Below are 72,089 nucleotides of genomic sequence, written 5' to 3' on the forward strand. Positions count from 1 at the left end.
TCTTATTAATTATTTAATAAAGTTCTGCTTGGCCAATGAAACGGCAAGTTAGGCAGGACTAGGAGTCAAAGAGGATTCTGGGAAATGTAGTAGAGAAGTGATGTTCCAGACAGGAAGTGACATAGTAAAGAGACTCATATCTAAGCGAGGAAACAGGAAGTGGTGCCTTTTTCCCCTCTGCTCCTGCTCCAGCGGCACAATGTGATCCACCGACAAGGAGGGACGCCAATAAGGTGTCCGATAAGATAAGTCTTATAAAATATATAGATTTATGATAATTAAGACTGAGATAACAGATGAGAAGTCCTAGTCATTGGCCAAGCAGCATTGTACCTAATACAAGTTTCTGTGTATTTATTTGGGCCCTAACTCAGGCGGGTGGCTGATGTAAAGCTTACACGTGGTGGTAGGGCTCAGGCAGCTTTTGGCAGAAAGATTTATTGTAACATTGGTGGGTAAAAGCACTTGCTCTGCAAGCTTTAGGGCTTGAATCTGAATCCCCAGCACCCACATAGAAAGTTAAACATGGCTGCATGTGCCTGTAACCCCAAAGGGGTAGAGATAGGTAGATTTCAAGAGCTAGATGAAACTGCAAGTCTGAAGTAAATGAGAGATTCTGTCTGCAGGCCATAGAGTGCAGAGAGAGAGAGACAGAGAGAGAGAGAGAGAGAGAGAGAGAGAGAGAGAGAGAGAGAGAGAGAAGACACCCGACCCCTGTTACGGCCTCTGTACATATACACACTTATGCACACCCCATATAAATACACACTCATGCTACTATGTACACACATGCCATATACATGGCAAAATATTATGAAGACAAACACAGATCCTAAAGCATTTTTAAAATGAGCAATCACAACTATGCACAAAATTTAAACCTGACTGCCCCAAACACCATATATTTATTTACTAACTGCAAAAACGCGCGCGCGCGCGCGCGCGCGCGCACACACACACACACACACACACACACACACACACACACACACAGAGAGAGAGAGAGAGAGAGAGAGAGAGAGAGAGAGAGAGAGAGAGAGAGAGAACCTTTCTCCTGAGTTTTACTTGTCCTAGTTTGCTTTCTGTTTCTGTGATAAAACACTGACAGAAATCTACTTGAGGGGAAAGAACTTACTTCAGTTTACATTCTGTCGTCAAAGAAATCAAAGGTAGGAGCTTGAAGCAGAAACCATGAGGGTACACTGTTTATTCAATTTCTTTCCCTGACTTGATAAGCTACATTTTGTACAGCCCAGGCCCACCTTCCTAGAAATGATATGGCCCACAGTTGACTGGGCCATCCTACATCAATTAGCAACCTAGAACCTACCCCATCTACAGGCCAATCTGATGGAGGCAATTTTTCAACTGAGGCTCCTTCTTCCCACATGTGCCAAGTTGAAAATCAAGATTAGCCAGCATAGAATATAATGTTGTTTTTTGCTACTTTATATTGTTGTGGTCATACAATACCAGAAACTTATTTTCTACTGAGAGAATTGACAATTTGTCTTTCTATTAGCATAATGGATTAAAATATACTATTCCTATTGATAGCTGAGACACACAAGCATGTTGTAAGTTCATATAGAGATTTTCTCTATGCTTATAAAAGTAACTTAGATTTGGGCTTTTAACAATATACAAATTTTTTAACATTCATTTTATGTAATTTCTATCCAAAATAAATATAATTCATATTTGTATATAGTGTGTTATTGAGTATGTTTGTAACAAGAGAAATTCTTTGGGGACAGTACATTAACAATATTCCTTCATTAAAATTTTACACAGCAGGAAACTGAAACAGGTTTGTACAAACTAGCCTCTTTAATATTTAAATTTATTATTATTGGTGCGTGTGTGTGTGTGTGTGTGTGTGTGTGTGTGTGTGTGTGTGTGTGTATGTGTGTGTGTGTGTGTGTGTGCTGTGTGTGATGTGTGTGGATGAACATGTATTCTAAAGCATGCGTGCACAGGTTAGAGGACAACTTTGAGGAGTTAGTTCTGTTCTTCCATTGTCATGTGAGTTTGGGAGATACAACTCACATCTCCAGGCTTGTGACACAAGTACCACTACCCCTGAGCCATCTCACTGATCCACAGTCTAGCCTCTTGATCCACATAAATCAACTTTTACTCCTCCAGTACCATATGATTTTAGTGCCACGTACCATAAGACCCATTCCTATAGTGATAAGAACTCCAGCTTTGCACCTTTATGTCACCATGCTGAATAAATAAATAGGCAGAGTCATTAACAGAGGGAATTTGGGAAACAATTCCTTTATCTATTCACATACATAAGGCTCACAAGAAACGACATAAAACACAAAGATAAAAACTGATTAAATACCACTAACTATATCTCCCACCCAACTTCCCTTTGCTGGCTAACAAACATGAAGGAAACAAAGGTATAGAATAGACTTTTATAAGGAACTGGCTCTCATGGTTTGTGGCTGAAAATCTAGTATTTCTAGAATAGACTAACAGTTTGACAGTCCAGAAATTCAGGTGAGAGTGGATTTGGCAATCTTAGAGCTGAATTTTCTCTACTTTGGGAAACCTAAACCTCTGGTGTTAAGACCTTGAAGTGATTAGTTGGAGCCCAGTTTTATGAAAAACTTGTGTAACCACACCAAGACTAATATGGGAAAAATAAATTATTTAGCTCAGTTATCATATAAAGTCAATAATCACAACCAATTAAACCAGTAGACAAAGACCTGCTATTTTTTCAATTTTTATTGAAATACATAGCCATGTGAACTCATTCCTATGGACCCATAAAGGATGTTAGAGTGGACCCACATGCTTCGTATTCAAAGTATCAGCAAATCTCATTCATTTCCTCTTCAAATACATCCAGAATCACTACATTTCTTTTGAGTTGTGAATGCTCAAATCTACTTTTTTCTGTTGTTTCACTATTTTTGTGACAATGTACTAATCTCTGCTTTGTGTTCTTGAATTAAAGAACTGATTACTCCCAACTTTTCTAATTTTATGAAAACATATTAGGACAAAATATTTATTCTTGGATAAAAATTCTTTGTGTTTTTTGGGTTTTTGTTATACCATTCCATGTATTAAAATGATATCCTTTTATCCAGCTCTGTGCCCTTTGCATTTTAATTATCCATCTTTGGACAATTTGGAGTATTATAACCCATGTCCATTTAAAGGCAGCAACAGTGAAAATTTGTGACAAGACCCTTTCTTGCTTAGCAATCTGATTTCAAGTACTTTATACAAGATAAATTTGGCAGACTGAGCAAATAGCAATTCCCAGATTGGGTGTCCTTCAGAACCAGAAACTATTAAAGAATCCCATTGTGCAGCACGTGCAGAGGGTACTGGGATGGAATAGCCCAGAAGAAAGCAGGAATAGCACAGGATCAAGAGTGGACTGATTATTCCCAAAGTTACTTTCTTTGTAAAGGGAAAAGCAGAGGCAAATTCTTATGCTGGTTAAACTCGATGTGCTTAAGATAATTTAGTCATTAGCTATTCTGATTAGTCAGAAGCTCATACAAATGACTTACTTTTGCTTTCCTGTTATAAAACTTTAGCAATCCCACATTGCTTTGGTCCAGTGGGAACCAGTGTAAAAGCTCAGTCCAAATCAATGGCCTTCTATAAATGTTATTTAATATAACTAAAAAAAAAGTTCTTTGGCCTCCTAATGGAAACTGTTATGGTTTGAATGTGAAACGCTGCCCATAGGTTCTTATGTTTGAACTCTTGGCCCCCAGCTGGTGGCACAATTTAAGAATATTGGGAAGGTGGAGTTTACTGGATCACTTGGGTATGTGTCTTGAGTTTTATAGCCCAACCTCCTTTCCTATATACTTTTGGCCTCCTTACAGTGGATACAACGTGATAGTCTGTCTCCTGCTTCTGTCTCCATGTCTTCCCTATCTGATGGAATGTCTCTCCTTGAACTCTAAGCTGAACTCTTCCTCTCTAAAGCTGTGTCAGGACATGTATTTTGTCACACCAACAAGAGAAGTAACTAGCATAGAGACATTGACTATTTACTGCAAATATGCTTTGTTTGTGAGGCTTTCATTTTCATTTTTCATGTTGCTCTTATATAATTTCCAGGAATGGAAAAGGGAAAAGACTAATGTATATAACATTTCTCATATGGCAATGGCAGACAATTCTTGCTTGAATAATAGCTGATGTAAAATAAGTGCTCCATAAGAACTGTTTAGATAAAAGAATTAATGATTAATCCAGTAAAGTACATTCCCATACCTATGAAACTTAGATATTCTACTTGTTGGGAAAGATGTCTAGATTAGTGCTATAGGGCCACTATATATTCATAATCTCTAGTTCCACTTGGAATTTTTTTGGTTTTGGTTTTTTTGAGACAGGGTTTCTCTGTGTAGATTTGGGTGTCCTGGAACTCACACTGGAGACCAGGCTGGCCTCAAACCCACAGAGATCCACCTGAATCTGCCTCTCGAATTCTGGTATTAGAGGCGTGCTCCACCACGTCTCATTCGCTTAAAAATGTTTGTATTTCCACCTTGATGAGCCGGTTTCCTGCTCGCCTCAGTAATAATAATTATATATCCTGTGACAGTTTGGTCAGATATAGTTCACATATATGACAGCAGTTCTATGTGATTAAACCACTGGCTTTGTAGCTATCTTTATGTATGTAAGAACATTCTGGTATTTGCTAAATGATGAACTAATATAACAATAAATTTATCTGAAATTTTGTAGCCCTTTGTAAAATGATTCATGATTATACTCCACCTACAGTATTCTATTCACTCAATCTATAAATATCTAGCTACATTACTCACAGATATTCTTCAACTCCTGATTCAATATGAAAGCGTTTTCAGTTGGAAACCTCAGCTATGTTAAAAACATGTAAAAAAAAAAAAACAAAGGTGGGTGTAAGTATAGTTATTAGCCACTCAGCATTCACTTTAGGTGTAAACCATTGCTTTTGACATGCTATTTTTAGCTAGATGAAAGTTAATGTCAGGGAATTTAACTTTTCCCCCTCCCCAGAGGTGCATTCATCTACAGTTTCCTTCAATCCCTGCTCAGATCTGTGGACTTCGGATAAGGCAACCTTCTAAGTAACATCAAATTCAACCTTTCCTATCCTTGCCCTCTATCTCATCTCTTCATCACCTTAGGCACTATGAACTAATTACCCATAAGCCCCTTCACTCCTTTATATGGAACCTCTATTTCCCTCCTCCCCTTCCATCTCTAAGTCTGCTAAAATGCTCAAGCTGAACTTTCCTCCCTTTCCTTGAATAGTCATATTTCAGACTTGTTTGTTTGTTTTTTGGTTTTTCAAGACAGGGTTTCTCCGTGTTGTTTTTGTCCTGTAACTCTGTAAACCAGGCCGTCCTTAAACTCAGAGATGTCCATGCCTCTGCCTCCTGAGTGCTGAGATTAATGTTGTGTGCCACCATAGCCCAGTCATACTTCAGTTTCTTAAGCAAGGCTTATATGCTGTAATGCCAGAAAGTCAGAGTAAAGGTCCCAGGAGAAAGTCTGTTGGGCACAGATTGCAATGATGCTATGTTTCAGAAACTAAGCAAACATGGACGGTGTCCTAATTCAAATCAAAAGCAAGTGGGAATTGAAATGGTAGAGGCTGAATTCAGCCACTTATACATAGCCGACAACAAACTTCAATTACTTTGGAAACTGGGGCAGGGAAGATTCCTTTGGGTACACCAGTCAGCTCCTCACACAGAAGGAACAAGCAGAGACTGAGGCCCGGGAAGCTGAGGGTGGCTGCTGATAGCAGTTGAATTTAAATATTTGAAATGTTGTTGAGTGAAAATCCTGGGCTGGTCCTATAGTGTAGGTGAGGAAGGAAAGGAGAGAGATGTATCTGCAATGTGAGAGAGAATTTTCTATCAGAATGATCAAAAAATATAATGATTTAGCTAGAGTATGACTATATTTTTAGCACTGAAGAAGTTTACTCCTGAATCCAAATAATCATTTACTAGGCAATTCTTACAGCACATCACTTGTTTAGTCACAGGGATTCTTCCTTCACTGAAGGAAAGCATGGGATTTATTTTGCACCCTGGAGGGAGGGAGGGATGGAGTACTAAGTGCATGAAGGTCTGGCTGAATGTATATTGTTGACATAGGCAAAGCCATGACAAAGATCAAGGCCTCAGCCCATGGCAAATTGGCAATGCCTTTCCCCATATGGGTTTGTCCTGCTCAAAATGGCAAAGCCTTCTTCCTCTGGTTCAAGTATGAAAGTGTAAGGATTATTGATCAGTGTGCACCCAAACTAGAAACTTCAGCTTCCTCCCCCAAGAGGTTTACAGCCAGAGACTGCTTTCCTCCAGAGACCTCCTCCTCCTGGGACTAGCTAACTGTGCTGAAGTTCCCAGCGGTGGTGGTATAGGTGTGGTTCCATCAAACTGCATAGTCCATCTGATCCATCTTTTCTCTGTGTGTCTGTCAATTCCTCATCCCCTTGTTGCCCCAGTCAGGGTTCCAGATCAAAGTTGTGTGGGTTGCAGCTGTACTCTCAACACATTTAGTGTCTGTCTTAATTCCTACTCCATACATAGTAGGTATTCAATAAGTTAGTTATTAATGATGAGAAATAATGGTGATCTTTCAATAAATAATGCATTAAATGAATGCATTAAAATAAAAATAAAATGGAGATCACGAGTAAAAGAGGACAGAGTATCTTTTCTGAATGTACTGTTGTGTTGTGAGTGCTGTAAAGATGATCTTAAAGAATTTTGTGAACCCCAAAATACTATTACCAACATTAAGCGTTTTCATGGAATTCATGCTTTTTATCGCAAACTTACCATTAGTGTTATATGAAAAACAATAATATACAAGCTTAGGTTCTTGATTCTGAGAAACTAGCAACTCCTGAGTGCCAAATACATTTAAATGAAGTAATTGAAAGGAAAACAAGAGATATATGGTCCCACGAACACAGGAACACTTCTGGTCCCCAGGTAGCCAAAATGCCTTTATTATTTTGTTGGTGAATTTGACTGCTCACATTTGTCAAGGCATCAGCATTAATTTCAATAATAGCATGGTTTGTAACATTAGGTACTGTTATGGGTGGTTTATATCTCTGATTATCTGCAAATAGGAACAATAACTCCTGATATAATTCTATGATCGACTGAGAGAATGTAAACCAGGTTCTTCAAATTGAGTTGTCATTATCAATGTACAGAGGGTTCATTTTTCTGCTCTTTTGATGTATAGATAATATTTATTTTCTTACTATGCTAGTAGTTGGTACTTAGGTTTATCTAGTTTGTATTTTTCCCTGGAGGGAAAATAATTTGGTCCTAGAGCATATTGGGTGGGGTGCTTGACGAAATGTGAGTTAAAGAATACATCCTTTGGCAGAAGGGACACATCTTACTATTGAAAATGTAAACTGAGTACTTATGGGATGGAAGATGAGGGTTACTGGGGAGAAGATTGATTGGCACTCTTGGTAGTTGATTCGCCCATTGACTTTTTGCTTCTGTTTCTTGATGTGCCTTTCTAGAAGCCATTTGTTGCTGTTGGATTACGATTTCAGTGCTCCTACACTGCCTTCCTGGACAGTTATTCCATAGGTGGCATTCACATCATCCAGACTCCTCCATTGTCTTGCTTGTTTTTCGCCATTATACTTAGGGAATGTTCTGGAAATGCAACATCCTGAGGTTAGGAGGGAGATGCATAGAACATTCTAGGCTCAGTTCTAGCTTTTCATAGAACAAGGTTTTCACCACATTCTCACAGTCAGTAATATGACCATGGAGACATAAATTCCAATGCACTTTGCTTTTGGGGAACTTCTCATCTGGTATAAGTGGAACAGTCAAGGCCTCATCTACTCCAGGAAGTTTTCTGGGCTAAGACTTAGAGCAAATTCTTGACTTCTGTTGTGTCTTGCTGCCTATCTGAAAGTAATAAAACTGCTTCATGTAAATTCATCTACATGTGGGTATTCTGTTTCATCAGATAGATGAGTTGATAATCAGTACACAATGAAATGGCTTCATACTTCCTGCTATCTGAAGTCCTTAAGCATGAGAAGGAATGATTGATGGCGTGTGAGTGAGTGGTGCCTGTCAAATCCACAAACAAGACTGCTGCAATTCATTGTTAGCTCGGCCAAGTTAACAATGGTTGCACAGCGCAGGACCAATTGGGCTTTAAACTAAATCCCTATTTCTGTGCAAACGGCTGATTTGTTGACTCCTTCTAGAGTAAGGCTGGCTACATGGAACCGTGAGAAGCTGAACTGTGGAGACAAGAACAGTATTTTTTCCCCAATGGTCAAGTTCTGTGGTGGCCTTCTGGAACAGATTGAATTACTTCCACATCTTCTGATGTATTTTTTTCCCTTTGCTCTCTAAAACTAGAAGTAACATTTAAAAATCATGTCCATTTCAAAGTTAAAATATCTTCATTTTCTTCATTTTAAAGGTTCTTTTTTTTTTCTGATTCTGTGCTTCAGTGAACACGTTTATTTCCAAGCACCAAGAGCAACAGGAGCTCCTTCAGACTGTATCAGCTTACAAGCCAGTGTGCAAAGACAGGATGAAAAACCACAGGCTTATGGGATGCTTCCTGTAGGGGCCAAATTGCTTGCCACTCTTGCTTCACCAAGCTGTCTAGAAAAACATTTGGTTTCCAGATGTTCAGTATGACAGGACCCTTGTTCTTTTTCAGGATCCATGGGACTTGTACTATCCAAGATACCATCAGAATGTTTTTCCATAGTGTTTTCAGGTAAACATGTAAAGGCTAGGACAAGAAGACAGGTGAGTGTTGTAGGCGTGGAAGAATTCGGTAACATCTATTAAATAATTTTATGTATCTTTGAGATGCTGTGTTGGTGTCATTTGGACAGTATCTAAAAAAATAGAGATTTCTTTGGCTTTCTTCTCCATCCTGAGCATGATTGAGACAAGCTGACATGCAATCTGAGTGCCCACATATTTAATAAACTCTCCACATTATACTGATACACAGTGGGGATCAGAAGTTCCTGTGTGTTCTATAATTGAGAGGTAGGCATATCTGCACAAATACACATCTCAGTCTTCCTTATATTGCTTCCAGATCCACAGGATTCCATGTTTAGAAAAAAAATTAGTTTCAGGCTAATGACTGATATGAAAGTCAAGATGTATGGTACTCAAATGAAGAGCAATGAAGTAGAACAGTGAACTAAATGAAATGAAATATGTGCTTTGCCTGTTGACATTTAAGTGTCATTTATTAAATATTTAATGTCTTCACAGAAGTGGACAGCAGTTTTCTATTTTACTCTTTGGTCAATAAAATTAGTCCCAGTGGTAGATGCTATACTAGCTATAGAAATTCCTCAATTTTAATCCTTTTTCTCTTATGTATGTGATATACATGTTTCTGTATGTGTCTGTGTGCACATGAGTGTGCATGTGTGTGCCAGAGGAGAGGTTGACATTGGGTGTATTCTTTAGCCACTCTTTGCCTTATTTTTTGAGACAAGGTCAACATGGGGCTAGTAAATATGGAGCTCCAATTCAGCTAGCCCATTTGCCTCTTTCTCCTCCCATTCCCAGTGCTGAGGTGACAGACAAGCCCCAGAGTCCAGCTTTTGTTACACTAGACTCAGGCTCTCATAGTTGTAAAGCAAGCACTTTGTTTATGAAGCCACTTCCCCAGCCCTGCAATGTTTCATTCCTTTTGTTTATTTGTATTTCACCCCAGACAATCATTTATTCATTACCAATGCCTATATGCACGCATCCAATCATTCATGGTACTGAGCTCTGGAGTTCGCTGATTGTGGATGTATAGAACAAGGAAGTCAAGCCTGCCTTTTAAGGAGACTAATAATTGAAAACAAGAAGCAGCAGGCTGTCACATGTGTTACCAAAATAAAGTTGTATTATGATAAACTAGATATATGGGCAGAAGAGGGAAAGACCTCAAGGAAATATATTTGATATCATAAAGCATGGGCTATGTAGCACTTAGTGGCTGTCTCTGTTCTGTGTGTTATATGAGAACCACAGCAATTAATTTATTTATTAAGGAGATGAGCTGAGATTAGAAGTCCTTTTCTTAACCACCTTGCTCTATTCCTTTCTCTTTGATGTCTGAAACCCCCCACATTAGAGTCATTTTATTCATTATAACAACCAACAAAGGTATGATTTATGAAAAATGTAATGGGCACCAGGTAGTGCACTATATCCTTAACATGTATTGTTTACCTCATTTAATCCATATTCAGCAATCTCAATTTTAGAAATAGAAAGCTAAGAGTTAGACATCTGCAGAGCATCAAAGCTTCAATTTGTAGAAGTTCTCTCTGCAGAGTCCATACTATAACCTGCTGTATCACATTGCCTTACACAAACTACTTATACAATGAAAGCAGTGCAACAGCAAGGGAGCAGTGATTAGGAGCTTAACTTTGAAGTCAGATATCTTCACATGAATTTACTCTACAATTGATGAAGAGTGATGACTGTGACTTGGTATCCTCATCTATTAAGCACAGATGATAACAGTATCTATCTTACAGAGCTATTGTGAAGATTAAATGTCTCACTAGAAGAAAACATTAGGATGCCTGCAACCTGGTAACATTATATAAATATTTCTTAGTACTGGGATAAATTTTTCATATGACAAAATGGGACCATCGCATGTTATATCTTATATCACCTAGAAAAATTCTGACAAGATGTACATGTACTATAGGAATTGTGTACATGGAGAGTTGTAAAGAAGAAATCGCAACCAGGGGCATGAAAGTTGTAAGGTGTGTGTGTGTGTGTGTGTGTGTGTCTGTGTGTGTGTGTGTGTGTGTGTGTGTGTGTGTGTGTGTATGTGTGTGTGTGTGTGTGTGTGTGTGTGTGTGTGTGCATTGTAGTGTAGTGTATGGAGATGGTGAGTACAGCATACTTAGGATGACAGGAAGAGAATTGAAACGGGAAATATGCAATGCTGAAACAAGGCATGTAGTTAAAAACCATGTCAGAGTTTTTCATGCCATACAATGATTTCAATTTGACGATCTGCAAAGTGATAATAGAAGGCTTCAGGGAAGACAATGCCATGGCTAACTTTATATTATAGAAAAATCCACTCTGGAAGAAGCATGGAGGATAAGCTGAAAGATATCAGATTTGAAGTAGCTTGTTAAAATAGCTGTGTTTTTTTTCTATTTTAATGAGTAAAAATGAGTACTAAACCTAGAAAAGTATTAGCAGTGGGAATGGAGGAATACGGAATGTATTTCGAAGCTAATTAGGAAGCAGCATTCATGAAACATGGTAAGCAGTCAATTGTCTTAGAAAAAGGTAGAGAGAGAATCCAGTGCTTCTGGATTAGATGACTTGGGAGCAGGAAGTGGTGCAATGCACTAAGACTACCCAGGAAGGAACCTGGAGAGGGACTAGTAGAGTTCCTGAATTTCATTTAGATTTGTTTTCTTCTAGGTCCCTTTGGAAACTCTAAGCTACTGTCAAAGAGGCAGAAAATATATGAGTCCCAAAGCAATCTAGTCTGGACATAAAGACTTTGAGTTCATCAACTTGCATGCTAATTTTAAGACTACAGTACTGTTATTGCACAGAAAGAGTTTGAAAAGTATAAAGAGGGAGGGAACAAGGACAAAGTAGCAAATTATTGCAGCCTTTAAGGGGGGTGCATAAGGAGAGGTTAGCGATGGAGACTGACATGGAACAGTTGAATGGAATCATGGCTGCTTGTTCCATTTTGTCATTAGCCTAACATTTACCAGATAGAGTGGTCTGAGAGAATACTAACAACCAATAGATTTATTGGAATGTGCTACAGCAGTGGTTCTCAACCTGTGGGTCATAATACCTTTGAGGGCCAAATTATCCTTTCACAGGGGTCGCATATCAGATAGCATGCATATCAGATATTTACATTATTATTTGTAATAGTAGCAAAATTATAGTTATGAAGTAGCAACAAAAATAATTTTGTGCCTGGGGGTCAGCACAACATGAGGAACTGTATTAAAGGGTCGCAGGACTAGGAAGTTTGAGAACCACTATGCTATACCAAAGATCCACATTTTTCTGTGAAAGTGTTGTAGACCATAAAGTCTTGCCACAATTAATCACCTCTATTGTTGTAGGGTGAAAGCACTATAGACAAATTTTTAATAAAATGGGTGTGGCTATATTTGAATATAGTATTGAATATAAACTCCAAAATTTGTTTTGAATTTGTGATCATCAGAGACTTTCTTCTTATAATTTAAAAGTTGTTACTACTGTATGTATGTATGTATGTATGTATGATATGATAGTATGTGTATGAGGTGTGTGTGTGTGTGTGTGTGTGTGTGTGTGTGTGTGTGTAAGACAGAAAGAGAGAGAATGAGTGAGTATGAGTGTACACATTACTACATGAATGTGGAGTTCAGAAGACAACTTTGCGGATCAGTTCTCTCCTTCACCTGGATTCTTGGGGTCAAAATAAAGCTTGTTGTACTTACACCGCAAGCACTTCTGCCTACTGAGCCATCTCACCACCTTGTTGTGATTTGTTTGAAAGCTCATCTATGTTTTAATTTTTGGAAAATATCAAGCATACTAAAATTATGAAACAAATTCCTGCATATCTATCACCATTATGTAATAATTGTCCAAGAAATACTGTCACTATATTTTGTACTGTATATTATATCCCTGAAAAATACTTATCCTATCAAGGAGACATGAATGTGGGAAAGGGATTTGTAAGGAGGAGGAGGCATAATAAAGTGGAGAGGAAATTAAGAGGCAGTAGGTAGAGTGTTACAATAGTCAGAATGTAGTATAGACATGTGATTAAAAAAGCTTTACAGCTGTGTAATGTTTCCTGAACTCATAGATCATACTAAAATAGATTGCTGAGCAAATCTGGCCAATAGACTATAACTTGTCAATGTAGTCTGAGAAAAGCAGTATGTTTGACATGGGAAGTGGTGTATAGATCAGAAGCAGACTGCTCTCAGCTAGCACTTGTCATTATGTATAACATCTGGAAAAATACAGAACAGTGAGAAAGCAAAGACAGATTGAAGATGTCACTTCAAACAGATAAGGGTAGAATGCCAGGAAGAACTTGTTTACAAATGGCTCTACTATATATGGAATTTCCAAAGGAGAGGACTGGGGCACTAGGGGGATTAGGAAGCAGGGACTAAAAGGTATCAGTCTTCTTTTTGAGATTATAAAAATTCCCCAAAGTTTATTGTCATGAAGATTGAATAACTTTGAATACAACACAATTCAAAAGCATTGCATTGTGCAGTGTAAATGGGAGACTTATGTGGAATGTGAAATGTAGCTATAAACCTTCTTATCAAAGAAGCAGAAAAAGGGAGTGTGGTGGTTTGAAAGAAAATGCCCCCACAAAGGGAAGAAAATGGACTCCAAAAGGAGTGGCACTATTAGGAGGTGATACCTTTTTGGAGGAAGTGTGTCACTGTGGGTGTGGGCTTTGCGGTCTCCTATATGCTTAAGAGCTGCCCAGTGAGACAGACCACTTCAGGATGCCTACAAGCTGTAGAATTCTCAGCTACTTCTTCAGCGCCATGCTTCCCTGCATGCTCTCTACCATGATGATAATGGACTAAACCTCTAAAACTGCAAGTCACTACCACAGTTAAATGCTTTCCTTTTATAAGAATTGACATGGTCATAGTGTCTCTTCACATCAATAGAAACCCTAAGGCATGTAGGGAGAATAAGGAACCCACAAAAAACACCCATCTGAAGCTAATAAGCCCAAAGAAAACTGACACCAGATAGTGAAACAAACTGAGGTGACTCTCTAGTTTAAAGTCTTTGGCTCTCTTCTGAAAAAATATAGTGACCATTCCCTAGGTTTCCAATGAACAAGCACCTAAGCATTTATGGGTACAATTCAAAAAAATACACACAATGTTTAAATCATAACATAGCCAATCTTTAAAGATAAACTCACAAACATTATCAAGAGATATGAAGAAGGAACTGGCTCACTGCAAGTTTGTAGCCAAAGAGAATTTTTTTTTCAAAAAAAAGAAGAAATAACAAAAAAGGACAAAAGGCAGAAGCAAATACTCATTAATTATGAAAATGTCTACCATCCAGGGACCCATTAAATTCACACTGGTAGACACTTACATTGGCATATTACAAGCAATATTGGAAAGAAAAGTTGGATCCATATCAATTGATTAAAGAAATATCTCTAGTATATGTTATTCATTGGGAAAGAGAATCAAGTCAAAAAAATGTACATAATGTCCCCTTTGTGCCTATGTGTAAGTATAAATGCATATGTGTAGAGAAGAGCGAGAAAAGTAAACAGCAACAACTTGTTTCATTCTGAAAGCTCTGAACACAGCATTTTTCATTAAAAATCTGGCAAAACTCATTTGGAGAAAAGCCAGAAAAATGACTATTTGTAATCTTCAATTACCTCACACAGTGTGAACAAACACTATGCTACATCAATTTTAACCTGTTTGACGAATATGGAACATGTGTAATTTGTGTCATTGTTATCCTGAACCTCCCTGGGAGAGTGACATACTAAATGTAGTAAGCACTGCATCATTATGTCAAAATCTTGAAAATGTTGAGCTGTAACATACTTGTGTAACAACGTGTGTGTGTGTGTGTGTGTGTGTGTGTGTGTGTGTGTGTGTGTGTGTGTGTCTTTATTTTAGGAAGCTTCTAAAGTAGTATATTGATTTTTTGAAAAGTCTTTAGTGTTAGTTATCCTTTCCAACCTTTATCTTATTTATTATATGTCCATTCATTTTCAGTTAGTTTCCTTTATTTATATTTAAAATACAATATATGTTGCTCATGTTTCCTCTTCAGCTCTTCCAACATCCTCCACACCTCCCTACCTAACCAACTTCCTTATGCTCTTTCTGGCTCTTTGTGTGTGTGTGTGCGTGCGTGCGTGCCTGCGTGAGAGAGAGAGAGAGAGAGAGAGAGAGAGAGAGAGAGAGAGAGAGAGAGAGAGAGAGAGAGAAAGAGAGTGAGCAAAACCACAAAACTAAAAATCAAAACAATCAACAATGAAAATCGCTGCAGAGCCAGGCAGTGAGGGTCTAGTGTCTGAGCTCTTAAGAATTATTCTATGGCCCTTTCAAATTAAAAGACAACATCCCTTTTAGAGCAAGGAGGCCATTGAAAGTGTAGAAATAATTTAAATGGAAGGCACCTGGACTTAGAGTAGCAATGGAGGGGCCGAGGAAATGGTTCAGATGTCACATGAGCATGGAGATCAGAGCTTAACTCCCTAGCACCCAATTTAAAAAGCCCAGATGCGTTGGCACACTGGTGGAAGGAGCAGAGGCTGGCAGTTTCCAGGGGCTGCTGGTCAGTCAGCTCAATCAATCACTGAGCTTCAGGTCTAGGGTTCAGCCTAGTGGGAGACCGTCTCAAAAAATCAAAGTGGAGAAAAACTGAAAGAAACAAATCAGTCTCTGGCTTTCACACACAGGCATGCACTTGCATACACGTGTACACACATGTTAAAAGAGGCATAAGACAGACATATATGCACACAAAGAAGCAACCTGGGTTTTGGATGTGGTTCATGGCTGTGTTGTAATGTGTGCCTGTGACTTTAGGTAGGCACTTACGCTTTCTTTGCTGTTTGGCCCTGAGTACTTTCAGTTGCACTCAGGAAGCTCAGTCTGGGAGTTGGTAGCTGTCACAATGACTCATTTTGAGGAAAGAGGACTAGAGATAAGGAAAAGGAGTATTCCAAGGCTGAAGTGCCAGAAGAGTTCCAGCAGGCCATGAGGTAGTGGCAGGGAAGGTAAAAGAGAGAAATCACCCAGCTGTTCCCTGGTCATGGAAGGTATGAGCATTTTCAAAAAGCCAACTTCATAAATCAAGCTTTAGGGTCTTATCTCTAATTTCTTTTCTTGGCTCCTTTTTGGCCACCATCCTGTTGTTTATCTAGAAGGAATTTCAAGTGTTACACAAAGCTGAGAGGGCACATAAATAGTTGGTTTTGATGAAATGATGTTCAGAGAGTGAATGGCAGACACTCCAGGGCCAGGCCCTGGGGGAAGACTTTCAGTGAGAAGATAATTTCAAGTGATCATGGACCTAGAGATGCCGGAGCTGGGGGCTTGAGCTGACCCTACTCCAGAGTTTATTGTTCATTGGCCTTTGCATCATGGTATTGTCCAGTCTCTGGTGACTGTACAAATACTTGAGAGATGAAATACCACTGAAGAACTGAAGCAGACACAGCAGCTTTTATGAACAGGAAACTAGCACACTTTTCAATCATCAGGCCAACTGTACAGAGCTGTATTCCTAAAACGCCGGAATTGTCCACAGCTGTCTTCTTAGCATTGGCCCTTAATATCTTTCAATCTTGGGGAATTTTTTCTCTATCTTTAACGATGCCCATCTAATAACTAAAAGAAATATAGAAGGTCATCTGAAGATCATTGGATCCACTCAGATAATCTTAGACACACCTTTTGCTACAAGTAGTAGATTTCAAGTTGAATTGAGGATTATGGGTAGGCTCTATAAATTCCCTGAAACTGTATTCACATTATTATGTAATTCAAACATGAGCATCATTCAATGCATAGACTTTTTCTTATCCAGCTAGGTTGTACTGGACTGCGTTACTACTAGGGATCTACTTGGAAACAATAGAAAGCACAGGTTCTTCTAAAATCTCGACTTCCAATTCTACCACTTAGCAGCAGAGGGGGTTTGAACAATTTGATTGATCACTAAAAATGTGAGCTGTAAAATGGAGAAAATAATGGTGTCAAACCTTGAATTACTGTGTGGCATCCATTGAAATTAGGGAGAGGAAATTGTTCATGGTATAAAATGTGTGCTCAATAAAAACAATTTCATGAACAAATATTTGTTGAGTGCCTAGTGTATGATATTTACTCTTCTGTGTCTCAGAGACAGAGTCATGATATACAACCTATGCTCTCACGAGACTTCTGCAACAGTCAGTCATATTATATGACTTTTACAACAGTCAGCATTCATTCAAAATACCTATATAAAGTACCTGAGCCACAATTCTGGCAATGATGCTAAGATGGAGAACAGAATCATGCTCCCATGATTTTTGCACTTGGGTCAAACAGTGGTTAAAAAGTTAAACAAAAACCGAATGGTGATGAACCATCAAGGACACAGAGGTGGCTAAGAAGAACAATATGGATGTGGAAGAGGGCACTGATTTTGAGTGGGATGCTAATAGTAAGCTCTTCAGGACATAGTGACATTTGATCTGCTATGTGGAAGAAGGAGATGTTTATGAAAAGGGAAGGATGGTGTTCTCATTTTCTATGACTACTGTAATAAATTACCTCCAACTTTATACATTCCAACAGCACTGAAAATCTACAGTTTCCATGAATCAACAACACAGGTGCAAGATGACTGAGGTAGTTAATTTGTTTAAGGCCTCTAAGATCAGCGTCAAGGAAGTCATGGCTACAATGGATACTCTGAAGAAATATCCATGTCCAAGTCCATGTCTTTTTTTGCATTTTCTACATGTCTGCTTCCATCACCAAGACACCAAGGTTGTCTGCAGAGCATCTCATGCTTCAAATATCTCTGGCTTATTTTTCTTCTACAAGTCTCTTCATCTACTGCAGTGCTTCTCAACCTTCCAAACTCTGTGCTCCTTTAATACAGTTCCTTATCTTGTGGTGACCGCTAACCATAAAAGTTATTTCTGTTGCAACTTGATCACTGTAATTTTGCTACTGTGATGAGTCATAGTGTAAATATCTGTATCTTCCAATGGTCTTAGGTGACCCCTTCAAAATGGTTGTTCAACTATCTCAAGAGGGTTGCAACCCACAGGTTAAGAACTGCTGATCTGGAGGCTTTGAACCTATATGGAGAATCCAGGACAGTCTTCCATTTTTCAAGTCAGTTTATTCATAACCTTAAGTATATGTATACAAATCTTTTTCACCTGCCATGTAACATGGTCACCAGGGTGATACGAGAAGCAGAGGAAAGCAGGGGCAAAATTCTACTTTGCACATGTAGAAAGCCTCTAGCAGTTAGAGAAAGGTTTTGGTCGGCCCATTTAAGGAACTGAGAAGTCAGTGTGTCAGGGTCATTGTGAGCGAGGACAGTAGGTGAGACAATGTGAGGATGGGAGGGCAGGGGTCAGTCAACTTATGCAAATGGGCCGTGGTCAGGAATCTGAAAGACATGGGAAACCATTACTGAGACTAAAACTGGGATGTGCCATGGTCTGCTTGCCATATTCCAAGAATCATACTTTTTACTGTGTGGAGAACAAGTTAGAAGGACGCAAAAGTGAAAGTGAGAAAAATCATCATATGAAATCATGACAATGGTCCAAAACCTGAATTCTAGAGTTTCTAATCTTGCTCCAATGATGCAATACTGGGGCTCACTTAGCTCTCTGTGAAATCTCCTAAAATACTCATTTGTAAACATACAATATTTACATGCATAATTCTTTGCTAAATCTGATGCTGTCTTTTATAGTCATGTAGTCTGGTATAGTCATGTAGTTGCAAGAATGAAGGGTTACAGCAAAATTAAGGGGAGCACATACACCCCTTCACTTACTGCTTTTTTTGAAATTTTTGGTGAAATGATCATTCCATTTTATTTCACTTTAACTGGATAGATAATTTGATGTACTGGTTTCACATAAGAATGCTATTCTCCCACAAAGGAGGACCTGAGTTAAGACTCCTAGCAATAGTGGAAGGATACTTCAACTGGCCTACCCCTGTAATCATATTGATGAATATCCCAACTATCATCATAGAGCCCTCATCCAGTAATTGATGGAACATGACGAAGAGATACACAACCAAGAACCAGACCAAGCTCTGGGAGTCCAGTCGAAGAGAGGGAGGGGAATATGTGAGCAAGGGAGATAAAGATGATGGAGCAGTCTACAGAGACAGCTGAACAAGCTCATGGAAACTCATGGACTCTAGACCTACAACTGTGGAGAGTCCAGGGGACTGAACTAGGCCCTTTGTATGTGGAAGACAGTTGTGAAGCTTGTACTAGCTGAGAGGTTCCTGGCAGTAAGAGCACAATACAAACGTGGTACATGAGCTAGCTTGTTGGAGCCAATTCCTTAGGGTGGGATACCATGCTCAGTGGCAGCAGAATCATGATAGTATCCCAGTACATGAGCTAGCTTGTTGGAGCCCACTCCCTACAGTAGGACGCTGTGCTCAGTCTTGATGCAGGGGGGAGAGGCCAGGCCCTGCCCCAACTTATTGTACTAGACTATGTTGACTCCTCATGGGAGCCCTTACCAGTTGGGAGAAGTGAATGGGGTGGGCTTGGAGGAGCCTTGGGGGTGGGAGAAGGCAAGCGGGGCTGGAGGAGGGGTGGGAGGGAGAACTGTGGATGGAATGTAAAATGAAATTTAAAAAATTAAAAAGTGGTAAAAATACTATTCTCTAAGAGCTTGTCAGAGAAACATTTCTAAAGAGAAAGGAATCAATTAGACATCAAAGTCAGCTTGATGTAAAATCAGGGTCCTTCCTGTGTCCTTCCAGCCTCTTGCCTTTACTGGGCCATCCAGCTAGCTGTTAGAAATACATTATTACTGTGGGAATGCATCCAAGGTCCAAAGGCTATACAGATAAGAAAACTGCAGATTTCCAGAAGAATGTATCAGAAGAAGTCAAGAGTTTTGGGGCCTGACTGCTACATAGGTAGGCCCTTTGGTCCCAAGGTTTAAACATTTTCTGAGTTTGCCTGAAAGTCTGATCAGATGAGAGTCCTATAGCCTTCTCTCCTACATCTCTTTGAGCACAGGTCACTGGACCTATAGTCCTAGGGCCTTAGATCCCAGCACTTCCTTATCCGGCATCCTCTCCCCTCCCCTCCCTTCCTCTCCTCTCTCCTCCCCTCCCCTCCTCTCCTTTCTCCTCCCCTCCTCTCCTCTCCCCTACTCTCCTCTCTTCTCTCCTCCCCTTTTCTCCCTTCCCCTCCTCTCCTCTCCCCTACTCTCCACTCTCCTCCTCTCCTCTCTTCTCTCCTCCCCTTTTCTCCCCTCCCCTCCTCCTCCTCTGCCCTCCCCTCCTGTCTTCTCCTCTCCCTCTGCTTTCTCTCTCTTCTTCTTTTTTCTACTCTCACCTCACCTCCCATCCCCTTACCCCCTCTCCTCTCTAGCTTTTAAGAACCCTGTATTTGTATGTGTGCTCTTTGAAGCTCTTAGATTTTTCTCTTCCATTTCTTCATTGTATTCCTTCATTATATACCTATCTGAATTTTTTATCCCCACACTTTCCCTAAACAACCCTTATCCTTATTCTCATTATTTCTAGGTCTATTGTACACCTGGGCCTTGGAAACCACTTGTCCATTCCTCCCACTCACATCTCCCTTTTCCAAGTCTAAATTTTCATTAACATTATAAATAGGCCTTTTTTTTCTATGCTCCCTCCAATTTTCCCACCATCATACACATTGAAAAGCGGGAAAGACTTTCTGTGAAACCTGACAAGCAGGTGTCAGATTTGTGAGAGGGGACTTAAAGGCAGCACTACTGGAGTCTTAACCGCCTGAGTTGAAGTAGCTGGGAGCACACTGAAGAGGTACTAGAATGTGCACTTAACATTTGAAGGAAGTTCTTGTAACTGAGAAACGAAAGTAGCATCGTTATCCCCTTTGAACAAACCTACATAGCTCCTAGTGGAGTAAGGCCTATGTCCTGACACATTTGTTTTATCTAGTTGCTGCAATGGTAGCTTCTTTGGTGATGATGGACAAGGGGGATAGGGAGACAGAGAGACAAGGAGAGAGGGTGAGACACTGCTGGAGGGAGCACTAAAATTGATCCAAGAAAAATCTTTTCAGTATTTTGAAAATACTTTTGAAAACATGTGGAGAGTATAGAGGAGTCTGATTCTAGCAATTTTCTCTGGATGAGAAAGGTGATTTCTGTAAAATATGGCCCAGAGGACAGTCTTCTTTTTGTATCAAATTATTATTATGATGTCAAACATTTATTTGCTCAAACCCATTTAATCCTCACAATGAAGAGATAGAGGCTATTATGTCTGCCTTTCCAGCTAGGAAAATGAGTTGTAGAGAAAGGAAGTAAGTAGTTCAAGGTCACATAGCTGGTAAGTGACTGAACCACATTCAAGGCAGATGTTGCCACATACTGTACCAGTTCACATCCCCATTGTTCTCTGTATGCACTGCCATCCAGTCAGCAAACTGCCGTGAAGACTGGAAGTCCTGTTTCATCCAACTCATGCTGCTCTAAATTCTTTTCCTCTTCTTTGCTTCTGTCCCCTCCTCCCTGACTTCCAATGTCGTGTGTGTGTGTGTGTGTGTGTGTGTGTGTGTGTGTGTGTGTGTGTGTACATGAACACACGTGCATGCGCTCATGAGTGTTAGGAGTGTGTCACATGTTTGAAAGTGGGCATTGGTGAGACATATACACATACAGAGGAGAAGACAATGCCGGGTGTTGATTTTCTCCTTCTAACTTGTTTGACACAAGATTCCTTATTGTTTGTAATTGCCTATGTCAGGCTGTCTGGCCAATCCATGAGCTTCTGCCGATAGTTCTGTATCTGCTTCCCATCTTGTCATGTGAGCCCTGGGTCTGTAGACACACTGTAGACCCACACTATTCTGTCCAGCTTTACATGGCTTCTGGGGATCTGAACTCGGGACTTCATTCTTACACAGCAAGCATTTCACGCACAGAGTCACCTCCTGAGCCCTTTCAATAGTTTTTGAGATGACAAAAAGAGTAGGAAATAGGAAAGATTTGTAATGGGGATACAGTTAGTTCACAGCAGAAAAACCTTGAATTCTGTACTGAAACACATATTAATGACTAAAAGTCACAAGCTATCTTCATGTTAGCCAAATTCGTAGGTTGTCTTTTCTACAGAGGAAATGAAAAGCCTGTATACCCCTTCCATGACTCCTCCAGGGTCACACATCTGCTGGATGTGTTAAAACCCAGGACTATAAGCTACAGGTCTTCAACTGTTTGTCCTTTACCCCGACTTCCTCCCTGAAGCCTTAGCTCTGGAGCCAGGCTTCTCTGTTCCCTTATGTTTTTCCCTCACACTTCTCTCACTTCCTCTTCAAAGTTACTTGCCAAGCCATCACCAGAAACAGGAGTTGTATTTTAATTTTCTGGATGATTTCCTGACTGGTCACATTCTCCTTCAGTGATTACTTCTGATCATTGTCTTTTCTCGGTAGCAACTCATCCGTGTAAAACCTATGAAGGAAAGTAAGCTCGCTGCAATTCTGTGCCTACAATGCTGAGAAACCCAATCCCTTCATGTCAAAAATGAAAGGCCAATTAAAAAGAATAATTCTGTTTTCTTTATATACTTTCAGTTTGTAAGGATGGGCTTTTCACACTTTTTGATATTGCAAATCAAGGTGTGGCCTGTGGTTTGATCTCTCTGTGTCTCTGTCTCTGTCTCTCTGTCTCTGTCTCTCTCTCTCTCCTGCTTCCCTCCCTCTCCCCCTGCTCCTCTAACAGGCAAGTGACTTACTCATAATCATGCTGCTACAGAAACACAGGCTGGGGATCTGAAATCAGGAGTTCATGCTGACACAGTAAGCCCAGGCAACCCCTCCTTAGCTCCAGAGTCCTTTCTAGTCCTTCATGAAGGGACTCTGGATTTTAGGAGGTTGCTGTTGGACAAAGATGGTGGATGACACTCTTGAACAACAGGAGGTACCACTTAGCAGACTAAGAATAGATTAAGGCACTGAAAACGATCCGTGTATGTAAGGTGTACATTTTCAAGAAGGCATTCCTCGGTCCCATGGGTTTGTGAATCATTTCCATGTTACTAGAGTAGGTTGCAGTAGCCTCTGAGGTCTCTTCTTAGCCAGCTTCGTCTGAGTGGGTGCATTCAGAGAAGGAGTAAAAGGCAATCATGTCCATTTCTTTGTCATTTAGTAGAAATACCCCCCAAAACAGCTTAAGGCATTTTACATTCACTCCTCTTTTTCGTCACTGATTTTATAATTCTAACATGATTCTGCAATTAGATCTTGTGCAACGTAAAAGTTTTCTTCTTTTATTCTTTTTAACGAAGTAGTGGAACCCATGGCCTTCCAAGGGAAGGCCTCTCCTCACACCTGACATGCCTGAGTCCACAATACCCATTGGGGAGATACTGCTTGAGTTCTAAATGTGGAATTAAGATAATGACTCTAATTTCTCCTTCTTTATTCCTACTTAACAGGAAACAGTGTAGAGGGTCCTTTACTTATGATGGTTTCATATATATATATATATATATATATATATATATATATATATATATATATTCAGAGTCATCCAAGGCTCTAAGTCAACCACAATATTTAATGGTGTGCTGTGCTGCTTGCTGTGCAGGGCTGTTTTGTAGGCTGGGTATATCAAGTACATTTTGGACTTGAGGATATTCTCAATATACAATAAGCTCATTAGAATATAACCCTTCTAACAGTCAAGGGACATTTTTTTTACCATTATCTCAAAGATATTCTTACTCAATCTGTGTACATCCCACAAATAAAATGTAAACACCATGAAGTACACAATTTAACAACTACTTAGATGACCTTACCTTCTAGAATTCGAGTGTTAAAAGTTCTAGACTTGATCAGAGCTGATTTTAGACCTCCAAATAGTGCTTTCTTTTCTTTCTTTCTTTTTTGTAACCTTCATGGGCCAAACTACCATCCAGGTTTCCTATTTATGAAAGGAAGCAATAATGATACTTAATCACCTCACGTTTCTGGGGAGTTAAATGATTAGCAGGTGGTGCACCATAAAGCTTCGTAGTAACTGTTAGCTGTACTGTACACACTCCTATTCCTTTCATACTAAATAGCACTCACTGCCTATTCTGTGAAGCTGAGGCTGGCACAGAGATGGAAAAGGCTTTCTTGAGACCACTCAGTGTATCCTCTTGTCCTAGAACTCCTTAACAGGATACTATTGGCTCCTTCAGTGACAAGAGCTTCAGCTCAGAGCTCGAGTTCCCAGATGCCTGAGCATACTAGAGGACAGCTTCAAATACTCTCTTGACATGTGTCTCACCCTCTATTCATTCCTCTTTGCTGTCCATCCTTCCTGGAGGAGGAATGAAGTTCAATGCTATAAGACCATTTGAAAAATCTCAAAACAGTTTTCTCTTAATACTGTATATTTTCCAGGGTTTCTGTCTCTGTCTTCTGTCTTACTCTATTCCCATTGTGCTGAGAGTGGTCAAAGTAGTAGGGCAGTTGAAAGGTCCTGGGGGCAGGGAGGTCTCCCCCATGTTTCTAGGTAATCACTGGGATAGATTTTTGTGTCCTTGGAGAGTAACTTCCTTTGGAACTTCACACAGTTTCTGGTTCCTCTCTTCCGAATGTCTGAGATTCTACTGAGAACAAGAAACAGGCTAATACCCCATCTCCATCCTGGCCCCCTCTCCCGCTTCTCCAGACACCCACTTCCTTTATTGCAGCTGCAGCTGCTGGGTCAGCCTGGGAGTCTAAACCCTGTTCCTCACAACCCTTTTCCCCAGGTAAAAATAAATAAAATGTCAGTGAGCTGATTGCTTTTTGGATTGCACCTCACCTCTTTCTTCCTGTTTTGAGCTTTCAGGTTTCTTAGTGGAAACTACAAACCTTGCCTTGACTCCAGGGTGGGTGTGATTTCCTTCTTCCTGGCTCCCGTCCCATCCCCCCCCTACTCCTTCCCCAGCTTGACTCTCTTATCTCTCTAATTGGACTTTCTCACCAGCTAAGGGGTTTCATCTTCTCCCAAATTACGAAATGTCTGCAAAGGATGCTGGAACTTAATTTTCTATAACCCACCCAGCAATTTAAGCCACGGAATGAAAACTTGTAATTTATGTTTACCCAAGACTCTCTTCGCAACCTTAAAGCCATTGTCACTGGTAGTACAATTGGTTTGGGGAACCAAATTCATAAGTTTATAAAAAGTATGCTTGCCTTACAAACACACCTCCGGAAATATTTCTTAATCTTTATTAGGCCCACCAATTTCCTTTATAGACACAGAAAACGTAAACACAAAGGGTGATGGATACACGGAAGGAAGTTTGGTGTGCTTTTCTACATTAAGCGAATTCCAAATCTGCAGATTTCATCCAATTTGAATTAGATTTCTTTTAATTCCAGAAAATTCCAAAAAGCAAACCGTGAGCTTGCTTTTTTTTTTTTTTTTTTACAAGCACTGCACCAAACCCATGTGAAGGAAAGTGTTTGGAGGCATATCTTACTGTAGCCCCACTGCGTTTCAGAGACCCGCGGCATCTCTTTAGCATTCACGGTGTGTAGCTTGACTCCCTTGCTTCTCTTTGTATTCTGTGCAGGGAAGTTTAAATCAGCGGTTCTCAACCTGTACATTGCAACTGCTGGGGGGGGGCGGTGGGGGCTGTCGAATGACCTTTTCACAGTGGTTGACTAAGACCATCCGAAAACACAGCTATGTATGTTACGATTCATAACAGTAGCAATGAAAGGCCAGCCTGGTCTCCAGAGAGAGTGCCAGGACAGGCTCCAAATCTATACAGAACACGCGCCCCCCCAAAAAAAACAGTAGTCATGAAACTGGTAGTTATGAAGTAGCAATGAAAATAATTTTATGGTTGGAGGTCACCACAACGTGAGGAACTGTGTTAAAGTGTCACTATATTATGAAGGTTGAGAACCACTGGTCTGAATGGACCTATACTGATCATGCACACCCTTTTTTTTCCTTGTCATTATCCTACAAATAATAGTCTAACAACCGTTTATATAGCATTACATTAGGTGCTATAAGCAATCTAGGGATGGTTTAAAGTCTCCAGGAAAATGTTCATATGTAATGTGGAAATAATACGCTATTTTACATTAGTAATGTAGGTTATATCTAAACACAATCATGTTTTATATTAGAAATTTGAGTAGCTATACCTTTTGGTACCCATAAAGGGTCATCACCCTGTGAATATGGAGGGACTACCACAATATTGGTACTCTTTGCTATTGACTTTATATGCTACCATTTACTTTCTAAACTTGCAAAACCATACTGACATTTAACATCATTAGACTGGACTTGGCTATTTGCACAATTTATCTTGTTTATGTAGGTCTCACACTGTAGTCTGGACATAAAAAGCAAAATAGTGGTCTGTGTGATGGCGCTGACATTCTAACTGTAATTGGCATAAAACTATAAAAATAAGAAATGAACAGTGATAAAAACTGCTTTTCAGTGTGGATCTTGTTACCTTTCTGCCTGAAGTGTATTCAGACTTCCTAGTAGGGTTCTAGAATGGATCAATGGCATGGAGGCAGTGGGAAGAATGGAGCAAGTACCTGCCAGTCACTTAGGAAAACTGAGCAACAGCCCAAAAAGAGTTAGATATCATGGATTTGGGCAGAAGTAGTCCATGTCCTATATCAGTTCCCAGTATGTGGAGATGAAAAAGTATACATGAAAGTATAGTGGTAACAGTGTGGTTTTAGTACCAAGTCACAAAAATTCAACCAGACTCCCCACTAACCCCTTTTGTGACCATGGACAAGTCATTTTAGTCTCCAACTCATTGTGCCTTTACCAGGAACACGAAGACAATAGTTGTACCTTGTAGGAAAGGACAATGAAAAGAGTTCATACATGCAAAATGCCCAACACACATTCATGTCAGCTGTTTATCCAGCTCTATCTATGTGTCAGACTACAACATCGCTTTCCTCTGTTTTCTACTTTACATCTTACAAATCGTCTATAGAGCAAACACACTTCATTTTCTAAAGGAGAAAGTGAAGGTGATGAGAAAGAGATGGCTAGAGTTGAGTGTAAAAACGTTACAACAGACAAGTGTACCAGGAGTACAAAGATGAGCATGCCTAATTTGGACTGGGGGAAGCTGAGAAAGGAATTACAGGGGCAAACACACTTAAGGTAAGCTCTGAAGGGTCTATCCAGAGCAGCAGAGTATGGAAAGGTCAGTGTATTGTCATTGTGCATAGCTGAAGCACGGGTAGTGGCTGTGTGGGTTTCAGCAAGGACTAGGCATCAATGTTTGTTGTGAATAATCTGTGATTACCATGCTAACAAATTTAAAGCTTATCCCCCAGAGAATCATCAAAAATTCCAAGTATCCAGAGTAGACTGTGAATACTCCCAGTATTTGGGAATACATTGACCTGAATGATGAGGCTCTATGCAAACACAATGGCAGTAATAAATTGGACTGGAGAGGTGGAAAATAAGTATTCTATGTCCTCCAAGAAAGAAATACAATATTTAGTCTATGTGTGTTTGGGGAGTGTAGTCTTTACTCTCCTTCCAAAACATCACAATATAATGCAGAAGTAAGACCGGAAGATGAATTTGGGCTGTGAATATAGCTGTGATAAACCCACTTAACTTGGGCTGGAGAGGTGACTCGATGTTAAAAGCACATATTGTTTTTGCAGAGGACTCAGGTTTGATTCTCAGTACTGCTATCAGGCAGCTCACCATCGCCTGTAACTCCAACTCTAGGTAAGCTGTCACTTTTCTTCCATCCTCATAAGCAGACATACACATACATAAAATAATAATAATTAAAAAACACATTTGACTCCCACACATAAGAACTTGTGTTTGTTTAGTCCTCAACACTGTAAAAATAAATGAAAAACCAATCAACAATTACAGTATGATATGGTATTTTCTGTGAGAGAGAAGGGGGGAGCACAGAGAATGGACACTGGTTTAAGGTTGGAGATCATTAAAAAGTACCTATAAAAGAACCCCTGGGGAAGAGTTTTCCATATAAAGTATTGCAACAGGGTGCAGATTCCAATAGTAAGGATCACACAAAGAAATTCACATTTGTAAAAGTATAGGATGTAGGAGGAGCTACATGTTGTTGGAGTAGAAAGTGCACCAGTAATTGAATGGTAGATGAATGAAGCTAGAGAAAAAAATAAAGACCAAGTTTAGAGGACATGCATATGTCGTACCAAGGGTTTTGGACTAGTTCTAGTGTGGACAAGGAAGCTACTGAAATAGTGAACTTTCCAGATGTATAGATGTGCTTATGATTAGACTGGTAGCAGTGTGGATAGTATGACTGGAGAGGTTGACATTAGGAGGAAGAAGATGGGAAGTAGGAAGATCTGCTAAGAAATGATTGCAACAAGTCATTAATGATGGCGAGCCCCTAGATATAGGGAGTAATGAGGTGTTTGGAATGATTGGAGAACCGAAGTGGTGGGACGTAGCACCTGATAACCAATTTGATGTAGTGGCTGAAGGAACAGGAGTGGGTAAAGACTTCTAGGTTTGTGACTTTAACAATGGATGATTTTTGTTTCATCAATTAAGATACAATATGGAAAAACAGATTCTAGGGGGAAAGCAGTAAGAGCAGTAAGTTTAGTTTGGGCATATTGAGTCCCAGATGCTTATGGATATCCAAGTGATAGCCACATTTTTTGCTATATGAGTCTAGAGATCCAGGGTAATGTAAAGAGGAAGATTAGAGTAGATTCCCCAAAGCGATGCAGCATAAAGTCTCAAGGCATTTCTAGCATTCAAGTGACAGAAAAGAGGATTTAGAAAAGTTTGGTACTTGCCTTATACTTTGTCTTTGGTAACTGTGGGATTTTTGATTGTTGGTTTTGTTTTTCAAGACAGGGTTTCTCTCTGTAGCCCTGGCTGTCCTAGAACTCACTCTGTAGACCAGGCTGGCCTCAAAATCAGAGATCCACCTGCCTCTGCTTCCAGAGTGCTGGAGTTAAAGGCACATGTCACCTCACGAGGCCAGAAACCGTGGGATTTGATGAGAAATCTCAAAAGAGCAGCTTCTGTTTTTCATCTCGAAAGTTTCTGAAACTACTGTGTGTCCTACATCATTGAGGATAAATGTTGAGTGTATCTTTTCTGAAATCCTTCCTAAAGTGTTGTAAACCAGAAGTGTTTCGGAGTTTGGAGGCTGTGGAATATTTACCAGATACCTTCCTGCTCTGGATTAAGGCCTCATGATATAAACTGTGGTGATGGTGTGTGTAGGGGTGCATATTCAGTCCACTATATATGGGACGAGCGATCTCTCTTTCCTCCCTCCCTCCTTCCCTCATTTCCTCCCTCCATTCCTACTTTTCTTTTCTTTCAGTTTAACATGTATAAGTGACCAAGCACAGTGTCCAGGGCCAGGCCATTGTGGGTGGCCAATGCAATTCAAGTGGCTTCATTTGACTTTATTGTTTAAACCTAAATATTCACATCCTAACCTGCAGTCCTAGACACATGTACAAGGAAGCTAGAATGTTCTTCAATAAAAATTGCTCAATTTGTCTTGCCATTCAGAGTTTTGTTTTAATGATTTGGTACCAAAGGGGAAATTACAAAAATGAAAAAAAATACTGGCATGTGGATTCCAAGGGGCTGTTTCCCTTTAGATTATTACAGCATGTTAAAAACTGATCACAGTTGATATACAGCAGCTTGCCTGAGTCTGCAACATACCTCAAAAACAGAAATCCCTGATGATGGACGACTGTGGGTAAAAACATACATGCATCAAATTTCTTCTTTGATAGCTTCCAGACCCTGCTTTAGTGGGTTTGGCTCTGGAGGCAAACTCCATTTGACAGCACAGGAGTAGCACTCAGTCATTTCCCCCACATTTGGCCTTCATTCAGCAGGCAGGCTTGACTAGCTGCTTATATCCCCTCCCTCCTAAGGGAGAAGGGAAGTCAGAGAACTCCCTAGTGAGTGCTGAATTGCAGTCCAGGCATGGGATTTTATAGAGAAGGGCAGGCGCTCTGTTTTTCTTCAATTTCATCGTAATAAATCTCAGAAGAGACTCTGTGGTGAGTGGGGACAGGAAAGCAAAGGAAGGCAAAAGGCAGAGGAACTAAAGATCTACATAGACAGGGAGGACAGAAAGTGCACTATCCTTAACATGCTCTTATTTTGGGGTACGTTGTGTTTGCAATGATTAGTTCTCAGCTATGTTCTAATCCCCATGAAGCTATTTCCTTCTCAGTGACTAGTAGTAACATTCTGTGGGTAAAAACATACATGCATTCTGATTGAAACCTTAAATATTTTGATAAACAGAAGACAGAGTCCTTTGCTTCCTACATACCTTTACTCTTCAGTATACCATTGTTAGAGTTAAAAACAAACACATGTTTTAAAAACCTTCCCTCCACTACAAGACTGCTGCATTTTGCAGTGATATTGTTAGCCGTTTGCTGGGCTTTAGGCCACCACACCCAACATATCAGGTTGTATCAGGATCAAATAAACCCTTGATGTTATTGTCACTCTGTTGATCTCTTTGTCTATGAGATGAAGGTAGAGGGCATTGTTCTTTTATAGATTTTGGAAAAACAAGATGACAGGAATGTGAAGAAAATACAGAAAAATAATAATCAAAGGACAAAGAAGGCAGGAAGGAATATGGGAAAGGAAAGAAAAGGAAATAAAGAAAACTCCTGAGAGAAATATCCCCAAGATCCATGCCTCAATGATGTTGCCGTCCTTATTTCTCTTCTCACAAAAGCATTAAATAAGAGGTCTTTACTTGAACCACAGCTTTTGTATTTCCCTGTTGTGGTGTCAAGGAAAATATATGTTATGAAGGCAAGAGAGGCTTTGGAATTACATCACCAGTGATTCTCATTCCAGTATCAGCAAAGTATCTGACATGTAATGAAATATAGGCTCCTTTCCTTAATAAATGTGTATTGAGTTTGCTGTAGTGATAGCAATTCTTCTGAGATGTATATAGTACTCTATTATCATGTCACACTGGTAATATCTCACAGAAGCCACTCTTCTCAAATATCTACAGCTATGAGGAAAATGGACACCAATGGTTGAAGAAAGTATATTATCACTTAACACATATTTATACTTTTGCAATGTGTATTTGGTAAAGAATCCAAATCTATTGAAAACTACAAGAAAATGTCTTTAGCACCATCACAAACGTTTACTTTTTGTTTTAAATATAATTACTGAACCCTACTAACTATTCTTTGTTTGACAGTTATACTTTGTCATGGAGTAGAGGTTGGCCCAAGTTACTTCTGCTTTGACCAGTTTTCTTGCTGTGACTTGGTTGCTGTTGGAATCTTTTGCAAGGGTCATGTCCACAGAATAGTGTTATTGAGGGATCAAATACTCTTTAACAGCTGGAGCTGTGTGTGTGTGTCGAGGTTATGTCACTGGCAACTTGTGGCAGTTCTATAATTCCTTGACAACTTTCTTAAAGGTGTGGCTATAAAAGAATCAGTCCTGCTCTCACACACTCTTTCTACTTCCTGGTATTGAATGTGATAACCTGTTCCTGCACATACACTTGCAGAATTGTTGTAATCTACTTGCAACACCAGAGACTGAACCCATGCAATCACCCAATCTTGAATACTGAACATCAAAACTGTGAGCTAACTAAATTTCTTTACTTACAACGTTATCTTACATCAGGTATGTTGTTATAGCGGGAAAAATGACTGTGTGCTGAGGCACATTTTTGGAAGGGGGACATTAGGGCCTTGGGCTATTTTGGTGTGGGGATAGTAGTCTCAACAATACTTATGATGAAGGATTGGATGGTGTCAACTGCATCATATTCTCACTTTTCTCATGATGTGACTTTTAGACCATGACATATATTTATCTCATTAAAAGAATCTGAGGGTCAGAAAAAGAAGGGCATGTTCTAGATCACATATAGCCATTTAGCGCCAGAGATGACATGCAAGCTCCTAGGTATCTAACTTCCTACAATATGGTTCTTCTGCAAAATCTCCACAGCCTCTACTAGCAGAATAATCTATTTATGATTTAAATTATGCTGCCTTTCTCTGTTAATGCTCTCTGTGTCTAGAATGGGAATCCACAGAATCCTCAAAGGGAGGATTTTTTTTCTTTCAGTGAAGACATGATAGCTTGTGACCACACTGAGATAGTTTCCAAGCTTGAGAAGAAATCTGAATTACCTTTGTTGATTGTTAAACACGTCAACCATTCCCACCCATTATGGAAAGTTAAGAATTTCTCTCTTGGGCTGGAGAGATGGCTCAGAGATTACGAGCACTGGCTGCTCTTCCAGAGGTCTTGAGTTCAATTCCCAGCAACCACATGATGGCTCACAACCATCTGCAATGAGATCTGGTGCCCTCTTCTGGCCTGCAGGGACATACATGCAGACAGAATACTGTATACATAATAAATAAATAAATATTTAGGGGAGAAGAGTAGGAGTGAGGAGGACATAAAGGAGCAGGAAGGTTGTGTAGGTGGAAGAATAGAGGAGAGCAAAATAAGAGATGCCACCAGAGAGGGAGCCAGTATAGGTTTAAAGAGAAATCAGGCACTAGGGAAATGTCCAGAGATCTACAAGGATGACACCAACTAACCATCTAAGAAATAGTGGAGAGGCTACCTTAAATGCCCGCCGTGATAATGAGATTAATGACTAACTTATATGCCATCCTAAAGCCTTCATCCAATAGCTGATGGAAGTAGAAGCAGATACCAACAGCTAAACACTGAACTGAACTGGAATCCAGTTTCAGAGAAGGAGGAGTGATGAGCAAATTGTACAAGAGCAGGCTGGTGAAACCCACAGAAACAGCTGACCTGAACAAGTGGGAGCTCTTGTCCCCCAGACTGATCACTGGAAAACCAGCATGGAACTAACTGATCCAGATTCCATGAATGTGGGTGTCAGGAAGCCTCGGAAATCTATAGGGCCTCTTGTAGTAGATCAGTACTTATCCCTAGCATAGGAATGGATTTGGGAGCCAATTTCACATAGAGGGATACTCCCTCAGCCTATACACACGGGGGAAGGCCTAGGTCCTATCCCAAAGGCTATGACAGACTCTGAAGACCCCCCCCCATGGAAGACCACACTGGGGAGCAGAAAGGGTATGGTATAGGTAGGGTGTTAGTAGGGGCAGGGCAAGAGGGGAGGGAGAGGGAATTGGGATTGACATGTAAAACAATCTTGTTTCTAATTTAAATAAAAAATGGAGGGAATAAAAGAAATTCTCTCTTTACCTTTGGGAAAGATCTATAATATTCAATGGAGCCACCTGTCTCTTGGTAATTTTCTTCCTACAGAAATTATATATGTGAATAAGAGGAAACAAATGTATTTTATTTTGTTATTATTTTCTGATTTATTAAAGAACTAATAAACATTACACACACACACACACACACACACACACACACACACACACACACACAAGGAAGAACATCAGGAGACATAGGTCAACAAAGGCTGTTCTTGAAGTCTTTGTGCCGTTTGTCAGAAAATTCCCATTGCGGACACAAGAGGGAGCCTTCACTCAAAAATGAAAAGTTTAATATAGGCTCTAATGTCTTTAAAAGTTTTCCTTTAAAACATTAACTTTGTTGTCTCCTAAACCATATTAGCTAACTTGTCATGCAATTGTGTAATGGAGAGTGGTGATAAGCTCTCCACAGTAATCACTATGTCTTTATAGTCATTAATATGGTTGCAAAAATATCGTGGGGCCTTTTCCTTCCTTCCTTCCTTCCTTCTTTCCTTCCTTCCTTCCTTCCTTCCTTCCTTTCTCTTTCTTTCTTTATTCCTTTCCTTTCTTTCTCCCTCCCTCTCACCCTCCCTCCCTCCCTCCCTCCCTCCCTTCTTTCTTTCTTTCTTTCTTTCTTTCTTTCTTTCTTTCTTTTCTTTCTTTCCTTCCAGGTTTTCTTGGCTCCCTAACTACCATCTAACTACCATGTTCTTTGGATGGCCTCCTAATATTTCAATCATTTATTTTCCTTTGCTAGCTCCTCTAGTGTGGCTATTTCCCCGAGTCCCCCAGGTTTCTTGGCTTCCCATTCTTATTCTTATCTCTATGCATAGTTTCCTTGACTAATCTAATCCAATCCCTGAGTTTTAGTTTCATAAGTCATCATGCATATCTATTGCTATTAAGTCTATTTTAAATTGTAATATGAAGATTTTCTTGTACACTGGCTATGACTAGGAAGCTGAAATTCATTAAGAGGAAGCTCATAAGCCTGAACTAAGACTACAAAATACACCACTTAAAGATTCTTGGAGTTTTCAGGTTCCATAGAAGGTTAGCATGAATGGGCATTTGAACACTAACAGTGCTGAAACAGGAGAGAGACAGACAGATAGACAGACAGAGAGAGAGAGAGAGAGAGAGAGAGAGAGAGAGAGAGAGAGAGAGAAACAATCAAAACAAAATAAACCTTCTCATCCCTAGACTTAAAAAGTATCACTCGGTGATTGGATGTATTTTTTTGCTTTTCTTATGGCTATTCCTCTCAAGGATTTTTCCTTCTCCTTTTATTTTCTCTGAAGAAAAAGCACTATATCCTTGAGTGCTTACAACATGATGTAAATGTCAGTATTCTGTGCTATGTGTGAAAGAACCTATTCAGAATAAAGATAGGTTTGTTAAAAACTGCAAAGCTGAAAGTTTTTCAGGCTAGTTGAGATAATGAAGATTTATAGAGCAGTAACAAATTCCACTCTATGAAATGTAAAGTGAAAGATTTATATTAATCTATGTGGCTTCACTATCAGATAATTGAGGTGCGTACAGTTGCTCTTGGATCATAATTAATAACATTATTCCATAAGCCAAAGATTATGCACATATCCAGTGACTATTTAATTTCTCATTAATAAATATTCAAATTAATACAAATAGCTGAAAATGTCACAAAAGGCTATGCCTCTTAGCGAAATGTATTTCAATAACATTTTATCACTGTCTTCATTTTAGTACTTGGATTATTTTAAAAGAGACAGAAAAGAATTAACAACAGTGGTGCACATACATTTGGAGGGTTTAGCTTCACAGAAGTGCTACAGGTAATGGGAATTTTAAGCTTATTTTTCTAGTTAATAGTTTACCACTTTTACGAGGCAGTATACAGAATCATGGCATGCAGCAATTATATTTTTAATAAAACCTTTTCAGATTATTTTATTTAATTTAGAAACAAGCTTGTTTTACATGTCAATCCCAGTTACCTTTCCCTCCCCTCCTCCCCTGCCCCCCACCAATCCCCTATCCCAACCCCTTTCTGCTCCCCAGGGAGGGTGAGGCCTTCCATAGGGGATCTTAAAAGTCTGTCACATCATTAGGAGCAGGACCTAGGTCCTACCTGTGTGTCTAGCCTGAGAGAGTATCCCTCTATGTGGATTGGGCTCCCAAAGTCCATTCTTATGCTAGGTACAAACACTGATCCACTGCCAGAGGCCCCATATATTTCTCAGGCCTCCTAACTGACACCCACAATCAGGGGGTCTGGGTCGGTCCTATACTGTTTTCCAGCTATCAGTCTGGGGTCCATGAGCTCCCCCTTGTTCAGGTCAGCTGTTTCTGTGGGTTCCTCCAGCCTGGTGTTGACCCCTTTGCTCATCACTCCTCCCTCTCTGCCACTGGATTCTAGTTCAGCTCAGTGTTTAGTTGTAGGTGTCTCTTTCTACTTCCATCAGCTATTGGATGAAGGCTCTAGGATGGCATAAATCTCATTATCTGGGAAGGGCATTTAAGGTAGCCTTTTGACTATTGCTTAGATTGTTAGTTGGGGTCAACCTTGTAGATCTCTGATCAGTTCCCTGGTACCAGAATTCTCTTTAAACCTATAATGGCTCCCTCTATTAAGCTATCTCTTTTCTTTCTCTCCTCTAATCTTCCCCTGACTCAACCTTCCTGTTCCCTCATGTCCTCCTCTCCCCTCCTCTTCTCCCCTTCTCTTTTCTAACTTTCTCCCCTCCCCCATGCTCCCAATTAGCTCAGGAGTTCTTGTCCCTTTCCCCTTCTCCGAGTTATCATGCATGTCTCTCTTAGGGTCCTTCTTGTTTCCTAGCTTCTCTGGCTGTGTGGATTGTAGGCTGATAATCCTTCACCAAGTAGCAGTTACTCTTTTTTTCTCTGTTTATGAAGTGTCCACTAAAATGCAATCAATGCATTTATCTTCAATATATAGCTTCTCAAAATCGATTAGCTTCAAGGCACTATCTTCAAGATTCTGTCTTGTAATGAAGATGAAGGTGATATTTCCTTCTGTGAATTTAAATTTGTAGGAGAAATAGCATGAAGACAAAAGACACATACAAGGAAACTATAAAATTCTGTGAAAACTTCATGATGTTTAAACCGCATTAATAAACATAGGGTTTAAAAATTATAAAAGGTTAGAAGCAATAGTTAAAACAAAACATGGATATATGTATAATTAATATTTTCTTCAAAATTTTTGCATATTCATGTGTTGGAAAATAAATATAATTGTTGAAAAAAAAGTATCATTCAGGCTAGGTTGTCCACTAGAGGAGAACTAATTTTAAAAACTGTGTGTGTGTGTGTGTGTGTGTGTGTGTGTGTGTGTGTGTGTGTGTACTTGAACTTGCACCAGAGCAGGCATGTGGAGGTTGGAGGACAACTTGCAGAAATCAATTCTCTTCCTACACTACATGGGCTCCAGGCATCTAACATTTAATCACTAGTCTTGGTAGCCAGTGAAATTATGCCCTGAGCCATCTTGCCGGTTCCAAAAGTGTCTTTTAAGCATCTGAAATGTAGTTAGTTTGAATTGAGATGTAGAATATATATTCTATTTTAAAAGAAGGTAAGGATTTAATGTTTTATATCATAGTACAGCTCCTTGCTCATATGATATGCTCAATTAGTGTTAATTGCAACCATCAGTGGACATTCAATCCTCGTCTGTTTAAATTTCTTCATGTTGCCCAAACCTACCAGGAACTTTGATGCCTTTCTACCTCTGTGAATGCTATTTCTCCCTCCTGGATTGGAGTATTTCAAATTAATCATCTATTAAACGTCTATGTCATTTTCAAGACCTGTAACTTAATCATAAACTGCTTTTTGAAGCAACCACGTTAGCAGTAGTCATTTTCTCCTTGGTGACACTATGTGCGTATTACGGTGTGTCTGTTTCGACCTCTGGACTCTTTAGCTCAAGAATAGGAACTTGTGGGCTTCCTGATCACATCTCTAGAGTCTAGCACAACATTTGCTACATAATAGGCTCTCAGTAAAGTTTTCTAAACCCAAAACTAAATCATCTAATCAATGTACTTCTACAGCTAAAAAAAAAAAATCAAGTCTGAGGAAGTGATGGTAATCTTTTAGACAAGATTAAACTTTGGGTACTATAGGATCAAGAAAGCCTTTTCTTTTCTTTTCTTTTCTTTTCTTTTCTTTTCTCTGAAAAGAACAGACAAAAAGGAGACTGCAAAGTAACTAAAAGTAAGAATCTGTGTGTTTAGCCCAGGGAAAGGCTCTGGGTTTAAGCAAACACTGAAGTAAATTCAGTGATATTTGATGCTAGAAGAAAGAGCTGTGAGGTCTAGCTAACATAATGAAATGCTTATCGCAAAGAAGACAGGATTAAAAAGTCATTGTGGAAATTATATCCAGCCGAGTTGTTTTCTCTGCTAGCTGTCTATTCCATAACGATAAATGCTTATTTGGGAGAGAAGAGGGGAAAACACCCAAATTAATGGCAATGATGTTGAATTTGAGACAAATTAGCTGACATCTAAGCCATCTAACTAACCTTTTATTTGAAGAAGGAGGATATGGTCACTTCTAAAATTACACGTGTGTTTAGAGAGTAGCTGTTTGTATCATCTAATCCTAGGAAGTAAATGTTTATGTGAAGGAAGTATGGAACAAATGTTGACATCAAAGTTAATTCTAGATATAGGACCCTAGGCAAGTTTATTGTGGGTTTGATCAATGTAAGTAACTGCTAGATTGAAGTAAGAGGAAACAAAATCATCTCATGTCAAAATAAATGCAGTAATATTTGTTTCCAGGATGGTTACTACTATTTACATGTATTGTCCGATTCATAGATGTAAATGGCCAGATAAGCACATTATATATCATGGCTTTATTGAAAAAGACCATATGGATGTGGTTGACATTTGTTTTGTTATAAAATGCAATTTTGGTTGAGAGAAACAGGTAGAAGTGTAAATGAATTTGCTAGCATGCTACTTAGCTTTAATTTTCAACTTGGCACAACCTAGAATCACCCATGGAGAGAGTCTTACTGAGAAATTATTTATATTAGATTGGACTGTTGGTGTGTCTCTGGGAAACTGTCTTTATTGTCATTATGGATGTGAAAAGACCGAGACTAAAAGTGGCCAGCAACTTTTGGTAGCTGCCCAGATAAAAAGGACATGGAAGAAGGAAAACACGGTGTGTTCTTTTTGTTATTGTTATTTGTCCTTTACTCTTGTTGAGGAGTTTATCTATTCTGTTGCAGCTTCTGTTGTTGCTGCTGCTACTGATGCTGATGGTGATGATGATGATGATGATGATGGTGATGATGATGATGCTGATGGTGATGATGATGATGATGATGGTGATGATGATGGTGATGATGATGATGATGATGGTGATGATGATGATGATGGTGATGATGATGGTGATGATGATTATGATGATGATGATTTCTTCAATTATTTTTAAGGCTTCCAAAGCAGACTGAAGACCCTGCTCATTCCTTCACTGATATTACAAACACCTTCTTCAGATTTCTGAAATGACCAGAGGCTCCCTAGGGCTCCTCCAGGCCTTCACAACCAGATTGGGACTTGGAGACTGAACCAACATTGGGTTCATGACTCTTGGGTTATCTGGCATGATACACATTTTCTTCTATAACTCTGAATGTATGTAAATGAGTGTAATAAATACTCTTTTAATATGTGTCTTTGTTAGGGTTTTATTTCTATGAAGAGAGACCATGACCACAGCAACTCTTATATAAAGGAAACCATCTAATTGGGGCTGGCTTACAGGTTTCAGAGGTTTAGTCCATTATTCCCATGTTGGGAAGCACAGCAGCATGCAGGCAGACATGCTGGAGAAGAGGGCAAGAGTTGTACATCTGGATCAGCAGGCAGCAGGGAGGGACTATGAGACACTGGGTCTAGCTTGACCATATAGAACCTCAAAGCCCATCCCTTGGAACATGCTTCCTCCAATGACACCATGCGGCCTAATAGTGCCAATAATGTATATGAGCCTACACATTCATTATATTGGTTCTGTTTCTCTTGAGAACCCTGAATAATATACGCAATGTGAGAAAAACACTGGAGCAAGTTGGAGACACGAAATAGTGAGTAAGAAACTCTCAAATTGTAGCAACGACCATTTCTCTGGACCACAGTGGGGAAATATTGAACAGCAAATATGTATAGGTAACAGCAACAATACTGGAGAGCTGATATTAAATCTTTCAGTGGCTAGGAAATATTCTTTCTTACTGGAAAGGAGAGTGGGCAACTTACAAACAATCTAGACTATGCTGAACAACTTAAGGGGAAAGCAGAATGACAGCTTAGGAGAGGGCAGAAGATTCTGGAAAGGCAGGAATAACTGATCCAATCTTGGAGTAGATGGGGATTTATGCATATAGTAGTCGTCCAACTACTATGGAAAGTTAGCAACCCAGAGGTAGACATTTCAAGACTGAACTTCTGGGCTTGAAAACAAATGCCGGAGAAGGATAGCATCTTCTGCCTTTTATTGAAAGCTGCAATAGGTTTGGGAGTTGAATTGTCAACTGAAGGCTTTCTCTGTATGAACAAATCATCCAAAAGTAAGATGAATTGATTCCAGTGATTTCTAAATTTGCTTATTTATTTTACACATATGCCTGCATGTATGTCTGTGCACAACATGCATTCCTAGTGCCTGTGGAGGTTGGGAAAGGGTATTAGATCCTCTAGAGTCAGAATAACAGATCATTGTGAGTTAGCATATGGGTGCTGGGAATTAAACCTAGGTCTTCTGGAAGAGCAGCCAGTGCACATAACCACCAAGACATCTCTCTGCCACTTAGTCCAATTATCTTAATGAGTACCTAGAAGGAGTTAGGAATTGTATTTCATTATTTGAAGAAGTATTTACTGATGAGATGCAAATTGCAATGCACTAAATGAGAGAATTCAGTGTGGGACAAGGTTTTTCTCTTGGTGGTAGAAGCCTGAGTTTGAACCACCAATATTTCCAACTATGTGTTAGTAAGGATTTCCAATCTACAGATCGTTTTTAACTACTACTAGTATTTTTTACATTCAAACTTTTTGAGTTATGATAATGTTACTTATATTTTGAGTATAAACATTATTTGTAGAGATATGTCACAGTTAGCTTTACCTGTCAACTTGACACCAACCTGGAGTCACCAGGGAAGACAGAACCTCACATGAAGAATTTTCCAGATCAGATTGGCCTGTGGGCATATCTTTGGGATAGGTTCTTAAATGCTACTTGATGGAGGAAACCCTCTGTAGGCACTGCCATCCTTGGGCAGGTGGCTTTGGCTATATAAGAAAGGCGGCTGAAGGAGCAAGAGAGTAAGCAGCATCTCTTCTTTGGTTCCTGCTTCAAAGCTCTTGCCTTGAGCTGCAAGGTAAAATAAACTTTTTTCCTCCCAAAGTTGGTTTTCATCAGTGTTTTATCATAACAACTGAAAGAAAACTAGTATACGTGTCTGTCTTGTTAATGTCAGGTCAGAAATTTTTAAAAGATGGAATTCAGGTTTCAGTGGTTTGAATGAAAATGGCTCCTATTGGCTCATATATATGAGTCCTTAGTCAGTAGGGAATTGAACTTTTTGAGATGGATTAGAAGCGTTAGAAGGTGTGGCCTTGTTGGAGTAGGTGTGTGTCATTGTGTGTGTGGGGGGGGGGATCTTTGAGTTTTCACAAGCACATGCCAGTCCAATACTCTTCCTCCACCTCCCTCTGTCTATCCCTGTCTCTCTCTCCTTATCTGTGGATCAGGATGTAAAGCTCTCAGGAGCTTACCATGCCTGCTACTATGCTCCCTGCCATGATGATAATATAGACTCACCTCTGAAACTGAAAGCAAACTTCCATTTAAATGTTTTCTTTATAAGAGTTGCCTTGGTCATGGTGTCTCTTGACAGCAAGAAAACAATGTCTAAGATGTAGGTGTATCACCTTTATTTGATTTTTTTATTTTAGTGTAATTCTAAGAAAAGTTCATTTCATAGGTCAAAAGCTTTCCAGTTCTTAGAGAAAAAAATCTCATTTATCTCTGTAATTATGCAATGGAACCAATTATCTCAAGGAGAATAGCTCCTTGGGACACCCATGACTATATATTTAGCAATAAACCGATATTTAAACATATTTCTTAAAATAGTTTATTCCATTTACTTTATTTGTTTTCTGTATGCATATGTATGTAGGTATACATGTATCATGACTCAGGTTTGGAGGTAAGAAAACAACCCTCAGAAGTGAGAGTCGGTCCTTATCAGGTGTAGCAGCTGCACCTTTACCTGCTGCTTGCGGTCCCTTAATGTATTTCTTAAAAGTCTCATGTTTATTAATCTTGTTCTTTGAACATTTTTCAACTATAGTTATCTCATTGAGAAGAACCTTCATGTGTCAATTGTGCAATTCCATAGAAAGATAGTATATGCATTTATTAAAGATACAGGAATGCAGAGCTTGAAGAAAATGTTTGTGTCAATATGTGTGTGGTCAAGCTTGAAGTTTTAAGTGATTTTATTAACAGTGTTGATATTCCTTTCTATAATTCTTGTGTGTTAAACTTTTAAGTCTAGCTATATCACAAACTTAAAGGTTGGCAAGATAAGCAAATTTCAGAGGTGTTGATTTTGCTGACATTGATTTTCCATAGGCTCTGATGACAATTGGTCATATAAGGACAACTATTAAGTTTGGAAACAAACTTTAGCCAAATTTAAGAAGTTCACTAGATCTAGCTTTTAATGGCTTTAGTCTTCTATAGGCAATGGTGTTAAATGGCTGTATTTGCTTATGTTTTGTGCACTGCCCTTTTAAGCTTAATTAATTAACTTATTTTTATGTTTGTGGGAGCACATGTGGAGGTCAAAGGACAAATTGCAAGAGCTGGATCTCTCCCTTATCTAAGTGGAGGATTGAACTCAAGATATCTGACTTGGTAGCAAGTGCCTTTATCCACCTAGTTATCTTGCTAGCCCTGAAGTTTTGAATACTGCTCCCTTTTTGGTTAAAACCATGATCTTGTGTTGCTCAGGCTGGCCTTGAACTTGATATATAACTGAGGATGGCCTTTATCCTCCTGCCTGTACTTCCAGAATGCTGGAATTACAGATATGATGTAGTACACCAAGCATGTGCCATTTTTGTAGACAGACATTTGGCTGTTGTTTAGCCTTGATAAAAGAATGTGGGGAAAATTCACTTAAAATAGAAATGATGACATTATGATACTTATCGAACAAAAGATGCAATCTGTTAATGGTTCTCTGTGCCTTTTTTATTTATACTAACTTTTTTTGTCCTGTAGATTTCTGAAAATTTCTTAGCTACTCTTCCCTAAGTAACTAGTTATTCTATACATACCCATCTATATCCATGCTATGAAACTATGCATATTTGGATTGCATATGAGTGTATAACTGCTGTACAAATAAAGATAACCAATATGATATAACATAACAGCATTATTTTATTCATTTACATTTTTAGAGACAAAGTCTCTAGCTTGGATTGGCTTCAAACTACCTCTGGACACAGTGATGACCTTGATCTCTTTTTGAAAGATATATGTATATATGTTGTGTGAGTTCAGTGTGCATATGGGGGTGTGACTGTACATTGAGTGTCTGGATATCAGAGGACAGCAACAAGTCTCAGTGATCGTCTTCCACCTTGTTTGAGACTATTTGGCATGGGACTTTCCAAGAACATCCTTGTTTTCCACTCCCATACCACTGTAAGAAGATTACAGACGTACTCTATTGCATCCAATTTTGTACTGGGTCTTTAGTTCAAACTCTAGTTCTCATATTCTCATGAAAAAAATTAGACATTGCTGCCAGGCATTTGTGGCACATGTCTTTAATTCTGGCACTAGGGAGGCAGAGGCAGGAGGATCTCTGTGAATTGATGCCATCCTAGTCTATAGAGCGAGTTCTAAGACAGGCTCCAAAACAATACAGAGAAACCCTATCTTGAGAAACCAAAATTTAAAAATAGACATTGTCATGTATCTATCACCATCACAATCTTTTTCTATCTCCTCAAAAGTAAGTCATTACATTACCAGACATTTCACCATTCACTTTTTATTTTTCTTGATCGTCTCATCACCAACATGCTAATCATTACACAGCAGCTTCATTGTACTTCATTGACCTCTAAGGCTCTTTTTATCTACAGAATTTATTTTCACTTATAATTTATGTGTTAAAGCAATGCTATTATTTGTCCTCTAAGATCTTCCCAGATTTGGCGTCTCCTATTGTCATTTGATGTACTACTTTGTCCTACACTTGCTAAAAATTGGCACTTAGTTCTGTAAGATTAGATTTGTGTTGATTTTTTTCTTTTTTTTGTTTCATTGGTTGTGAAGTATTCTATTTGGAGGTATATAAAGTCTGGCTGTCTCTATCTGCGACATTAGGTGCCATTAATGATCAATACTATCAGTTTGCATGCTAATGGTGCCTTTCTAGATATTTTAGGTGTCAGTTGTTCTTCCTCTAAAATAAGAGAAAAGTTATCAAAACTATAGATCTCATATTTGCACACACTCATCAAATGCCTCTAAGCTTTTTATGTGAAAATCATGCTGGTATATGGAAAATATTTAGCTTATGTTTTTATGTTGTAGGTATTGACTATGTTGAACCACTTTCTGTTGCCATAAATATTGTCAGGCCAATAATAGGCTGGCTTAATCTCCTTCATAAATTATTTTAGTGATTTCATTGAGATTTTCTCTTGTTCAGTAATTTGAACAAAGTATATCTCTGCACTGTTTGAAATGGCAAGGTTAATTTCCTCTTCTAATATGCAGTTTCAAAGTTTATTTCAGGGAATTTTCATGAGTTATGGCTTTAAAAATATTGTTTTTCCTTCCCTTCATGATTTCCTTTGAGAATTGAATGCTTATGAAAAATAAAACAACTTGGAACAGCTGGGGAGGAGTGTTGACATATGGATGAGTAAGAGATTACAAAGCAATATTGAAAGATGAGATGAAATAGCTGAAATAATTATCAATATATAACAATACAAATAATTAAAACATATGTAGGTAAGAAGCCAATGCCCCCAGGAGTAGTAGATGCCAGGAAATAATCAAATGGAGGGCTGAAATCAATAAAATAGAAACTAGGAAAACAATACAAAGAATCAATGAAACAAAGAGTTGGTTCTTCAAGAAAATCAACAAGATAGACAAACCATTATCCAAACTTACAAAACAGCAGAGAGTGCACATGCAAATTAATAAAATCAGAAATGAAAAGGGGGACATAACAACAGACACTGAGGAAATCCAGAGAATCTTCAGGTCATACTTTGAAAACTTGTATTCCTCAAAATTCAAAAATCTAAAGGAAATGGACTATTTTCTGGATAGATTTCACTTACCAACATTGAATCAAGAACAGATAAGCAATTTAAATAGACCTATAACCCCTAATGAAATAGAAGCATTCATCAAAAGTCTCCCAACCAAAAAAAAAAAAAAAAAAAAAAAAAAAAGCCCAGGGCCAGATGGCTTCAGTGCAGAATTCTACCAGAAATGCAAAGAACAGCTAACACCAATTCTCCTCAAAGTATGCCATACAAGAGAAGCAGACAGGTCATTGCTAAACTCCTTTTACGAGACTTCAATAACCTTGGTTTCCAATCCACACAAAGACACAACTAAGAAAGAGAACTACAGACCAATATCCCTCATGAACATTGATGCAAAAAGCAAAACTCAATGAAATAATGGCAAATCGAATCCAAGAACATATCAGAGAAATCATCCACCATGATCAAGTAGGCTTCATCCCAGGGAGGCATGTGTACCCCTCACTCTTAAACCTCCCTCATGCGTGGTCAGGAACACCTGTAAACAGCCCCGAGCAGGCATAAGAAAATCCATCAATGTAATCTACCATATGAACAGATTGAGAAAGAAAAACCAAATGATCATCTCACTAGATGCTGAAAAAGCCTTTGACAAAATCCAACACCCCTTCATGAGAAAGGTCTTAGAGAGATCTTGGAGAGATTAGGAATAACAGGAACATACCTTAACATAATAAAAGCAATATACAGCAAGCTGATAGCCAACATCAAACTAAATGGATAGAAACTCAATGCAATTCCTCTAAATTCAGGGACAAGACAAGGCTGTCCACAATCTCCATACCTCTTCAATATTGTACTTGAAGTTCTAGCTAGAGCAATAAGACAACAAAAGGAGATCAAAGGGGATACAAATTGGAAAGGAAGAAGTCAAATTTTCACTATTTTCAGATGATATGATAGTCTTCATAAAAGTGACCCGAAAAACTCTACCAGGGAACTCCTACAACTGATAAACACCTTTAGCAAAGTGGCAGGATACAAGATTAGCTAAAAAAAAAAAATCAGTATCCCTACTATATACGGATGACACATTGGTGGAGAAAGAAATCAGAGAAACATCACCCTTTACAATTACCACAAACAACATAAAATACCTTGGGGTAACGCTAACCAAGAAAGTGAAAGACATGTATCGTAAGAATTTTGAGTCTTTAAAGAAAGAAATTAAAGAAGATACCAGCAAATGGAAGGATCTCTGTAGGGGACACCCTAACCATGCCTGCTCGGGGCTGTTTACAGGTGTTCCTGACCACGCATGAGGGAGGTTTAAGAGTGAGGGGTACACATGTGGGACTCCCTTCCTCCCCTTTTTATTCAGCTTGTTCTACTTATTTCATTTCCTGCCGGCTGGCAAGGCTGCTCTGAGTAAGTAGGGGACTCCCTAATAAATATCCTAATTTCTATATATGACTCCATATTGGTAATTCACCTTTAGATCTCCCATGTTCTTGGATAAGTAGTATCAACATAGTAAAAATAGCAATCTTGTCAAAAGTAATCTATAGATTCAATGCAATCCCCATCAAAATCCCAACACAATTCTTCACAGACCTTGAAAGAACAATTCTCAACTTTATATGGAAAAACAAAAGACCCAGGATAGACAAAACAACCCTATACAATAAAGGAACTTCTGGAGGCATCACCATCCCTGATTTCAAGCTCTATTATAGAGCTATAGTCCTAAAAACAGCTTGGTATTGGCACAAAAATAGACAGGTAGACTAATGGAATTGAGTTGAAAACCCTGATATTCGCCCACACACCTATGAACACCTGATTTTTGACAAAGAAACAAAAATTATACAATGGAAAAAAGAAAGCATCTTCAACAAATGGCGCTGGCATAATTGGATGCTGGCATGTAGAAGACTGCAGATAGAGCCACATTTATGGCCATGCACAAAACTTAAGTTCAAATGGATCAAAGACCTCAACATAAATCCAGCCACATCGATCCTCTTAGAAGAGAAGCTAGGTGGTACCCTGGAACAAATTGGTATAGGAGACCACTTCCTGAACATAACACCAGTAGCACAGACACTGAGAACAACAATTAATAAATGGGACCTCCTGAAACTGAGAGGCTTTGGTAAGGCAAAGGACACAGTCAATAAGACAAACCGGCAGCCCACAGAATAAGAAAATATATTTTTTCCTAGATATTCACCAACCCCACATCTCACAGAGGCCTGATCTCCAAAATCTACAAAGGTCTCAAGAAGCTATTTTCCAAAACACCAAATAATCCAATTAAAAATTGGGGTACAAAGGGGTCTGTGCCAAGTTGGAGAAACCCATAGGAACAGTTGGCCTGAACAAGGGAGAGCACATCAACCCCAGATGCTGTCTGGGAGGCCAGTACAAGACTGATCCTGACCCCTGAACATGGATGTCAATAAGGAGGCCTCTGCACTCCAGGGAGCCTCTGGTGGTGGATTAGTATTTTTCCCTGGTGCAAGAAGGGACTTTTGAGAGCCCATCCCATGTAAAGGATTACACTCTGGCCCTGGACACATGGGGAACAGCCCAGGACCAGCACAGGAAGATTTGGAGGACTTTGCAGAGCCCTGGTTGAGGGCCCTACCCTGCCTGGGGAGTGGTGGGTGGATGGAGTGGGGGGTAGGCTGGGGTGGGGGAGGAGGGATGGGGGTGAGGGAGGGGAGAGGGAGAAGAGACTTTCATGTGAAACAAGCTTGTTCCCTAACTAGAACTAATAAATAAATTAAAAGAAATTGGGGTACAGAACTAGATAGACAATTCTCAATAGAGGACTCTAAAATGGCAGAAAGACACATCAGAAAGTGTCCAGCATCCTTAGCCATCAGGGAAATGCATATCAAAACAACTCTGACATACCATTTTACTCCTCTCAGAATGGCTAAAATCAAAAACAACAATGATGCCGGGCATGGATGGCACACACCTTTAATCCCAGCACTCAGGAGGCAGACGCAAGTGGATCTCTTTGAGTTCAAGGCCAGCCTGGTCCACATAGTGAGTGCCAGGATAGGTTCCAAAGAGACACAGAGAAACCCTGTCTGGAAAAACCAAAAAAATGCTAGTTTATGGCTGGAGAGGGTATGGAGAAAGGGGAACACTCCTCCACTGCTGGTGGGAGTGCCAACTCGTACAGCCACTTTGGAAACCAGTATGGTGGTTCCACAGGAAAATGGGAATCAATCTACCACGAGCTCCGGCAATTCCACTCTTAGGCAAAAGATGTACATTCATACAAGAAGGACATCTGCTCAGCTGTGTTCATAGCAGCATTATTTGTAACAGCCAGAAACTGGAAGCAACCTAGTTCCCCCTCAACTGAAGAATGGATGGAGAAAATGTGGTACATTTACACAATGGAGTACTACTCAGCAGAAAGAAACAACGGAATCTTGAAATTTGCAGGAAAATGTATGGAACTAGAAGAAACCACCCTGAGTGAGGTAACCCAGTCCCAAAAAGACAAACATGGTATGTACTGACTCCTATATGGATTTTACATCTAGAGCACATACCATGTTTGTTTGTTTTTTCCACTTTATAGAAAGATGAAATCATCAAAATTGCAGGTAAGTGGATGTAACTAAAAAGGTCATATTGAGTGATGAAACACAAAATGAGAAACAAAAATGATGCATGCTCTCTCTCATTGGGGTTCTTATCTCCAAATCTTCAGATGTGAGTATGTATTCTGGAGTTCCATGAGAAACAAGAAAAGTAAAAAGGGACCATTGCTGGGGTAGGGTGGTTGGGGAGCAATAGAGAATAGACTAGCAGGGTAGAGGTGATCCTATTGGAGAAATGGGGAAAAGGGACTCTAGGGAGGGGAGGATGAATACCCAAAGATGGAGGAAGGTAAAATAACAGTACTGAAAAATTCATAAGGAGTCATCCATTAATTATTTCTCTAAAAGCCCTATGATACATTTAAGTCTGTGTATAAATATACATACATGTTTTAAATGAAAATTTCTTATCTGGACTGACAGTGTTTCTTCTTAGAGCCAAAGACCACTTAAAAAATTCTCAGGAGCAGGCATGACAAGCCATTTTGAGTTATTGGTCAGCGTTGCACAAGACACTCCCAAAGCATACAGGCTATTGCTATTGTCCTTGTTCGTCCCTCACATGTGGAGGATAAGCCCCTATTGTTGAAGACATCATATACTTTAGATGTAGGTATAAGAAGTCCCTCAACTGGAAATAAACTGAAAGCCTCTTCCTGAGAACTAGCTTTCATGACACCAAAAGTTGCATGCAAGCTTCTGAAGGAGGAAAACAACCAACAGTCCTCCCCAGGTATGATATCTATGAACCACAACGATGACCAGCATGGCACCATGACATTAAGAGTGCATTATGGAATTTCTTAAAGGTGGATGAAAATGCTCTAAATTTAGATAATGCTGATGATTGTATAGTGATGTGAAATTACTAAAATTGCAGATAGCATATTTCAATTGAATGAAGTTTTGGTATATAAATTATATCTTTAAGTATCTATAAAGCAAACAAGGAAGTACCACTTTAAGTTGGGCTGTCCAGTATGATAGTAATTTGCAAATGGAGTCCTTAATTGGTCTAGATAATAAAAGGCTGGTGTCTGATATACAGGGAAATGCTGAGAGATCAGAGAGACAAAGGAGCAAATGCACAGCACAACTTAACCTCCTAAGTATCTCCACAGAGAAGAGAGCGATTTCCTCTTTGTCCTTTCGTATATACTGTTACTGCCCAACTATGTCACTTCCTGCCTATCTATACAAGCCTCCAGACCTCCATGGTTAGCTAGTGGCAAGCTCCATTCTCTGACCCCCAGACAGGTTTTATGTGTGCAAGAAAGATATCACCACAGTAATTGGTGGGAGGTAATTGCTGAGCACCTAAAATATGCCAGGTTTCAACTTAAATGTGCTAAAAGTAAAGAGTGAATATCAAATTTAAAACAAACTAAACCAGGCCCACAATGTGTTTCAGTATCAATTACAGGATGAAATGATAACATTTTCAATGTGTGTGTTGAAATAAAATTGTATCAGAACTATGTTCACCTTTCAACATACTGTCTTGCTCAGCCAGCATCTGAGAAGCTTCCTCTTGCAACATATGAGACTAAATAGAGACCCACAGATGGACAATGTGCAGACAGTAAGAGACCTTTTAATAGTCCTAAATGGGATGTCTTCATCAAATCCATCCCCCACTGGGCTCAGTGAACACAGCACATGAGGAGAAAGAAAGATGGTAAAAGCCAGAGAATGTGGAGGACACTAGGGAAACGAGGCCTTCTGGACACAGCAGAAACAATGCACACATGAACTCACAGAGACTGCAGTAGCATGCACAGGGCCTTCACAGGTCTAAGTCAGATGGGCTCAAGTGCTGAGAGGGGAAGCTGATACAAGCTCCCACCTCTCACCCTGAAACTCTCTCCACTGACAAGTGCAAACTTTGTTTTTTTCCAGCAGTCTCACTGGTTATACAATCCTCTGTTAAGGCCAGGCCCTATGCTCAGCAGTAGATGTCCAACAAAACAAAGTCAGTGTCACTTTTAGAGGTTCATGGTCTCATCATGCTTTGTCGGGGCTTTTCTTTTTAATTGTAACCTTACAGGTCCTGTGTGTGTGTGTGTGTGTGTGTGTGTGTGTGTGTGTGGTGTGTGTGTGTGTGTGTGTTGCTTTCCAGTTTCACTTGTTTTTAAATGGGATTTCTATATGTACAAACATGTCTCCACATCTATATGTCTTTCTTTGTAAGTTTTGAGACAGGGTTTCTCTGTGTAGCCCTGGATGTCCTGGAACTCTGTAGACCAAGTTGGCCTGGACCTCAGATATTTGCCTGCCTCTGCCTCCCAATTGCTGGGATTGCTGCCAGTTAATTGGCTCTGTCTGTGACAGTTGTGCTTCTTCTTTGGCTCATTTTCTTCTGTTTGATTGTTTTAGCCAATCTTATTTGTTTTTATATTATTTTATCTTATTATTTTAGATGCTTGTTTGTATCCTAATGACAGAAAGGGTATGGAAAGGGGTGGATGAAGAAGTAGGGAGTATCTACAAGGAGTTGGGCGAAGGGAAACTGTAATCAGAATATATTGTATGATAAAAACTATTTTCTATAAAATAAAATATGGTCCTCAGATAATTTTAAACTTACCTATATTGTTCACACTTTTAATTCACATTACTTTTTCCCCCACAGGATAGGACTTCCCTCAAAGAACAGTACCTGAAGCTGACTACAGTCTACTTTGATATCTAGATAATTGATAGCAAACAATGTTTTAAGTAGCTCATAGAAAGAGGTCTGTAGAGCTGATTGTGACTATGAAACTATGTTGTTTTAGGTACATTTTGAAGATGGGAGAGAATGAAAATGTTGTTGGTTTCTTTTTTAATTTTGTATTTATTTAAACGGTTTTTTTTACACACCATCCACAGTCCCCCCTCTCTCGCTTCCCCCTATCTTCCCTCAACCCAAACCCTCATCCACTCCTCAGTAAGGGCAGGGTCTCCTATGGGGAGTCAACAAAGCCTGCCACATTTAGTTGAGGCAGGACCAAGCCCCTCTCCCCCCTTTATCAAGTTTGATTGGGCAAGGTACCCCTCAATAGGGAATGGGATCCAAAAAGTCAGTTCATCCTGGTCCCACTGGCAGTAGCCCGACAGACTGCCCAAGCCACAGCGCTGGAGAGATGCTTCAATCCTTACAGGTTAGGCTCACAACCCGAAATGATGCTGGTTTCTAGTAATAAAAATGCAAACAACATGGGAATACGGGATTACTGTTTTTATTGGTTCTTTGGCAGGAATCAATTTAGAGATTGTGAGGAATGTAACAATTATTACAGGCCATGCTTATACTACCAAATCACAATATACTATGTTTTATCAAAAGCTACCAATTCTTTTATTGAACTAAAATAGGCTCCAGATAAATGAAGTGGTGCACTACCACTTTGAGCTGTTGCAACCATTTATACCTCCCTTCATGCTGCTGACCTCATAGACAGATTATGAAGGATATAATTCTGTCTCCTCTGTGGGATATGCCTAAATCAAAGTGTTGTGGGTGACAAGGATGTCCAGAGGAGTTTCATTGCTCTGACCCCAGAAAAGACAGATGCACTGTTATTTAAAGAAAACAGAACCAGCTAAAGTTGGTGAGTGTACCCTTGAGCTTTCAGAACCCACGGTGTATCACCTTGGCAGACCACATGATTTAATGGGCTATTGATGAAATAGAAGAAGAAAGCAAAAATACATTCACAAATCTATAAAAAGGTATTATTTATATACAATACAGTGGGAGGTTGTTGATGAAGGTAAGTTTTTATTTGGTCTCCAAGATCCACTTAAGTTCAGCCATTTATTCATATAATATAGAGACTATTACTTACATAAAAGAAGAAAACAGATGTAAATTATATTAATAAAATTTTTAGAGACCAATAAAACGCTTTTTACTGTTAGATCATCATTTCTGAAGGCCACCATTCTCATGTGTATTTCTAGGACATAAAAGAAGAGACTTATAGCTCCAGTAAATTCTGGAACTCAGTAGTAGGCTTGTCAGAAGTAGGGTGTATTAGAAGTATGGTCAAAGGACTCATGGTTTTGTGACTAGCAATCTGAAATGCAAGCAGTGTTCTTCAGAGGTAAGCTTCTCATCAATAGCTTTATTGGTTTGATTCACGGTTCAGAGAAGCAGTACTTTCGGACTAAAATATTTAATTGTAAGCTATGAAGTCAGTGGTGAGAACGTCTCATCTGAAATTAGAGTCTATGCCTTTTGTAGTTGCCTGCAAAGTGATATTCTTTTTACTTTTTCTTTACTGACATATATTCATTGTTCATAATGCTGGCTTTCATAAAGACTGTTTCTGTCAGGTTTATCCTCTACTTTTCACCATGTGTGCACTCTTTCCTATTTTTCTTTTCTCCCCCGCCTCTTCTTCTTTTTTGCTAGTATTTTTCCTCCCTCTAGTCTCTCTCCTGTTTCAAGTCAAATATGTGCATATATATGATGATATGTCATATAAATTATATATGCCAAGTATAATGTAAAAATGGTTTTATTTGTCTACAAAATGTTAGGATCTACAAATAAGGGAAAAATTATATTCACCTTTCTGAGTTTAGCTTCTTTCAGTTAATATGTAGACCACTAATTGTATGAAACTCAAAGAAATAGAATCACTTCACTCTTCTTTGTGGCTGAATAAAACTCCATTTTGTATATGCAGTATATTTTCTTTATCCACTCAGCTGCTGACAAACACCTAGATGCACTCTGTAAATTGACTGTTACTGTGCAATAGATATGATATGCAAGTATCTTCTGTCTGTCACATGCCACCTTAGAACCTTCTGAGAATAGGAGCTTCTTATGTCATTTTTAAAAATTAGCATGGAAAACATTAGGTGTCATTACAGCATTTTCTAACAACTTTCATCGACTCTCCACTCATTTCCTCCCTCTCTGGCCCCTCGTATTCTCTTCCACCTCTAGGAGGCTCCTTTATCTTTTCAAGTCACCTGTGTTCTACTTTCTTCCTCAGGGCCTCCATTTTATATCCCTGGTTGCTCTCCCTGCCCTGTTTACAGAGTCCGTTCTCCTGAGTGAATGTATTCGCACCGTAGTATGCCAGCATCTTGGAAGCTCGTCTTTTCCCTAGCAAATAGGTAGCACTTTTCTTGCCAGCCAGTGCAATTCTAGAAACCTTGGAGCCTCTTTCTCAGAATCATTTCACTCTGTGTTAAGGACAAGAAATCTGCTCTTCTGCCTTCTGACACAGGAGAAAGGAGCTTATTTTGAGATTCTGGGGCTAATGAACATGCAGTGAGAGACAGTACAAAATGTTGCTAAATGGCCTTGGATTTGAAAGTGACTTTGGTCTCCAAAGTCTCACTGCAACCCTAGCATCATATATGAATCTTCTCAGGGTTTGACAGATGACCTGTAGCCATGGCTCTTTACGTACTGCTCAGGACTCGTATGTTAACACACATGTTGAACCAGAGGTGAGAATTGGCTAGAAACAGAAAGGTGGTCACAGGGATAGCAATGCACTTCTATTTAAATAGCACAACAGGTGAAAAATGGTGGAAAAGATACTTTTATGGCAATCAATATTTTGTTTCTTGCTGCTGAAACACAAGTTTAAGAAGATTACCTCTGTGGGATGGCACTTGAAGGCTATGATTGCTTTGTGGAGTGCCAGGACATTTAAACTTTATGGCTTAAGTGGGCAATGGAGTGAGGTTCAGGCAATCTGTTAGGAATATTCTTGTGAGGTTATGAAAAAGAGGGCAGCCAAAGGTCTGGACTCCAGCCACTTAAAAAGCCAAAACTGGCCTGGCAAGGAGGCTCATTTGTTCAAAGCATTTGCCACCTGACAAACTGAAAGTAGATTTCCAGAACCCACTGAAAGTAGAGAACTGACTCCACACAATTGCCTTCTAACTAACTAACTAACATGTATGACATGTATCAAGTGCAACCCTACCATGCATGTAACAATAATGAAATACATCAAAATGTTTAAAAAGTTAAAATATGAAATTCTAACACTTCAGATGCTGAGGAAGAAGGATTTCCACGGGTTTCAAGACAGCCTGGCCTATACAGAGAGACGGTGTCTCAGAGAGCAAGGGAGGGAGGAAAGGAGGAAGAGAGGATGAAGGAAAGAAGGGAGGGAGAGAAAGAAATAAAGGAAGGAAGGAAGGAAGGAAGGAAGGAAGGAAGGAAGGAAGGAAGGTGTGAAATTGTGGAATGACTTAGAGGGTAAAAGCTTTTGCCATGAAGCCTTGGCCTTCATGTTAGAAAGGGAGAAGAAATTCTTGCAAGTTATCCTTGGACCTACACACATGGCATGGTGTATGTGTGTGTATACATGTACTACCCAGAATGAAGAACATGTAATAAAAAAGAAAAAAAAGCCCAGATTCAGACAGCTTCCAGGAAGGATACTCTTCATCTTTAGAAGGCCCATTGGCTAAACTTAAGGCTAGGGTTAAGGAGAAACACGATATGATATTTAAGGTAAAGTATTTACAGCTCAAGAATATGTAGTAGTACAAATGGAAGCACCAGAAACGCATACTGCACACCCCATTCTAGGTAATTCCATGGTATTGCTCTGATTTTGAGGCACAGCATCCAGTTCTCTACCAAAAATAGGGGCAAATAATGAATAGAAAGGGCGCCTGACGAATTCAGTTCTCTCCACTATTCATACCTTACTTTACAAAGCCACCACATGTGCCAATGAAGGGACCAGCTCCCCATTTTGGCAGCCAAAACAGCAAACACGTGCTTGTCTGACCTTGTCTTAGTCACTAAGAGGTCAGATGCCTGCCTCGTGGCAAGGAACCAATCACAAGTTAGCTGGTGGTGCTATGCTTTAAGGCTCTGGGTGTGCTTTATGACTCACAGAGCATAGCAACCACCTTGGGAGGGCCTATGGGCCATAACAACCAGTTGGCCAATCAACACAGGGCAAACCCTCCAAGCCTGGAGGCACACCAATCCTGAGCATGTGAGACTGTGACAGTATACCCCTGGACACTCCCTGTACTTTGTGTATGCATCTTCCCTGTTAATTTATTCCTGAGAAGCCTGAGCCCACACTCTAGGTCACATATTACTTTGCTTATATGATTCTCTCCCCTTCTTTCAATGCTAGTGTTTAAATGTATATTAAAACTTAAACAATTTTATAGAAGTTGTTTGGAATATAAATGAATTCCCTTTGGATACTAGGCATTTGGGAATGCACAAAGAAGGCAAAATCAGATTCTATACATCAAGGATCCACCGACCTTGCAGAAGACATGAAGAAAAGCTGATGCAAGTGGCAATTGAAGGCACTCTCCACCTGTGAGTCAATAATGTGGTCATCGTCTCATTCTGAGCTAAGTGGAAGCTCCGAAGAAACAGTTGTTGATTTGGGTAACAATTCACATTTTGATGTTTTCCAGCCAAGCCTTGTGCTGGGATTTGGTCTGGTTTCAGCTTGTACAGATGTGTGCATGTTGCCACAGTCTCTGCCCATGTGCTTAAGCTTAAGCAAGACAAAATGCCAGTGTATAGACAGGGAGGAGGTGGTGGGCCTGAAATCCTCCCACTAGCTGAGGAACTAGTGATAGTTGCTGGCTGCTGGAAGAGGGAGAGTCAGTTTTCTTTAAGGGTGTGACCTCTCATAGTTGCTAACCCTTCAGGGAGTGGCTCCACACCCAAGAGTCTCTGGGCTATATAAATTGGCCTCCTTGAGATTTAAGAAAGAAGATAAAAATTTGGGTGGGTAGGGAGGCAGGAATACATATTGGAAGAATTAAGGGACGGAGGATGGATACTATCAAAATACATTATATGAAATTTGCTAGGAATGAATGAAATGCTATTTAAAGAACTTTGAGTCTTAACAAACTGCAATTTTGCTTCATACAAAACAAAAACAAACAAAAGCTCCAGAATATCCAGTAGTGAGCCCTAGGTCAGGGTCAGTAGTCAGCAATAGTGAGGAAGTTTCTTGACCTTTGTGATTGCCCTGAGCAACTGCTCAGGCAAAGTCCAATGGATATTTTCTATTAAAAGATTAAAAGCTTCCTCTCACTACAAAAAGGAAAGGAAAGAAAGTAACTGAACACAAACAACAACATCCACCCACCCACCCCTCCCTATAAAGATAACACTAAGGAGGCTAGTACACTGAAATCTACCCAAGATGTTTTTATTTCCTGTTGTTTGTCTTTGTTCATCTTATGGCAAGCTTAACAATAGTTTGTTTTGATGGCATGCCCTTTTTACTAGGAGCTTTCTTTCTTTCCTTCTAAGCATCAGAATTCAAGAGAAGCACTGGGGATTCCCCACTCTTAGTTAAAGAAACAAACAAAAATAAATGGCAAACAGACAAGGGAGAGACAAAAGGAACGTAACCAACTCCTTCAATGAGTCCTGCACTATGTTTGATCTGAGCTTTTTATCACAACCAAGTTTTATAGAAATTGTTTGGAATATAAATGAATGCCCTTTGGATACTAGGCATTTGGGAATCCCACAAAGAAGGCAAAATCAGATTCTATACATCAAGGATCCACCGACCTTGCAGAAGACATGAAGAAAAGCTGATGCAAGTGACAATTGAAGGCACTCTCCATCTGTGAGTCAATAATGTGATCATCGTCTCATTCTGAGCTAAGTGGAAGCTCCGAAGAAACAGCTGTTGCTTTGGGCAACAATTCACATTTTGATGTTTTCCAGCCAAGCTCAGGACAGATGACCTTCAACACAATTAGCTCTATAATCACCAGGATGCCTCATGATTATTTGATGTCATCCTGCTCACCACATTCACACACAAAACTCTATTATTAGACTGACTTCTCTCAAAGCCAAAGCAACCTGAACATTTGCATTTATAGGGAGATGCCAATGCATTCGGTGGGAAACGCAGTGAGAGCCGCACCTGGCTAAGTGGCACAGGGATGCAAGTGGACATGTTTGTCAGATGCAGAAACTTAGCTTCCATAACTTCCTGAAGTACCATGCACCTGGCTCATCACATCTCCTCATACATCGATTTGCTTTTTGTCATTGTGTACCAGATAGTATAAAACTTGCTGCTCATACAGTTGACTACTTTCTGTTACAACTCATTGTCTACGCTGTAACTTGAGGCTGAAATTTTGGTCCTTGTCTGTCTTCTTGTGGCTGAGTTTCTCATGTAGCTGGTGATAATGTGTTGGTCTTCTCTCTTTCTTGGTATAAATTAATGAATCCAACCATTGGGAGAGGCTTTCCTCATCAAAACTCATTAGATGGCTCTTTGTTGTGTTTTTATTTTGGGAGGAGGATGCCTGAAAGGACAACTGGATGACAATAGAAAGACATTGGTTTGGGGAAGGAAGGTAGAAAAGAGATAGAAACTAGGGCATGATGGGCATGTAAGTAGCATGGGCATGTAAGTAGCATGTGCAATGCAACGATAGGAGGTGTTGCAGGAGTAGTTAACAGAAAGTACAAGAAGACTCTGCTTGGCTCAGCTCATCTTGACTTTGGGTTCAGACTGATAAAAAAAAAAAACTTTGCTTTTCTTTTTTTCCCCTTAGGGTGCTTGAAGTCACTTAAACATTCTATGTGTTTGTGATGTTTAGTTTCTGCTGTATTGATACAAACTATAGTCACCTGGAAAGAGAGACCATCTATTGAAAAATTGCTTTTATCAGATTGGCATTTGGGCATGTGGGGTGTCTTCTTAACGGTTAGTTGGTGTAGGAGGACCAACCCACTGTGGGTGGTGCCATACCTAGGCAGGGAGACCTGAAATATATAAGAAAAATAATTGAGCAAGCCAGAGGGAACACATGAGTAAGCAGTGTTCCTCTATGTTTCTGCTTCAGTTCTCTCTGGGTTCCTTTCTTCAGTGCCTGCCTTAGTTTCTGTTGATGATGGACTGTCAATGAAATAAACCTTTTCCTCTTGATGTTGCTTTTTGGTCTTCGTGTATATCACAGCAACAGGAAGCAAGCCAAGATGGTGGTGGTAGCTTTGTGGACCACTTCCCTATATGTGTTCCTTGTAGTTTACCTCAGGCCTCTTGACCTATCTAAATATACCCATCTTCAGGACAATGAGTGGCTGTATTCTTAGTCTATATTTGGTCAGGAAGCCACTCCCCTGCCTGTGTAGTCCAGTACTGGGAAAGGCTTAGACACAAAAACATCATTCTCCCTCCACTGCATGGAAAAAGGAAGGCAAATATATTATTGTTTCAAAAAGAGATCAGCATTTTCACAGATTAGTTTGAAATATGGCACTTGGTAAAAGACACAACTAAAGGCTTGGGGCCTATGCACTTAAATATAAGAAATAAAGTGCCCTAGAATAATGTCAGTTGAGAAGGAGCAACTTACAGAGAAGTTGCTTATAGATCTAATAAGAATCCTCATTTCATACTTTTTCTTTTTTAACTTCACAAGAAATAATTAAAAAAATCTCCATTTGTCTTGAGTAAAAGTGACTCAGAATATCAATGTTCCAGGACAGTAATGGCCAAAGATGAGAAGGAGATTGAAGGAATTAGGGGTCCCATAAACAAAGCTCAGTTTTTAGTGATAAGTAATATCAGAGACAGGTGATACAAAGAATTACAATGGGGATATAATAGAAGATTATAAACAATTGTGTACCCCCACATTTCATAGGTTCAAAGAAATGGATGAATTCCATAAAATGTGCAATTCACTGCAAGTCAATCATAAAGAAATAAGAATTCTGAACTGAATAATAATAAGAATAGAGAACAGTTCAACAATGAAATGTACTTTACAAAATATTCCTAATTAAATACTATACAAGAATCCTTAATGACAAAGAACGTTAAAGGAGTTATACCTCATGACTAGGTGAAATTTATTTTAGAGAAATCAAGGATAATTAAATATGTAAAATTCAATCTATATAATACACCACATTTACAAATCAATGGCAGAAACACGATCATCCAGATTAATACAGACATTTGATATATTTGATAAGATTCAATACCCTTTTGTGATTAAGGCACTCAAAGTAGGAATAGATGGAAACTCTTCAAAACAATGAGGGTCACAAGTGAAAAGCCTATACTAATATCATATTGGATGACATGATGAAAAGTTTTCCTCAAGTATGAAGAACAAGAAAAAGATGATAATTCTCATCATTATTATTTACCATGATATTAGAAATCTAGCAAGAACAGTTTGGAAAAAGATGAAGAGTCGTTGCAATCACTGTGCACTGTTACTGGAATTGTAAACAACACAAGCACTATGGAAAACATTATGTTCTAACATTTAGAATGTAGAGGCAAAAGGATTTAAGGTTCAAGGCAGACCTGAAATACATATTGACACTGTTTCAAAATCTACTGTATAACTCAATAACCATACTTCTGGGAATATATCCAAAAAAATAAGATAAAGTAAGGTGATTCAGTCATAAAAAGGTAAATCCTTCATGACTCTACTTATAATCTAACATGATCAAACTCTTAGAAAGGGAAAGCAATTATAGTGGGTGTTACCTGAACCAAGAAGGGGGGGAGAGGAGGTAGCTATCATTTACTGTGCATAGAGTTTCAGACTTATGTAACAATGTAAATTAGCTTTACAGTGGGGAAAACTACTGTGTTACCTATTTCCTTCCTTCCTTCCTTTCTTTCTTTCTTCCTTTCTTTCTCTTCTCATCCCTTTCTCCTCCCTCCTTTCCCTTCTTCCTTTCTTTGTTTTTGTCAGCTTGACACAAGCTAGCATCATCTGAAACAGGCAACCTCAATTGAGAAAATAACTTCATAAAATCAGCCTGTCATCAAAATACTTGACTAGTACTTATTAGCTATGAACACTAGTGACACACTTAGAAGACAATCATAGAGTAATGATCTTTCCCACAGTGAGGGAAGCAACTAAATCTGGAACTGTTCTGAGAAACTCATTCTTACCCTGTCCTTTCAAGGACTTCATCTGGATCACACAATATGTTTCTGATACTCTGCTTAGCTCCTCTATGGATAAAACAAATGACCACTTAGTTCACAAAATTTACCAGATAGAGAAAACAAGACTTTCTGTGCATATTTTTCAATCACAAAGGAATGTCAGTGCTTTCTTTCCTATCTCTATAAAGAGCTCTCCTCAGAGAAAGAAGGGACAAGCTATTATTCTGTGGCACTAAGAAGGTTTAAACACATGGAATTTAAATACTAGTTCCTCTTCTTTCTTTCCCCCCCCCTAAGACAGGGTTTCTCTGTGTCACAGTCCTGGCTGTCCTGGAACTCACTCTGTAGACCAGGCTGGCCTTGAACTCACAGAGATCCACATGCTTCTGGCTCCTGAGTGCTAGGATTCAAGGCATGTGCCACCATGCCTGGAATCTTAGTTAACATTTTAGCTAAGATTGTCGGAAATGTTAGTTAGAATATTATGGTAATTTTGCATTAGTTTGTGCAGCTGTGTAATTGGGTAGAAAATATACAAAAATTCTCACTGGAGCGTTGTAGAAATCAAATAAGATAACTAATGCATATTCAGAAAACATAATGCCTTGCTCACGCTAAGCATTTACTACATGGAGGTGTTAAAGTCAGCCAAGGTGATGTTTGGATCACAGTCTGAGCAGGAAGAGCTTTTAATGCAATATAGGGGACCATAAAAAACTCTATGCTATTTGGTGTAGAAGACATCCTTTCTCCATTGTACTCAGTTTCCATTATTTTTTTGAGAACTCTTGCATGTTGGGAAAAGTTGTGGTCGGGGTACGGAAGATATTTTTATCCTACATATGACTAGGGAGGGTAGTAGTCCCTACCACCTGTGTGTGTTTATTTTTCAGGAACAACTTTTTGGAAATAAAAGTTTTCAGACAATATATTCCGGTCACAGTTTTGCCTCCCCTAGCTCCTTCCCACCTCGTCACCCACACACCTTCTTTCTCTGTATCAATAAAGAATCTCCTCATCCCAGAGGCACTGAGCATCTCTGTTCTTTGACTTTGAAGAGTCACTTTCCAAAGGGCAAGAAAAGAGCTGTGCCTAGCTCAAAGAAGCCAAAGAAGATGTTCAGCTGTTCAGCCAAAATTTAGCATTGTGAGATTCAGAACTTCATGTGACTTTAGGAGGATGACATCCTTCCATCACTGTCTCCTTCATTGTTTACTTGCCACATATTACACAGATATGATACACATAGGATGTAATTCACCATTCTAACATAGGTTTTACCATTCCTACAAAACTGTGCAATCATTGCCATTAGCTTCTTTTAGAATATTTTCTTTATCCCCAAAGACGCTGAAGAACAGTTTTATACTATCCCTACACTTCATACTTTATACTAGGCCTGAAGAACAGATTTATATTATCCAAGTGATTCTTTGTCCATTTCAAAGTTTGGTTACATTTTTGTTGTTTGTATACTCTACATACCAGGCCCTTATCATATCATTGATTTGCAAGAATTTTCCTTATTTTGTGGTGCACTTCTTCTTCCCTTTTCTGATAATATCCTTTGATGTTCAAAAAGATTTAAATTTGCTGAATTCCAACTTGTTTTTTGTTTTGTTACTTTTGATTTTGGTGCCATATTTGAAGCATATTAACTAATTCAAGGTCACAAATGTTTATGTCTAATTGCTTTATGTCTTTGCCTTTAATGTTTTGATCTCTTTTGAATTAATAAGGTTAGGTAGGGTTGAGCTCATTTTTTAAACCATTTAGTTGGTTTAAAATTGATTTTAGTTTCTTAAGCAGTCTGATCTTTTTTAATCCAGGATGCCTCATTATTTGCAGTTCTTTTCCATCCAAAATTTTCTTACCATTGATGTTTGTACAGTAAACTCCCTCTGATATGTCTAGGTCTCACCTCAAATTTTACCTCAGAGTGTTTCTTAAATATTCCAGCTAATATAAATCCCACCCTCCAGCATCCTACTCTAAGACCAAACTTTGTTTTTGTTAAAGAATGTGCCAGTTTTTTTTCACTTATGGTCCATCTGTTTTATTCAGTATTAGAATGTGAGCTTGTCTTTTATTGCCTTGTTCCAGTGTCTTCCACATTTAGATGCTAAAGAAATCATTGAAGAACAAATTTGGTGGTCCCATAAGTAGTAGTAGTAGTAAAAAGTATTCTCTAAATGATTTTTCAACTAAATGAATGACCTGGTCCCTTAGTATAATTAGATGATTTTTTATGTAATCTTTTTTATACACAGGAAAATTTAATTCCGGGTGAAAGTGCCTACTTAAGATAAAAAGGGAAGTCTTGCTTGGTGGACTTTGCTGAGCTCCCGTTGAGGGCCCTACCCTGCCTGGGGAGTAGTGGGTGGATGGGGTTGGGGGGATGGGCTGGGGGTGGGGGAGAAAGTTTGGGGGTGAGGGGAGGGAGAGGAGAAGGGACTTGAAATAAGCTTGTTCCCTATCTAGAACTAATAAAATAAAATAAAATTAAAAAAAAAGGGAAGTCTTGGATTTATAGTGATTCCCACAGCAGTAATTTAGCTTGTGGTATCCCACAAAAGTCAAGGAGGAAGACACTGAACTTGATTCTAGTTTTCATTTCATTCCTGGAAATCTGTCTAAGTCTGGTAGGGGTGGGAGAAGACACACCAGATAGTAAGAGAGTTAGAATTAATGAATGGATGTTAAGAACAGCAAGTTTTAGCTTTATTGAGTGGTACATTAAAGCTTAAAAATGAAAAACACTTGTATACAAGTTGAAAATATAGTTGTATTTCTGAGTGACACTGGTTTCGCAGCTCATCCTTGGTTATCTCCGGATAACACCTGGTCAATAAAGCACTCAAAATGGAAGAATTTTTAACCACTCTGCCTCCTTCAATCAACTGACATCATATTACCACATCCTTCTTGAGTCTGTCCTTCCTGACCAGCCCTTGTCTTTAAGAGGCTGTGGTGTGTGGGAAACAGGATCGTAAGAGCAATATTTGTCTCTTCTACAAGTCCTTGTCTCTTTACCCATGCCTTAATTGTGGGTTATCCTTTGAATTGCTTCTGTCTTTGGTCCTCGCTGTTTTTTGTTTGTCTGTTTTGGAAAGAGAGAGGTTTGCATGTTCTCAGGTTAGCCTTACTGACTGTGTAGCTGATGATTCCCGTGAATTTCTTTCTCATCAACTTGCCTGCACTTTCCAAGTTCTGGGATTACATGTATATCTCACCACAATCAACTTATGTGGTCCTGTGCACTGAATCCCGAACATTACTCACAGTAGGCAAGCATTCTGTAAACTGAGCTTCATCCTTAGCTTATTGGCTCTTTTTATTTGACACTTTTGTCATGTCATCTACTTTTAGGATTAGCATCTTGCATAAGAAATTTTATCTCAGAACCTTCATTTCATCTCTAGACCCACATAACTTTATGTGTGCCCCACATCTGTCTTCTGATAACTTTATAGACATTTTGAATCTAATAGCCATGCTGAACTCAGTGATTTGAACTCATGGTCCTACTTGCCCAGGAAGGAGATGGTATGGAGAGGCAAGGACACTGCTTCATACCATTTCATTCTATCTTATAGAAGGATATCCTTACAATCTCATCTTTTAAAAGCAACGTAGGCAATATACATGCTTCTCCCTTTCATTCATATTCATTTTGACCCTTCCCTTAAATTCTCACTCAGCCTGTCTTTCTCCAAGTCCATCATATAGTAGACCCAAGAGTTCCGTTGGTTTTGGAAAACTTTGCCTTTTATCAACTTTTTATGCAATATATTTTGATCACGTTTCCCCTCCCAAAACTCCTCCTAGATTCTCTCCACTTCTCTACCCACCTAACTTCATATTCATTCTCTCTCATGCACGCACAAGAAAAAAATACAAACAAGCAATAAACCTTCCGAAACCCCAGTTTCCTTGTTCTAAGATGATTTTTAAGGTTGTTTGGGGTTTAAATTTACTATTCAAATTTGAGAGAATTCCTTAGGTAAGCCCTGTTGAGAAACATTAGATGATAATTGCTAAAAATTCCAAGTGAGTATTCTTGGGGACAGTCTCTTGGGAAGGCCTCTAAATACAAAATTTTTACAACAGCTTGTGGATCTATGATGCCTCCAGAAAGAATAAATACAACCTAGAAAGAGATGAAATGATATTTTTTACTAACATTTTTATTTTTATTTCACATAGCTAAGAGAAAATGAGCTACGTGGTAAGTTACTAGACAAATTGCCCAAATGTTCCCGGGAGTAGTGTTAACCTAGCACATCAAAATTTACCCAAGGTATAAAGGTGAGTTTTTTTTGCCAGAGCTTTCCTTATTGTGTGGTCTGTTTCCAGCAGCTGTTGCTTTATGTTATTTTGTGGGCAATTTATCTGGCTGGTAGTGCTGTCTCCATTGGCTGGCCAGATATCCTATCACATTACCACTGTGGAAAAGGCTGTTCTATGCTTCTTGATAAGGAAGACAGTCATCTGTTTTCCTTCCTTCCTTCCTTCCTTCCTTCCTTCCTTCCTTCCTTCCTTCCTTCCTTTCTTCCTTCCATTCTTTACCTGTCCACTCATCCTTCTCTCCCTTCCTCTATTCCTCCTCCTCCCTGAATTCTTCTGTGTTTGTGTATTAACTTGTCAAGCTGTACCATTCAACAAAAACAGAAAAGTATAGCAAAGTTGTTAGGAACTGATTGGATATCTAAAATTCAGTCTGAGACATTCAGGTCACCTAATTCTCAAAACTCTGTGACTTGTCTCGGGCGATATAGGTAAAAATATGATTTATTGTTTCTGAAATGCTATCTCTCTTGTTTCATAGAATCTTCTGAAACAAAATTGCATTATTATCTAGGAAATGAGTTGGAGTGGGTTGGAAAATAAGAATGTTCTCCTACAGCATTTGGCTACCATGTGTGATAGTGTTACAAAGGCTTCAGAAGAAAGAATGAGGAAATGTAATGACATGTGTCTACAGATGCCACAATGAAACCATATACTTTGTATGCTAAATTTTAAAATTATAAGGTTAAGAGACAATAGAAAACAACATGAAGATTTTGTGGTGAGTGGCCTGGGGAGGGGAGGAATGACAGGGAGAATGTTGTTGAGAAAGTTAGGCAGTCATTTCTTTTTGGTTCTGAACTATGATTTACGTTAATGCTTTAGAAATAAATTCTACAAAAATTTATCATTGGCTAGAGCATAAGAGAGGATAGAACTTTTCTAGGCAAAGCAACCCAATAACCAGTTCAGGGTACCATAGATGCAGTAATCAAAAAGATATGAAAACTGAAGTTTAGGGGTTCTAAATGCAAGAGGATCACTAAGATAAAAAGGAAACTTTGAGTAATAAAAAGTCATGGTCTTGAATTGCTTATATGACAGTTTTCTACATTTCCTAAAAATATAGCTTCCAAATGTGTTAGAGAAAATTGAAACCACTCAATGGCTTCCTTTAGTCTGAGCTTTGCCATACCTGAAAGCCAGGTGGAACAAACACTGTCAAGGACAATGACTTTCATTATTAGCCAAATAAAATACATTAATAGTAATTCCTAGAAATCCCTGAGATAAAAGGATAAATTTATAGAGATTTTTTTTGTAGCTACTCCAGTTTCCACAAAGATATGTCAGAGGTCATGTAGTCAGCCTTTAAGGATTAGAGCAGGGGACAAGTGACATTAGCAATTTATAGTTTATTCTCTTTAAACACAGCTATTTATTTGTAAAATTATTATTTTTGTCACATTGGGACTGTCCACAGGCATCCAGTATAATAAGAAATTCTTACTGGTCTCTGCTGTATCTGTCATATTTCTTTCCAGTTCAGCTGGCAGCAGTGTCCATTTCACCACGATTGATCCCCTTTGACCTTATAATTTCTCAGCATGCCAAGACCCTTCTCTTCTTTGAGTCTTAGATTTACAATTGTCTCTCCATTTATTTTAGCTACTTTTTTAAAACAATTCTAAAGCTTCCACCTTATAATACCATTGGTAACACATGAATTTTTGAGCAACTGCATTCAAATGAAGGCAGTAAGTAATGGCTCACTGGTTGCCTTTAGCAACAATTAGTATGAATGATGAATCCTTGTAGTGCATATAAACATTTTTAGAGAACTGAACAGCCCAATGGAAATGTTCTCTAAAATTCCATTTCAGTTAAACATACATTCATAGCAGTTAATATAATGCAATTTAGTTTAACTTATTCTATATAATTTGAATCAAAAATCTTGTACATGGGTTAGGTTTTTAGAAAAGGAGTTCTGGTTTATTTTTGTCTGTTATAAATATAATAAATATCTTCCTTCAAAGGATGTTAAAGCAAGCAGCAAGAAGCATGGACAATTTTATTTTTCACTTACTTCCAAATAACACAGAAGTTGCATGCTAAAAATTGGTACCCAGTACAAATCTTTAAAATGTTTCAGTACCAGCTAATACATTGTATGGTGGGGGAGAAACCAATGTGTAGCTTATGAAACAAACATGATATCTATCCCATTTTAATAGTGTATGTAGCTTATAAATTGATACAGATCATGATGTATTTTGTATGCATTTTTAAAAGTATATGATCCAGTGGTGTGTTGAAGTTAATTTATACTAGCTTGTTAAAGTTCACTGTTTTGCCTTCTCAGTGTCACCCTCATTGGTATCAAACTAGTAACTTGAAATTTGATGTGGCTGGACTATAAGAATCAGCATTGTCACAAGTCAGAGCTTTCTGGCACCTAGTCTTCAGACTCTGAAGTCAGTTATTAAACATTTTCTGTTATACTATGCATTTCTGTGATGGTTAATGTCCATTCTTAACTTGGCTAGATGTAGACTCATCAACACACACATCTGGCCATATCTGTGTAGACATTTCCAGAGAGGTTTCAATTGAGGAGAGATGTGCCCTGAATATGGTTGGTATTATCCCATGCGTGACTAGAGCCCTTGCTGTGCAAGCATGAGGACTGCAGTTTGGATCCTTAGAAGCCATGTCAAGGATGGATTGACACTCAGAATGTAGAGAAAGGAAGGGTGGAACAAGCTGACCAGCCAGACTAGCTGTGTAGCAGCAGGCTCAGGGTTCAGTTGAGAGTGCCTGCCTCAGTACATAAGGTAGACAGAGGTCAAAGACATCTGCATCAACTTCATGTCACCATATGTATGTGCTCATACACATGAACACATACAACACACATACATATACATGGAAGAGAGAAAGAAATGGAGAAAATCAGATGAGCACTTACATTCTCCTAACTCTGCTTCTTGATACATGTAGCAAGTTCCTGTTGCCTTATGCTCCCTACCACAATTGATTGTATCCTCCATACACTCCCTACCATATTCAATTCAATTGTGTCCACTAAATTATAAACCAAAATAAGTCTTTCATCCTTAGGTTGGCAATAAACACAACCTAAATAAATGTTATCAAATCCATGATAAAATGAAACAAGTAGCTGATTCAACTTATGACTAACATAATCCATTCATTTACTGAATTGATAATTGATAATTGTTATTTCTACTTTTTTTTAACATTTATTATTTATTTGGGTATGTGTACACACATGTATGAACAGATACCAGGACATACCAGTGGAGATCAGAGGACAACTTTCAGGGATTAATTCTTCTTTTTACCACATTGGTCCCAGGGATTGAACTCAAATTGTCAGGCTTGTGGCAAGATCCTCTACTCACTGAGCAACCTCTACAGTCCCCAGTTTTGATGTTCATATAAAAAATATAAGTTTCGTTTCTAGTTTTCAGTATAGAGATAAAACTTTGGGGGAAGTTTTATATGGTGTGTGTTGTCAGCAAGCTCCAGGGATTCATGTTTTTTCACATTCTTAGTACTGGGCTTGTAAGCACCCATCACCATACCAAGCTTTTTACTTGTCTGCTAGCATTCAGACAACATATTTATGCTTGTGTGAGAAGCACATTACCAACTAACTCCCGTTTTCAGCCCTGAGAATTAAAACCTTTTCACTGGAGTGGTTATCTTTCTATATTCAATTTCCATGGGCGAAAGTTCATGAAATCTATGCATTTTTAAATTTTGAAAACACTTGCGTGCCATCTTCTCACAATTCAAAGATGATGGGGCTCTACAAATGACATTAAGATAAATGAGCTCTTCTTAGCATACATATATTATAATACATTTTATAAGAAACCAAACAAGGAATCAACAATGGAAGAATAAGCAGTTATAACAAAAAAGCAAAAATTAAAATGTGAGAAATATGAATACAGATTCAAGGGCTAAGTTAACAGAGAAAGTTTCACAGCACTAACTTTCTGGCTTATAGTGAACACCAGTGTGTTGCTGACTCTTAATTGGTAAAATTTAAAGAAATGAGATGGGTTGGCTGGCAGTATACCACAGCCGAAACCAAGTGCTATTTTTGCTTTTTGCACTTTCCCCTCTTCCATTTTAACCTCGTTCTTCTTACAATTTTGACACCGTGACTCTGCTATAATTTATAGATAATGAGTCTATACCAGGCATCAACAATATTTTTTCAGTTAAGGGCCAGATAATAAATCTTCAGGCTCTGTACATCATAAGATCTTTTTTTTTTTTTTTTTTTTTTTTTTACAACAACTCAGCTCTGCCATGGTAGCATGAAAGTAGCCGTAGATAATACAGAAATAAATATGCTGTGGCTGTGTGCCCATAAAACTTTAGAAAAACAGACAACCCACTAGATTTGGCATGCATGGGCTCTGGCTTGTTGACTGCTTGTCTAGACAGTAAAATGTTGTGGGAGTATTACTCTTGCTTGGGAAATGCTACTGTATGTATAAGGCAATGTTCACGAAACTGGGCATAGGGATGGACATGTGAGGTAGAATCATCCATCAGCCATGTGTTCTCTTTGTTTATCTTAAATAAAAGATTTAAATGGTCCATGGTCAGTAGGAATTTTAACATTATTATAACTACTTTACATCATTCCATTGCTTAACTATATGACAAGAAGTATCTATTTCTAAGTCTGTCTCAAAAATCTTATGGAAGCATGGCTTATGATCACTTGTTTTGTTTCCTTTTGTTTTGCCTTCTTTTTGAGAGTTTTTCTATGTAGACCCAATTGGCAAGAAACTTGGCATCTTCCTGCTTCAGGCTCCAAAGCTCTACGATTATAGGCACGAGTTTCATGCCAGCTGAACAGCATACTTAAATAAACAGAAATCAAGTCCTACAAGATCAAAACTATTGCCTTTTGAAACAAATTTCAACCATTAGATTAAAAATAAGAAAAGCAAACATTTTCCAAATAAAGTATATCATTATTCAGTATATACCTAAGTGCCTCTACTGTCCCATTCAAGAGAACTGGAAGCCCAATGAAAAAGAGATTAAAAAGAAGGAAGTAAAAAAAAGCAGTCCTCTCTGAGTTCCAAATAGTAATGATTCCCCAAGTGACAAGTGTAGTTACTAAATGCAAGGTATTATGTACCAGAGCACAGAGCAGAACCAACTGTTTTGTACCTGTCAAAGTTTTCAGCCATATCTTTCACACAGGTTCTATATATCTGTACATACTGACTTATTTTTCATGAAAGAAGGCACAACACTTCTCTCTACACTAGTGGTTCTCAACCTTCCCAATGCTGTTACCCTTTAATATGGTTCCTCATTCTGTGGTGACCCCCCAACCATAAAATTATTTGAGGTGCTGCTTCATGACTGCAATTTTGCTACTATTATGAATTATAACATAAATAAAAGAGAAAGAAGTTGGAGTCAAAGAGACACCATCAGCCACCAGGGAAGCAAGATGGGAGGTAACAAGCCAGGAGACTTATGGTCTAGTATATACTAGTAGAAATGGGTTAATTTAGTTGTGAGAGTTAGTTAATAATAAGCATGAGCTAATAGGCCAAAGAGTTTGTAATTAATAATAACACTCTGTAGGGCAGGAGAGAAACATCTGGTTACAATGTAGGATATCTGATATGAGAACCCTGTGAAAGGGACATTCAACCCCCAAAGCAGTCTTAAGCCAGAGGATGAGAACTGCTGCTCTACATAGTCATGTATCTGAAGCAGTGGTTTCTAAGCAAGTTACAACTGGGAGACTGCTCAAAATTTCAGATGAGTTTACACTGCCTAAAGTCAAAATTCTGTGTAAGAAGTCAGTTGTCCCTCCCTGCAGGAAGGGCCTCAGTAAGCTCTTGTTACAGAATATGGTTTATCAGTGGGTTGGGGAAGAAAAAAATGGTTAAAAACTGCTGATGGGAAACAGCTTGATAAATGAATGTGTGCATGAATATAGATGATAAAAGACAGGGCAGGATTTATGCATGTATTCAGGCAGACAGTTTAGAAAGTTTAGTAGGCTCATTAAATAATTATAGCACAATGAATATATCAAGCTACTAACTCATTTACCTTTGCCTTTTGTATTTTTGCTGTAAGATGCAGAAAAACAAGACTGACCACTTTTAGAGCAACCCTTTGAAGGAAATAGGGTCATTGTAGAAGCACCTGTATTTGGGATCAGAAAAGGATGCTCTGTTAAGTCGTCCTCCTTATAAATCATTTTGAGCCAAGTTTCTTGTTTACAAGGCATCTAGATAGAAGGGGAAAGAAGATCCATATGCAAAAGTGTACAAGGTGGATGATGACAAGTTTCCAAAAATAAATGCACTGTGCTAGGGATACTCAGACGAGAGAGATGGCATTAGGCTGGAGCAGGGCTTCAGGGAAGTTATTCATCTCCACATCACTCAGTTCTTTTTCCAGTGAGAAAAGAGAAGCTCCTTGTGCTTTGAGATAAGTTGGACACTGATGGTTGGCGTTCCTACTATCTCAGAAGGTATTACTACTATTTCAATGTATGGCTTATGCAAGTGCTTTGGTTTTGTTTGTTTTCTTGATAATCTAGCTATGTCACTCACGTTAGCCTTGGACTTGTGATCTTCCTGCCTCAGTCTCTGGTATACTGGGATTACAGTTGTGGGCCAGCCTCATCTGGCTCTTCACGATTTGGTCTTTTAAAATTTGAATTCTATGTATTATTATTCCTGTTCGTGTGGATACTATGTGAACTTGAATGTGAATGCATGCACATGTGTGTCATAGCATGCATGGGGAGTTCTGAAGATAGCTTTCAAGTGGCTATTCTCTCATTCCACAGTAGGTTCTGAGGATCAAACACAGGTCTTCGGGTTTGTGCAGCAAGCAATTTTACACATGGACTCATCTCTCCAGCCCTCAAGTTTTTCTTAGAGGGCTTTGCATCATGGAAGTCAAAGATTTCTCCATTGGATTGTTATTTTTCCCAAAACAATAGACATGAGGTTAAAGGAAAATTCTGCTCAATGGTGAATGTGTTCTCTCTGTTCTTTTCAACTTTCTAATCCCCATGGTAGAGTTTATTTGGAGTTTTGGAAAAAAGTTGGGGGGGGGCACCAGTTCCTCACCTGGCATTCAGTAGGTGAGGAGATGAGCCACAGAAATGCAGTTTAAGAGTAGGTGTAGACACGTGCACACACACACACACACACACACACACACACACACACACACACACACACACACACACACACACACACACACACACGGGGGGGGGGGAGCTGCGTTCGCAGCTGGGAGGTGGGAGGTGACAGAGTGAGAGCTCAGTGCCCTGCTGAGAGAGAGGAGAGCTGACTTGGCAGCTGGGAGGTGGGAGGTGACAGAGTGAGATCTCAGTGCCCCGCTGAGCTGGTTTCTCCTTCAAGTGCCTGCATGTCAGAGGCTGAGTTTGAAGCCTCCAGCGTAGCTGGAGTTAATTCCCATTACACTGGACTCCACCCCTCTTTCCCAAAGGTAAAGCTAGGTTTTCAGGCATCACTGCAAAGAGCAACTGGGATTCCCATCTCTGTCTGACAAGCTGTGAGAAGTGTGTTTTTTTTTTTTTTATTTTTTCTCCAATTTGAACCAGAAGAAAGGGAACAAGTCAATCAGCCTTCATGGTTAGAAGGTAAATATGCATCTTGGCCAAATGCAACTGAAGCAGCTGGACAAAAAAAAATCCCTGCTTTGCTCTCCCCTTGCTTAACCCTTCTTTGCTGCTTC

At 39.1% G+C, this 72,089-nt stretch overlaps 1 long non-coding RNA gene across 1 annotated transcript; it reads left to right on the top strand.

The window, feature by feature from the left end:
• Positions 1-1,041: 1,041 nt before the first annotated feature.
• LOC113837827 lies at positions 1,042-38,801 on the top strand. The gene is made up of 2 exons (XR_003488540.2): positions 1,042-8,819; positions 38,563-38,801. It is a non-coding gene; the product is annotated as an uncharacterized LOC113837827 (long non-coding RNA).
• Positions 38,802-72,089: the final 33,288 nt, after the last annotated feature.

The sequence above is a fragment of the Cricetulus griseus genome, chromosome X (assembly GCF_003668045.3).
Source record: "Cricetulus griseus strain 17A/GY chromosome X, alternate assembly CriGri-PICRH-1.0, whole genome shotgun sequence".
Classification (NCBI taxonomy): Eukaryota; Metazoa; Chordata; class Mammalia; order Rodentia; family Cricetidae; genus Cricetulus; species Cricetulus griseus.